The sequence below is a fragment of the Anopheles ziemanni genome, chromosome 3, assembly GCF_943734765.1.
Source record: "Anopheles ziemanni chromosome 3, idAnoZiCoDA_A2_x.2, whole genome shotgun sequence".
Taxonomy (NCBI): domain Eukaryota; kingdom Metazoa; phylum Arthropoda; class Insecta; order Diptera; family Culicidae; genus Anopheles; species Anopheles ziemanni.
The window spans coordinates 31755221-31827309 of NC_080706.1; the positions used below are offsets into that span (position 1 = coordinate 31755221).

The window sequence follows — 72089 nt, forward strand, 5'->3', positions numbered from 1 at the left end:
TACTACCCTTTTTTTTTCTACACCTTTTCTCAATTTTATAAGCTTGTTAAATATATTCATAGTAAAAAGGGCGGGCAGCAAGTTTGCCACTATTCGCGCAAAGAAGCCGATCTCTTCGCCTCTAGAAGAGGGGGAGCAGGCCAAACGTGGGGTATCGTAGGTTCGTGCGATTTGTAGGGCGCGAAAATAACATACGGAGGCGAGATCAAAGCCTCAAAAACCAACAAACACATCCTATACTAGAAAGAATGGGTGCCCGGAGTGATCGGAAAACGATCAAAGCAGTCAAACCTGTGTGCTCTATTCGAAGCTAAGCATAATAATACTTTTATGGCAATAAATAAATAAATTGTGAACTATCAGTTTGTTCTTGTATCACCACATGTTCCTCGGTAAACAGGTAGCGCTCCAGTATCCAGAATGGTGCAAAGAAACCAGAACAAAAACACAGATGTTTGCCTCGGAGCGGAACAACGAGCAGTAGGCAGTGAGAGTTTCTTTGCTTTCTTGCTGAATTTGCTTCCGGATGCGCTCCGGGCTTGGTGCGAGAAATGGAGCAGATTGCATGCTACCTATTTTATTTGCATAGTGCCCTGTTACCTTCTTCTTTGCTGACGCAACCCTATTTTACACGTGTTCGGCAGCATTTTTGAATAATCGACAGTAATTAAAGTTAGCTATTTACGATGTGCGGGTATTACGTAACAAATTATTAACTTTAATTTTCTTCGGTAGTTTTTTTTTTTGCTCGGTAAGGGGTTGGATGAACAAAATTTGCATTGCACCGTTTTTACTTGATGCATGAACGATTATACGAAATACGAGAAAAACGGGTTTTAGTGCTTAATTTCATATAAAATATATGAAATATCGTGTTTTCCCGCATTGCACCAGCGATGATACTGAAACTAATCTTTCAATAACATGGAAGGAGGGAAAATAAAAATCAAAAAAGGCATTTTTTCGGTATTAACTACCGTTACGTTAATACCGAAAAAATGCTTAATTACAAAGCCATCGGATAAAACTTAAAACACCCAACACAAGGCGCGATTGTAGGACATTAGCATTTGTTTTATTTGTTACTTATACGTAAATCGCTTATCTCTCCTAAAGTATGGTTAGGTAAATGTCTAGAAATAAATCCCCACCCCGCGGCATCGGCGAAGGTGCGGTCCCATCCTATGCCACCGTTTGCGCTACGATGGCGGGTTTTGCTTGAAAATGAGTTTTTCTCTGCTCAATCGTCACGTGGAAAAAAGGGGTCCGCGGCTTGCCAGGTGCCAACACCCAGATTAGCAGCAGCATTGTACTCAGGGGGAGGTGAGCGAATGCCAAAACGGTGGCCATAAAAGAAATGGAAAAATGCTAGGCATAAGACAATGGGGGACAAGAAGGCAAACAGTAATGAATTTGACGTTAAGAGTAGCGCCATTGCGATTACAGTACATAAACAGATAGAGACATATCAGTGGTGGGGCGGGGGAATTACAATTAGAAGATTCTGTAAGGTGCATAAGCACACGATTGTATGTAGTTTAGAAAAAAAAGAAGATATTTCCTTTCCCGTTCCCTATGTTGTGCGCCATTTGCCATCGGACACGATACACGATTACGGTTAGACTACAGATTAAAACGTACGGCGGTTCCGTATTTGTTCCTCATGGTGAGCGATTTGATGTCGTTGCGATCCATCGGGTATGACATACTTCTAATACAATATTAACCGGCGGCTCCCTCCCAAACGGCGGCCTTTAAGGAGTAGTTGCTATCGACCATCGCCTCTCCATTGACCCATCCGCCAGGGTCGCAACCGATTCGGTTTGCTTCTAGCCTTCCTCACCAGTACCACCATCGCACCCGGTGTCCCGGGGACGTCGGTGAAAGCGGGCGAAGGAGCCACGCCCCCGTCCCCGGCCGCGTACGACGACGTTGCTGCTTCGGTTGAGCTTCAACGGTGGCTGCTGCTTCCGGTGGAGGCTTTTCTGGCGGAGTTATGACGGTGGAGGTCCGGCGGGGCCTGCCTGTGGAGCGGTCGCCGGCGGCTCACTGGGTGTGTGATGGTCCGAACCTTCGGAGGCTGCGCCCGGAGGAACCACCCCGGTTGCTCCTTCCGCGGTGGGAAGGGCCACCGCCGCCTCGGGGGACCCGGAAGGGGAAGGGTTGCCCGACGTTGACCGGCTGTCCGTTGCTGTGGGAGGAGGGGCGGTGGTCGCGGTGGCGGCTGCCGCTGGGGAAGAAGCCTGCGGCGCTTCCGTCGCGTCCTGCTGTGACGAGGCTTGCGGTGAAACCTGCTGCGACGAGCCGGAACCAGTCGCCATCGCCGCCGAAGGTGGCGGTGGTGGGTGGGAGGGATCGGTCGGGAGTGGCGGCACGCTGCCGGTCGCCGACGGAGGAACCGCCGGCATAATATTATTTGGCCCCATAGTGCCTTCGGAAGGATTCGTAGAAACTGTTGGGGGCATGCTGCTGGAGGAAGGGGTAGAAGGAGGGATACCGTTGGGCGTCGGCGCTGGCGGGTTGACCGATGGTGAGGAACCGGCTACCGTGGCCTGAGGGGCCACTGCTGGTGCTGCTGCTGCTGCTGCCGCCGCCGGAACTCCAGGAACTCCCGGGCCACCAGCGGTAGACGGCGTCGGTGGCTGCTTGTGAATATCTGCAAAGGGGGAGCCAAAGAGGGCGGGGAAGAAAGAGTTTTCCACACGTTAGTCAATGGTACGCCTTCGGGCGGGTGCATTTCTCATTTGGGTCTGAATATCGGACTCACTAGTTCCGCCCGGGTTGTTGCTAGGGTTTCCTCCCGCCGGGGCTAATGCTGCTGCTACCGCTGGCACACCCGGTCCGGCCTGTTGGTGCTGGTGGATGTTCGAAGGGGGACCCGCCGGTGTGGGAACTCCGGCGGTTGCCCCGGCTGCCATGGGACCGCCGGTATGCTGTTGCTGCTGTTGCTGTTGCTGTTGTTGCTGCTGCTGCTGTTGTTGTTGCTGAGCTTGCGCTTGAGCTTGGGCTTGCTGTTGCTGCCACTGACCCTGCTCCAGCTGGAAGCGCTGGTGCGCCTGCTGGCGAGCCCGGAACTCGGCCGCCTTCAGCTGCTCAAGGTGGAACTGCTGGCGCTCCTGGATGAGCTGCTGGCGCTGGTACTCCAGTCCCTCGCGCTCGCGCTCCATCGTCGTCTCGAGCTCCTCGAAGTGGCGCAGCTTTATCTCGAGCTTCTTCATCTGCGTCTCCACCAGCAGCGCCACCAGGCTCTTGATCTTGCGCTCCTCGACCGCGGCCAGATGCTTCGCCTTCACGGCGGCGGCGGCCAACGCGGCAGCAGCAGCCGCCTGCAGGTTGCCCTCGTTGAACAGCTTCGGATCGGTCCCGCCGTTTGCGGACTCCTTGCCGGTGGCCACCGTCGCGACCGTTCCCTCCGGTTGCGTCGTGCTGGCCGCAGTTGCACCACCGGCAGCAGCCGAGCTTGTGGTCCCATCCTTGCCATCCTTGCCACCGTCCTTTTCCTTCGGCGCTTCCGACGAGCCGCCTGGAGTGCCCGGAGTGGCAGGGGCCGACGCCTCGGTCGATGGTGCTGCCTTGTCTGGAGCGGCTGTTGCATCAGAATCAGTTGCCTTAGTGCTGTCTTCGGAAGCTTTTTCTTTTTCTTATCACACGAACAAACCAAAACGAAACGAGAAACAAAAATAACTAAATTACCAAATGAATGCAGACGTGTAAACGGGCGGTGGTATGAAAAAGGGCACATGAGAAAGTAATGTTATTTAAACAAACCGCTACTAAACTACTTCATCATGCTCAACTTGTGCTACTGGTTTAACTTTCAAGTTAACCTTAAGATATCTGTGTACGCTTAAGTACGCTGTGTGGAAATTCAACACTAAACAATCATAGTAAGCTTTGCGTAAGAATAATCAATTTTTGTGAATTGAAAATCGCTTGGCTAAGAAAAATTGCGCCTGCTGAGAGTGATGCCGAAATGCAGCCAAATCTCAGTGCAATTATTGCATTGCACTTGAACAACGAACTCACCACCATCCTCTTTCTTCGACACATCCTTCATCTCGACATCGGTGCTGGCTGTGGTGCTGGCCGCCGCCGGAGTAGCTGGCGTTGTTCCACCACTGGCCGGTGCTGATGCGTTCCCGACGGCGGGTGTGGTAGATTTGTCCGTCTCTTCCGTCTCCTTATCTTTGTCAGGGCCGGTACCGGCAATACCGCTCGTGGCTAATCCGGCGTATGGATCAAACTTTCCTCCGAAGCTGGACTTTTCCACATTTTTCAGGTGTGCGTCCATCATCGTCGCTGGAACTTCATCCTACAGCGGAAGGAAGTAATGTTGCATTGCTGTTTTTTAGACTTTTCATAGTCGTTACACTTACCTTAATTGCAGCAAACTCTTCCATGGCGGCTTTCGCGGCGCTGGCCGCAATACGGGGATCGACTACCGAGGCCAAGAATGCGACCGTCGACATGATCGGGTTGCCGGCCTTGCTGAACGGAATCGGCTGGTAGGACAGTGGGCCCAGGAAGGTGTTGTCGTCCTCCAGGTACGGATCCTCGATGGGTAGTCGGAGGAAGTGCAGAATGCATTCGTCCTGCGTGCGCGATCCGACGTGCTCGCACACCTTGTTCCAGTCGTCCTTGTACATCTCGAGGCCCTCGAGCAGCAGTAGGGTTTCCTGCTCCGTCCACTCTCGTGTCATGCTGGCCGCGGTCTTGTTGCGCATGGCGGCTGGCTTCCTCGTGTACTGATCGAGACGCAGGCCAAACTGTCCGTTCGGGTCGGCCGTCGGCGCCAGGGAGAGACTGCCCGGCTCGACCTTTATGCCATCCGGTCCGACGGTGGCCGCAGTTACTCCCGGAGCTCCGTTGGCACCCACCGCACCCGGTCCCGCCGTCAGCCCATCGTCCTTCTTGTCACCGAGCAGCGCACCCTTGCCCTTGTCAAGATCGAGCAGGTTCTTGGCCGCTGATGGTTGAGCCGTCTTGGGAGGGTTGATCGGCTGCAGTCCGGACGGTGTGTCGCTGAGCACGTGGAAGTGAGAAGTTGGAGGCGGTCCCATCGGTGTGGGACGCGAATCGGCATCGATCTGGTAGTTGATCAGACCCCACTGCTCGAGGAACGCGTGGACGCGCATGATGGCGCACACGTCACCGGCCAAATTGCGGCGGCAGGCCGTGCTGGTAAGATACTCGGTCGGATTGAGCCGGTACGTGTCGATCATGAAGTTCCGATAGGCCATGAAGATTTCCGGCGTTTTCGATTTGTTCTTGCCGTTGAAGAACTCGGGCAGAGCGCGCTTCTCCACCACGTGTATCGAGTTGTAGTCGAACCAGGCCGAATACGACGGTACGATGATGTGGTGCGTCTGCTCCGTCACGTTGTCCTCCAGGTCGTCCCCTTTGCCATCGCGTGAGGGGAAATCTTGCGTGTTACTATTGTCGCTCGTTTTTCCCGCCTGACTGTCGTCACCCCCGGCACCGGAACCACCGCCCGGGCCACCGCCGCCACCCGTACCCGATGCATTCACCCCACGCTCGAACTCGTCATCCAAGTCGGTAACGCTGGCGTACTTCATCGGCATCATGTCCGGATCGGGACGTTTCGGTTGCGGTGTCGCTGGTCCGGAAGTGCCCGAGTTGGTCGAGCTCGGCTTGACCTCGGTGATATTCGTTTCCGGTGTCGGATCATCCATGTCCTTCGTGAGGTCCTCCGATTCTTCGTCATCGGCACGGGGCTTCTTCTGGAAGGCGGAAGTCGACGCAGCCGAGGCGGCCGGCGACCGATAACTCTTCCGCTTGCCACCCTTACCGGCGGCGGGCGAAGGCGACCGTTTGCGCTTCGAGTTGACCACTTTGGGTGTCTTCTTCACCTTATCCTCCACACTGCCGGCCGTTCCACTAGCGGGGCCCGACGACATCAGATCCTCCACACCGAGCCGATGCGGGTGCACTTTCTTTCGACCACTCTCGTCCACCTCGTAGTCTTCCTCCGACATCCACTCGTTGTATTCGTCGAGATCGATCACCCACGAGGCCGACACACGCCAGCGTTCGGCCGGTGACGGCGGATTATCCGGAATGTTGTCGGGCAGATCGAACGTGTTCGGTACCCAGGTGTCGTACGACTCCGGGAAGTAGTACCAGTGGATCATGACATGCTTCTCGCGGCGGAACGTGGGTCGCGCGTAATCCTCCGGCAGCGGATCAATGACGGGGTAGATGACGTGTGTCGCTTCCTCCTCGTCGACCGTTATCTCACCCTGATGGTTGGTAACGATGTCGGTGATTTTATTCGCCGTCGCGCGGTCCACCTCCGGGCGAATGTAAACGATCGGTAGGCGCATACATTCCGCCTCGATCAGCGCCGTTTCGATGTCGAGCACCATTTGTCCGATCGGGTCCTTGCGCATCGGATTTTTGTTGACGGTAAAGTCGAACTTTCGCCAGCGCTGTTCCGCCTTGTACCGGTACATCGTCGAGAGGATATGGCACAGGGCACCGCCCGGCTTGAAATCCATGAAGCATCGTATCTGCAAGCGAATCAAGGATCAATGAAGGCTACAATGTGGATGCTTGCCGGAGGCTTGGTGAATATTTACCGGTAATCGCGTCGTCGGCGGATCCTGAGAATTTTTGCCCAGTTTTGCCTCCTGGTATTGGATGAATTGAATGATCAGATGTGCTAAAGATTCCTTGGTCGGTGGATCTTGTGCAAGGAACTAAAAGGGAAAGGAATTCAAAACATTATGAACACGAAATCAAGGCACAAAATTCACTTTGAAAAAAAAAACAACAATTCACAATCAACCCACTTTGGGGAAGCTTGGTGAGGCATCCCGGTGTTCGTTTCCCTTTCTCTTTCACTCTTTCGCTTTGCAACCAAGTGTTGCTGGGATGATAAAATTATTTCAGAAAAGCAAAACATTCACAATTGTGCTTCGGCGATGAAACTGAGGAAAGTGTAGTCATATTGGCACTTTTGCATTACGGGAAAAGCACGAAAAGCCCAACAAAATGCAGCACTTGTTTGCCGCCTGTCGATGGGACAAAATGGCTCGCCATTTGCCTGTAAGCATCACCGCATCAACACCACCGTACCTTCTTGAAGTTTTTCTGCAGCCAGAGGCGCACCGTCTCGAAGCCCTGCAGTGTTTCCGGCGCGGTGAAGAACTCGGCATTAGGATTTCCATCCTTTTTGGGCCCCAAAGAAACCATTTCCATGGGAAATCACTTGCACACACCGTTTACTTTCTGCTGGTTTCTACTTTTCACTGCGACGCTTGTGATTAGAGTTCCACCGAACGTTTGAGAGTTCCGACCTGTTTTAGGTCCGTTCCTTCCATTGGAACTGTGCACCTAGTTCCGTGAAGTGACGTACGGAGTTTCGTCATCAATAAAATATCGCAAAAAAGTGCCATACTTTGAGAGTTTGCTTTTAGAAAATAAGTTTAAACTTTTTTTACTTAACTATTGAACTCTCGGCTGTTGCAAAATTCAAAATTAATTCGCTTCTTTTTGTTTAGACCTATTACTCCGTTCCATGCAATGTACATTACTCCCGTTCGGAGTTGTAGTTCCATGAACTAAATCAAGCTACACTAGCGCGCGTTGCGCCAAAGTATGGTACTAATGCCATGAATCATCGTCATTAGATTTGAAAACACAAAACGTGATTAAAAAATTGAAGTTAATTAAACTATCACGTATTTTCTGTGTGGTAATTGAAATTAAATCAATGTCATCATGATGATAGTAATTATTGCACATGCACTTTTTTCAACATTTGTGTATTTGGGAGTTTTTTTTTGTTTTTACTCCTGTTCTTATCATTTCAACTAACACAAACCTTTTTTTTTGGGTAAAAATATGTGTTTTTCATTCAATTTTATTTTCTACCACCCACAAGTGACGTCGGGCGGTGGAATTGCATGTTTCCGTTATTGTTAAATTTTTTTACTGATCTCGTGCGTTGTATATCAAATTTCATTTCAGATTAGCCCTAGAGGCATTTTAACACTTGCATCTACGTTTGTATGATCATTTTGTTATTCTGCATATATTCGCCCGTCTTTTCCTTTTTCGTTTCTGTATACATGAATTGTATGTGACTTGAGAGAGGAAAACTTTGGAAATTCGTTCGTTATTTTGCAATTGCACCCACGCGTGCACGCTCGCTTTTTGCTGTTTTGTTGCTTCTGCTTCCGTTGTTTCAACTACGTGATGAAAAGGAGGGGGGAAATGGGGATTTAATGTGATTCTACTAGTTTGTGAGTGTAACATATTTCTCTGAGCTAATTGCGATGATGCGTATGCGTTGAGTTATGTTTTGGCTAAATTGAAGGGTGTGCTCTGTGTGATTGTATCTTGCGCAATCAACCCGCGCCACACGCCAATACCTTTCTGCTTCGCTCGTCCGCCCGCTTTGCAATCATATAGAACATGATATTTCACTACAGTGTTGTGTGTGGCCACTTAACAACGTACAGCGACGGAAAGATGCACAGCTCACTCTTTGTGGGATGCGGCTTGTGTTTAAGGACCTTCTCTCCTTCGTTTTCCCCTGAGTGTACCTAGGGTACACGAGCTCTTTTGTCTACCTATATTTGAGTTTTCGTGGATTTAGTTTGTTAATCTCTGCCTACGAATTTGATTTCCAACACATGAACAATTTTTTATTAATGATGCTGTTTTTTATACACTACAAATCGTGTGCAACGCATATTTTTTACGTGACGTATGTGTACCACATACACTGAATCTCTTTACTTCACATATCTATCGCTTTGCTTTTGCCCATTTGTAGTAGCGCGTGTGAGAAATACAGAATTTCTTATGCCTCTTACTCAACTATCAACTGGAGGGGTTTTTATTTCTTTTTATGTTTCTACTGCTCTCCAACACGCATCGTGGGCATAACTGAATCATGTTTGAAACATGACAAGATTTAATCTGTTGCGTTTCCCTATGTTTTCCTTTGTTTTTTGTTTATCAGTTGGAAAATATGGCCGTAGGTGTGTATTAGGGATGAACTTCCTTGGGCTATTGGTTTCCTTTTTATTTTTTCCCGCAGCAAAAAGGGGTCGCCGAGAAAATCTCTGATCGATTGTGTTCGTTCGTTTTCACCCTGTAACACTATCGCTTAAGGTCGGTTATTTCGCTATTTTTAATTAGTCTACCTCCTAGTATTTCTTTTCCATTTCTCGCTTGCGTATTATATATCTTTTGTTTTTTTTTTTTTTTACTTTGTTGGAAAACAAATGGGAATGACTCGGCATCGTTTGGCCCTAAGGATTGTGAGAGCGTTTTTTCTTTTAATGTGCATGTATGTCGTGTGATTGTTGAATCCTTTTGTCGGAGTGAAAACGTAAAATCTACTGAGGTGTGTGCACACTACATTTTACTGCGATAGCTTCGTAACACGCTATCGATGGCCTCGCTTTTCGTGACACGGCATGATGCGTAAAGGTACCAATATGGTAGGGATAATCATGCAAAATGGCTTCTAAAGTCGGGAGCGATGGATCCGTCGGCACAACAATGGCCTTCCCCACCCAGAAACAGGTGTCGTAAGGGTTCCTCTCGTACGTACGGCGTATATTTGTTTCTAAACCTTTTTAATTTTAATTTTAAAGTTCTAACTTTTAATGTCTCTAAGTGGTTGCTTTTCCACAGTCGTATTAAAAAGGCTTGCATAGGTGTCCACAGGCGGACAACAAGGGATGGATGCTAGTGGAACATACACATACACACACACACACATACTAACACAAAAGCATCTACATTTGTGAACACTTATGCAGAGAGATGTGTTGTGAAAGAAAAAAGTTCGAAACCGGGGCGTAATATCCTTTCGCCTTAACATTGATGAATTTTACCGTCTCCAGACCAACTTGTTTAGCTGTGGGGAATAGCAGCTTTGACCACACTATGTTATCACACCAAATATATGCTAGAGAGGGCCGGCTACACTCATCTCCATCGATCGCTTCTACGTACTACTCACAGTAAAATTGCTGGCATTGTTAAATCGGTTGTACTTTGTTACTACGCTTCGATTATTCTTTACAACATAAAGTTACTTCTTCTCTTTTTTGTTTATTTGTTTGTTTGTTAGTTTGTTTAAAGATAGCCATCCCCTGCCCCCCCGTAGTGCGGCCGAGTGGTTTGGCGATGGTTGTGTTTGTTCTATCACTCTATGTACATGATGCGGAAGAGTTTGTGTCTGCCGTGAGTGTGTCATGCCAGCTGCGTCACTTCTTCCAATTTGCTCTTAACACTCTCATCAAACATTTACCCTCGACCTGCTTAATTCTCTTTTTTGTAGCTTACAATCTAAAATCACCAGTTGATCCCCATACGATCCAGAAGATATGGTTCCACAAGTTCCCGAACTTTGTTTCCGTTACATGTGTGTGTGTCTCGCATCCTCTTGCCTTCCCTGGTCGGCTTGTTCTGCACAATTGGGCCCGGCCATTGCACGTTTCCTTGCTTTTGCTGTAGCTCTTCCACTCCACCTTTCCCGCTTTCCACAATCCTTGCTTGTTTGTTGGCATTGATTTATGGGGGTTTGAGAATTCGCAGAATGCTATCCTCCGCCGATAGCGGATGGAGTTCGTGCAAGGTACTACAACTCCCTAACGAGGTTAGCGAAACAAACGGATAGTATCGTTTTTCCTACAAGCTAAAAAAAACTTATTCTGCATACGAGCATTAAGGTTTGTGTTACCATCGGCTTTGCACGTTTCTATTTCCAGACTCATGTGTTGAATGTTCTTACGTTTATCTGAAGCTCGATTAACTGACACATTTGGAAATGGCAGCGCGTTCCAAACGAATTCTCGCTCAGCGCCAGCGAAAAAACCGGTAGCAGAGTAGATGGGAAGATGGTGTATGTGTGTTCCTGTGTTGCTGTAGCGTATGTGGGGCCATTTGGGGGAAGGTGCCCCGTTTCGCTAATATACTTAAATAGGTGACTATTGCATACTTGATACGAGATACGAGTATATCCGTGCTATTGTAACTATTGTATAGCGTGAGTGTGGGTGTATATTGTAGTTTGTGAAATATTCTTTATTCAAACGGCATGAAGTTTAACTTCTACACCCGATGAAATCAACGGAAGTTCGTAACGACCATCAATCTCGCCGGTAGGTGTATTGAAAAAGACCGCACCGTAAACGTGCCAAGGAGAGATTGTTCTAAAGCTGAAAGAAACGGATTACAAAAAAGAAAGAAGCATATTAGGTTTAGGCTCACTCACAGAGATTAAAACGTTTTTTTTTAGTTTTTTTCGTTTTTTTTTGTTTTAACAAAATGACTAACAAAAGGTTGTTGTCAGGTTGTGTCAATGCTTTACGTACCCTTCAAGTTTGCCACCGTTGCCGTCCTTCGTTGTTCAACTAATTTGGTTGCTGCTGTTCCTGCTGTTGATGCATTTGCAGTTGCTGCTGCTGGTGATGATGGTGTGTTTGTTGGGAATGCTGCTGCTGTTGCTGCTGCTGCTGCTGTTGGTGCTGAAGTTGATGTTGCTGATGTTGCTGAAGCAGCGATTGTTGTTGCTGCTGGTGACTATCCGATTGTCCTGTGGGTTCAAGAGAAAACTTTACTAACGATCTCTGCGACCAAACTGGGTAGCGGCGACGACGATTGGAGGCCATTGGTTTTACGCACCACTGTTGATATCGGTCGGTGTAATCGGGCCAGCTGATTGGGGCGTAAATCCGGGCTGCTGGGCCATAGACTTTTGGCGCACCTCCCGTATCTTCAGCTGTAGACTTTGTTTGTTCGGAAATATGTCACTGTGCGCCAGCTGCAGGAAAGGCATGAGAAAATTATTTCAATGAATTTTATCACAAGGAAGGAAATCGTGCACCAACCTGAAAGCTGTTAGTGGCATGGGTCGACGGGAACATCCCGTGCTCGTTGAACAGCTGCACCACCAGGTTGCGCCGCTGCTCGAGTATTTTCCGGTGGCCCTTCTCTTCGGCCGAGTTCACCGATCGCTGCGACGGCGTCTTGGGCGTCCTGGGGGACCGTTCGTCTCCTCCTCCGCCACCACCTCCTCCAGTGGTTCCTCCCCCTACAGCGCCACCTCCAGACCGTCCCAACTCAGCCGTCATTTCTACGAAAAGCGAAAAGTGACCTTTACATTCATATTGTTTGCCGAACGAAGATCTGCGACCCTTCTTGTGGCCACGCTCCTTGCTTACCTTTGTACTGTTCCATGTTGAAATCGGGTCCGAAGAACCGGTTTCCGATCACGTACGAACTGGACGGTGTGGCCGTGCTGGAAAGCGGAGCCGCGCTGCCGTCCGAGTGTAGATTGTTGTGCTGGTCATCCTCCGTAACTGTGCCAACATAAAAAAAAACCGTGGGTGGTCAAAACATATTCCATCGACGATGGAATCTGAACACGGTCGTCGTGTTTTGTGAGTCTTACGTGTTTTGTGAGTCGTGGTTTGCTTCTTGCGATAGTTTTGCGTGAACACTCGTGGCGACGACGCCGTGATGGCACTGGGCGAGTGGCAATCCTCCGGCTTGAACTGGGGCAATGTCTTAAACTTTTTCTCAAAGTCCACTTGTCGAAGTACACTGTAAAAGGAAAGATAAACAGGAAGAGTTACCATATAGAATGACCGTGCGTTTCTATTTACTTCAGGTTAGAAACAATGAGTTTAATTGTCAGAAAAACTAAAGAACGACAAAAAAAAATGGTCAATTTAACTTAAATGTTTCAGTAAGTTTTTCAGTTTTCAAACGTCAACTTAAACTGCCCTAAAATCATCATCATCATCAAACACTTACTTATCCATATCGTCGGGTTTGGCCTTCCGGAAGAAAGCTTTTTTCGCGGCGGACGGTGAGATCTGGCTGTGGTAGTCCTCCATCGACGCGGATGTGGGCGTTGGCAGTGCGGATGGCATCGCGGTGTGGTTGTGGTTCGTTTCCATCGGATGGTGCGTTTCCTCGTCCTCGGTCATCATCGGCTGCTGCTGCAATGTGCCATTGTTTTGTGGCTGCTGCTGCTGCTGCTGCTGCACCGGTTCGGGCAGCGTGCCACTGTTGCTGCTGTTGCTACTGTTGCTGCCACCGCTCATCTGGCGTCGCTGGAGCGGTGCTCGGCCCAGCTGGGCTGGGGTCGGTGCCAGGATGAACTTTTTGCTCTCGGGCGGTACCCCAAAGTCCTCGTCCGTTTCCTCCTCGTGCGAGGGATCGGGTTCCGTACCGGCCGCTGAGACCGTACTGCCCGTCCCGCCATCGCCCGACACGACCGACGACGTGGAGGAGGAAGAAGACGACGAGTTGTTGCCGCCACTGCCACCGGACGTGCTGGTGGAGTTGGGTGTGATGGGCAGGTGCCGCGCTGCACCGGGCGATTCCGGGGGTTCCTGTTTGACCGTCGAGTACTGCTGGATCTGCGCCGGGTAGCCCTGTGTTGTGGAGATGAGAAGATTCGATATTCGATTGCCTTGGATCAAATATTGTACGGGAATAGTGGTGGCGGCGGTGGCGGCGGCGGAAGCGGCAGTGATGGTCGTGGTGGACTTGCCGCTAACGTTAACCACAGAATCCGACGACGATGCCGACGATGATGACGACGACGACGACGACGACGACGACGAAGATGATGAGATGGTGGTAGAAGTAGTAGTGGTTGATGAAGGGATGGTGAATGATGAAGATACTGTTGTCGGTAGGATGGTGGTTAGTTTCACGCTGCCATTGCTGGCGAGCCGGGTTGTGGGACCGATCACAGGAAGGGATGACGAGGAAGGCGATGTTAGTGCGTAGGCAATGGTGGAAGTGGAGGAGGAGGATGAGGCACCGGATGACGAGGGACAGACGGCAGACGTGGTAAAGAAGGTGGTGGCGGCATGGGGCTGCGCAGGCTTGATGGCGTACGCGGGCGAACCGGTCGCCGTGGACAGACTGGCGAACGAAATCTTGGACCGATCACTTAACGTGAACTGTTGGTTATCGGGAAGGACTAGGGCAAACTGCAATCGAGACAAGTGTAAGTAAGTGGGAAGAACCGTTAGTATGCGCGCTACCCGAAACCTTGCTAGGGGTAAACTACACAAACGGAAAGCAAAAGCGAGAGCGCGTGCGTGAGTCAAAATTTAGTAAACAGACCCCTCGCACCAAGAGCAAACGCTCACTCAGAAGCAGCAGCTATATACTAACTCCTCTGGCGATACTTGTGGTGGTGCGTGACCGTAAGAGAAAAGTGGTGCGAGCGTGCATAAAAGTCTACTGAATACTATAAAACCTATGCTATCTTGCAATGGAACATCACACGTTTACGGAACCGGAAAAATCGATTGCAACTACCGGAGGGGCTCCCATTCTTCTACAGGAAACCAAGAAACCAGGAACCAAGAAACTACAATACTGTATTAAAAACGCTAACTCTAATCATTCTAAACTCATTGAAGAAAATAAATGCTACAGCATTCCAATAAATAAAGGTGGCGGAATAAAACTCGAGAAACGAAGGAAAACCTCAATGCACAATTGCAACTATGAAGCCACTAGAAAGCATATTAACATTACCATATTTTCGCGTATATAAAATTACAATTGTACTTTAACAAAATTCTTTGAACAAAATTAAACCAATAAATTTTTGTATCCCTTTAGTTCTCTTCTATCGACCTTAAAGTTTCCATTATTTATTTTTTTTAACAATTCTTTGAAAGTGGTTGTAAATCTGTAGTTTTATTTGTGCTGAACAAAAGTGATTTTATTGCTCCAATTACATTGCCATAAAAGTCTAATTCGCAAAGACCAATTTCAAGTAATTAGAATACAAAAATATGTTAACAAATAGCAGTAAATTGTGTATTGAAAAGCTCGTATAATATACGCAAAAAGACGATAATAACATGATTTTTCATTTGCTTTTCAAATACCAGCGCGGATATGAAAAGCAATTCAAGCATGGATTTCAATACTATTTTAACGACCTTAAAATGTTTTAGGCCTGATTGTTACATAGCGATTAAACTGAGCTAAGCAATATAATTTTGCCAGAAAACCAATCAAATTTGTGGCTTTATAATTGTGTGTATAATTTTCCCATTCCCGACTACAAATTATAGCGGTTAGCGAAGAGGAAGACCAAGACTATTTGACTATCAGCTAATATCTACATTAATTTCGTTTCCAATTTCACAAAGCAGGTGTAAGTACTCAACCAAGAGCACGTGGCCAGATTTGGAGGGAGATCGAATTCATACCGGGCGAACCATACGGGGAGTTTGTCAGGGGGAGCGGGAGAATGGTTTTGGGTTTCGTTTGGGGAAAATAAAATGCAACTGATTGATGTTGGTAATGGATGAAAAGTGCAAGAAAATGAAATTGCAAAATGACATACAGGCGAGAGATGTGTGTAAAATGGGTAAACTATATTGATTGAAAAATCTACCAATAGCAGCTAGAGCTCTAAGGTAATCGAACCGGAATGAAAGAAAAATTCGAAACGTTTGAAGCAAAACCAACCCGACGAATTTTCGCGGGTCATATTTCACTCCAGCCGTTACTCACCTGCGGGCAAAGCATAAGTTTCTGGCGCCCCGGAAGCCGCTGGGTGGACGTAAGGACAGCCGTGGCCGTCGCCGTCCCTGGATGATGACTGGAGGGCGTTGTCATGGCAGCGGCGGCAGCCCCACTCAAATCGGTGGCCATTGTGGCGACGACGTTGCTATTGTTCAGCAGCGAGTAGCCGATGGATGTCACCGTGGCAGCGGGAGACTGCGTTTGGCCTGCGTGGTGTTGATGCAGTAACGAACCGGTAACAGCGGACGACAGCGAGAGAGTCGAAGGCAATGTGGAGGAGATGGAGGAAGCGGCCGTGATCGTGGCCGACGAGGACGATGATGACGAAGACGAGGGCGTCACGGGTAGAACTGTTAAATTTGTTGGATTAATCATTATAATCGATTGTTTCGTGTAACTGCTGGAGGGAGTAGTAGTAGTGGAGGTGGTGGTGGTGGTGGTGGTGTTGATGGCTGTTGGAGGAATGTTGTTAGAATGATTCGATTCAGTCGAATGCGATGTGGTAGTACGGATGCACTTTCTATCGTTAGTATTGGTCAGTGTAGTCGAACTGGTAGTGGGAGTAGTAGTACTAGTGGAGAAAGTGGCGGAAGTGGTGTGATCGGCGGGTGACCCAACGGTACAATTGTTAGTAACACTAGAGGAAGCACTGAGAAGGATATTATTAGCACACTGGCTCGAGCCGACTACACTAGCGTTGGAGGACGATGTGGCAATCGCGACGGTTTGGCTTCCAGCCGACAAAGACGCGGAGGCATTTCCACCGCCGGTCAGAATAATCTTCTTATTCCCATCTCTGAGGATCGCCGAAAGAATCTCTCCTCCAGTGTTGGTTCCACCATTAACGATTGTCCCGAGCGTTGGACAGGGTTGCTGTTGTTGCTGTGTTGCCGTTGTGCTTCCGTGTAGCAACAATTCGTTCAGTGACGCCTGTGTGAGCACAATAATACTCCCGGTAGGAAGCGATGATGCTCCAGTTCCGCTCGTACCGGATGACGGTGTTCCAATGATCAAGCCATTTGTTCCTGCTGCCGATACCATTTGCTGCTGCTGCTGCTGCTGCTTCACTACCGGTTGCTGTGGGCGTTCGATCAAGATGGTTTCATATACGAGCGAAGGTGGACCACCAGATGACGCCGAGGTTGTTGCAGCTGTTTCATCCGATAGTCGCACAGAAAACTGCCTCTGCACTTGTTGTTCTAGCTTTATGGTCCCCAGTACTCCCGCTGTCCCAGCACCAGCAGCACCGGGCGTTGTTCTGGCAAACATTGGTTGCGAACGAACGAGGGAAGAACTACCACCATTGGAAGGGTTTATAATGTACGTGGTGGGTCCGCCACTGTTTGGGGTTGCTAGTACCGTTGCCGTCTGAACAGTGACCACCGGCGGGTTGCTGGACGATGAGCCGCTGCTGCTGGTTGTGGCGACAACATTTACAACATCCATGCATGATTCGTGCTCCAGAACATTGTTAGTAGCACAACTGTCGACCGTGTCGCTAGTACTATGTGAAACACTAACAACCGGACTGGATGGCTTGGTAATGGTAGTGGTGGTGGTGGTGGCAGTAGAACAAATAGTACTAGCAATAGTGGTAACAACACCGGTGTTGGTAGTGGTATTCGAATTGATGCAATGTGTTTTGGATGATGAAAGCTGATGATTGGAATGATGGGCAACATCTAGATGAGAAGTTGGTGAATGATTGCTTTCGATAGAAGTTTCTGTACGACTAGTTCTGTGGTGGTGATGATCGAGTTCGTTAGCACTAGTGTTAGTAGTGGTAGTAGTAGAGGAAGTAGTAGTAGTAGAAGAATCAGTAGAAGTAGAGGAACTAGTATTGTTGACAACATCCATTAGTAGTTTACCTTGTTTCATGCTCATCACTATTGCGTTAGTACTAGACTTAAGGTTTGCATTGCTACTAGTGGCCACCACCTGGTGATTGTTGTGGTTGTTGTTACCATTAACACTTGCGATCGTGTAACAGATGGTGGGATTGAGGCTTAAAATCGATTTACATTTGTCCGTCGAGGTGGAGCCGCCGCTGCCCGGTGGGGTCACGGTGGTGGTGCTGGTGTTGCCTGCGCTCGATGTGATCGACGACGTTGTCAAGTGTCCATCACCGTTGCTGCTCACGGCCACCAGAAGCTGCTGCTTCGGCTGCTGCTGCTGCTGCTGTTCGGTTCTATGGTGATAGCTGTTTCCACCAGCTGGCTGCAGCTGCTCCTTTATGGCCGCAGTGGAAAAGTTGAAAATGGTATCACCCTGCGAACGACTGCCGCTGCTGGTGGTGATGGTGGAAAGATTTTCTGCCGGTTCCAACTTTATCGAAGCCGTCGGTGTTGACGGGGCGGGCGAGAGTAGATACGACGATGGGTGATCCTGCTTGCCCAACGTTTTGGGGCTCTGGGGCATCGTCTTGAAGGCTCCTCCTAGAAAAAAATATTTCAATGCGTTTGTTAACATCCAAACACAAAAGCACTCCCGCGTTTTTTCCCGCCGAGTATACCTGTTGGCTGGAATGGTGATACCCCGACCGGATTCTTCGGGCTGCTGTACGCGTAACCGATCGGATGGTGATGATGCTGTTGATGTTGCTGATACCCGCCGATCGGCCCTGATCGGGACGTACCGGTGCCGGATACATTGTTACCGTCACCATTACCAACACCACCACTGTTGCCGCCACTGCCACCACTACCGTTGGTGTTGGCAACCGTCGATGTGCCATCGATCGACTGCTGTCGGATTGCGGCCGCTTTGATCGGTTTCGGTTTGCATGTCGTCAAGCCCGCCGGAGCTTCTCCCGAGCTAGACGACGCCGAGTTGGCTCCGCCAGGGGTTGTCGGGACACTTGCGGTCAGTGCCTTAATCGAATAATCCGTTGCAACGTCGCCGTTGCTAGCATGGTGGTAGTGCAGGCCACCGGCGCTGCTTGGTCCATTGTCATCAGAAACCTGCAATGGAGTAGAAAACGATTAATATGAATATCCATAAAGAGCAAGATGAGATAATTGAACGGTTTCTAAAATACAGATTTAAGTAACTAACCAAGCACTGGAATCGTGTTCTATAACTGAGCTAGTATGCAAAACGTTTCGAACTATTTTTCAACAATGTTTCATATCTACAGTATCTTCAGGAAAAAGTGTTAAATCGCGAATCGTGGGAAAGTTTTTCTTTCTCCTTTTTGCTTTGTAATCTTAACATGGATTCCAATCTTCAAAGAGTGAATCCTTGAGTAAAAGAGTTCCTAGTCCACAGCGTTTCCATTCCATGTTTGGGATTCGATTCTTTGTTACGGATTAAAATCTCTGTGGCGACTAATAATTCTACCGGGGATTTAAATCCCTACATGATATTCGAATCTCTCCTTCCCCGCGGTGAAGACTAGCAATTCTTTTACACACTTATTCACTCTTTTTTGATTTGAATCAGTAATATTTTTCACGTTTTAAATCACAAAAGTGTAACTAAAAGATTCGAATCATCGTGGTGGTTATTTACTCAGATTCAAATCTCTACAAACTCTCTCTTATTATTCACGCTCATCACCGGATCAACCCTTCCTGATCGTACCTTCGTCGTAGTGGTGGCCGTAGAAGAAGCCGTTGCAGAAGCTTTACGATGTTTGCCCTTCTCCTGGTCGTACTTGTTCCCCTTGGCACTAGCAGCACCGTTGTTATCATCCACATCGGAATCGCTTACCTTTTCAGCACACTTGAGATCGATTTCATGCTTTCGCTCTCGGGCCGTCGGTTCCTCGACAGCAATGACCATCTGGTGGTCGTCATCGGAGATGCTACCGCGGCCTGCACCGCCACCATCAACACCACCCTCATCCATTTGCTCGTCTCCGACGGAGATATCCATCCGCTCGTCGTCCTTGTCCTGGTCACCGTCACCATCCGGACCATCATCGACAGCCATCGCTTCGGGTTTGTTGCTGCTGCTGCTGCTGCTGTTGTGTTTGCCTCCCGCAATGGAGAACGTCGACGCATGGTGCTGCTGATGGTGCTGTTGCTGGCTGCTGTACGAGGTAGTAGAGGTCGGTGGCATCATCATACCCGCCGTTTCCGATGCATCGTCGACCGTGTTGTACGGGGCGACGGTCAGTGGAATGATATCGTTCGACGATCCACCACCTCCTCCCATCGCGCCCGGCGTCATAAGCTCCGACGGTGTCTTCGGACTCTTCTCGTCGAACGAATCGTTGCCTTCGAACGAATCGATACGGCCCCGGCTGTTGCTGTTGTTGCTAGCAGCGGTAAGTCCGCTACCTGCTGCCCCACCCCCGGCACCTTCCTTCGCCGACGAGGACGACTTGCGGCGATCTTTCGAGCACCACTTCCACTCGGGGTGCGCCTTAAAGTGGGCTTCCTTCACTTCGCTCGCCAGCTCGTGGTACTTGGTTTTCTCTTCCGGCTTCAGTGCGTACCACCATTCGCCCAGAATTTTGCTCACCGTCCGGTTGTCCTGGTTCGGGTGTTTTTGGTGCACAAGCGCCCGGTGGCGCTTGGAGAAGATCATAAACGCATTCATCGGCCGCCGTATCTTGGCGTCCTTCTTGTTGAGCGGGCTCTGCGGTTCCTTCGGAGTGCTGCTGCCTCCTCCGCCGCCACTACCTTGGCCCCCAGCGCCACCGTTCGCTACTGCGGCCGCCTGCAATGCGGCACTGCACGATTGTGTGCGCCGTTTCGCGATCGATTCGGCACTCTCCGTCGCACCCGTGGTGGCAAGCTTTGCCGGCGCTTCAATGTCCAGACCGCGTACCAGCATGTGACCGCCGGATGAACCACCCCCGGTGCTTCCCAAAAGATAACTATGGGAGGAATTCCCTCCCCCTGTCGCCGCCGCCTTGCTGCTCGGTCCCATCGTGGACGATGGGTTACTATTGTTCTGGTTCGTAGTGGTAGTGCTTTTCACGGGCTCTGCTTCAAAGACATCATCGTCTCCCTGGTCGTCATCATCGATCGAGATATCCTCCGGTGGCGGTGGCGGCGGAGTGTACAGCTTCTTCGCCGGGGCGACAGCAGCGACCGCTGCCGACGAGCACGACGACGCCGACGACGATGACAGCCGGGTAGTGCTGGAGGTGGTGGTGGTGCCGCTGGTAGTTGTCGCGGCGTTGACGGAATGGGAGGCGGATGCGCTTCCAATCGATGACGACGACGGTGGCGAAACGGCCAACGCCGACGGGGCTGCTCCCGGGTGGGAAGCTGATAGCGGCGCTCCCTGCGTTGATATCGGTGGCGGTGGGAGTGGCAGCCCGTAGCTCTGCGGGGCCACGATGAGCGGATGGTGTAGGTGGCTATTGTTTGCCGATGCTGCCGCCTTCGCCAGAGCCGACGGACCGTGTATGATCGGAAGCAGTGCATGCCATTGATAGGTGGAACCCGTGCTAATGCCGTTTTTTGGCATGGTAAGGGCTTGATGGTGGTGGTGTTGGCTGGTCAATACCACTGTATGCTGCTGTTGTTGTTGTTGTTGTGGGGGCAGTTGTTGCAGTTGGATGTGCTGCTGCAGCACCGCCTGCTGCTGGTGGTGATGCGCTTGGGGAGGCTGACCGAGGTGGGAAGATGTAGGCGACTGTTGCGTCTGCTGTTGTACGAGATGCACCTGACCCGGATTCGCCTGTTGTAAGCGTCCACCAGGCGTGGTGACCAACGCGTGCGGTTGTTGCTGCAAGGACAGTGGGTGATGCTGTGTCTGTTGCTGTTGCTGCTGACCTCCGGAAGTACTACCGGAAGTCGACGCATCCACTATCACTTGCTGCGAAGAGGCGGATGATACCGATGACGCACTTGCCGATCCACTTCCACCTCCCGCTCCTTGCTGTTGCGAATACGCCGAGTACAGGGACGACTGGTGCGCACTGTTATGCTGCGTGTAGAGCGGCGACATCCGGATGACACTTGTCGCGTGGCCGGTCGGTGGTGGGGCGGTCGCAACCGTGACCGCGTGAGGTGGTGGTTGTTGTGCAGGCCGAAGCGATTCCGGACGAATTAACTGATGGTGATGGCTACTGCTACCAATTCCGATACTCCCGCCTCCACCTCCACCTCCTCCTACTCCTCCTCCGCTTCCACTAATGCCAGCACCACCACCACCAACACCACCTCCACCAATCCCGCCGCCGGCGATTGCGTGCGGGTTTGGGCTCGGTGTGTTCGTTTTGTACTTGCTGCCGCCACTACCGGTGCTACCGCTGCCGTGCGGGTCACTCAACGGGGCCGGACTGCCAATGGGCAGGAACAGATTCTGCCGGTTGCCAATCATAACCGGCGACTGTGTGGCCAGCGGCGACGATCCGTGCCCCGTCGGCGACGAGAAAGAGTTGCTCGGGGTCGCCGAACGGGAACTGCTGAGGGACACTGTGTTTCGTGCAAGCGAGAAATAAATAAAAGACGAAAAGCGATTAGCGGGAAGTAGTAAGAAAGTAAAACTGTTAACGATATTTTCTCTTCGATCGGTTTTCTTGCACCCATTGTCATTCATTAGTGTATAGCGTTGTTCAACTCTTTATGGAAAATAATCTTTTTCTCAGCAATCCATTGATTCATGTCGACCGAATTTGCCGGTCCCACGAAATTTCCAACGGGTATTTTTCGAGTCCAAATCACATTTTGCACGTGGTTCCCGCATTAGTTCTGAAAAAAAACACGGTCCACAGGGGTATTCATGAATTGAAAAAATGGGCTCCAATTTGATAACTTTTTTTTCTGTCGCAGAAACACGCACACGATAACACGGTGTATTAGAATCGAAATAGCTGGACTGGAGAAAGATTAGCAAAGATGGCGCCATTTCACTTTTTATCACTCAAAAAGATCACTGACCACCACTGTGCTACTGTTTGTTCGGTACGCTGCTCCCCGTCTGGTGAGAACAATTATTTCACAAATAATCGTTTGGAAGCAAGGGAAACAAAACTACAGCACCAATTTGATGAATAATTGTGACCGGCAACTTACGAAGGCATTTGATGTAGAGCTCGGCTCCACTCTGCAAATCGTACATGTTCATGTTCACAAAGTTCATATTTGACACTTGTTTCGTTGGAAAAATGCGTTGCAAGTAAATGCATGTAGGCTTATAACTATACACTTCAAATAAACTGGGAAAAACTGCCTCTTTCGAGGTAGAATTTATGCGAAAGGGAAAAAAAACTTTTGCACTGAACTGCTCGGCGTCACCGAACTGTTTGACTGTCACTTCGATACTACTTCTCCATACACTGTGGTTGATTAATTCGCGCCTATGAACGTCCGCAAAGCAAAGAAATCAAAGGTCCTTCCGCGGAATGGGCTTTAATAGCTATGGCTTATTATGCGTACGAAGCCTGACCGGACACCACCACAAATCCTACACACGAACACCCACAAACAAAAGTCAAAAAGTTCAGTCAAAAAAAAAATAACAGGGCCAATACCTGTTATTTGTCAAGCACGATTAATTGACTAATGTGTCGATAAATATTCCCGGTCTTATAATACAGCCTAATTATCCCGGTTGGGAGACCATTCTCTCAATAGGAAGGTTTGTTCCATGGCTAATGGCATTAGGAGCTTGGTTTAAGGAATGCGTTGTAAAACGGCTAAAACTCTACAACTGCCACCAAGCCATACCTAACAGTCCAATGTAACCCATTTTAATGAAGAATGAGACCTTCTTCTTTTAATGAACGATATGTTTTCGATTCCTACTGATTTCGCCCATGTTCTAAATGCCGTATGAGTAAGATACATCTGTAGGCCATTGCATATTAAAAGTACCGTGCCTTGTTTTGTTTGAAAAAATGTATATACAGCCATATCAAGGAAAAATGTTGTCAACTTTAAAATCACGCGAGAAATATGATGTTCTCCAGTGATTTTCTAAATCACGTTGTTAATAAAATGGTACTAATTAAGCCATAGGGACTGAATGGTTGTCCCACTGTCCCATAACAAACCAACCTAATTAAAAAAATTATCTTTGATTCAAAGTGCCTATCTTCCTAATACCTTCTTTCTTTCGTTGGTTCGAGTGAAGGTCTAGGCCTGTTCAATTGAACGCGATTTAAAATTCCCGTGACTGGAGCTGGGCAATTGTGCTCTTTTCACCATTTCAATTTCCGTCAAATTTCAAAATACAATGCAATAGGGGTAGTGTTCAGTGAGTTTCCATACAAAGTTGAGGTTTTGCATCATTTTAAGTGCATCACTTTGTTCAAGTGAGGACATCGCCCTGAAAATATCATACTTATCAATCGTTTCATACACTACTTTTACGAGTGCTCGTTTTATGAATTTTGCTATCCAAGTAGGACAGGCTCTGTAGGCAGACAGACGTAAATTCTTGAAGTTGACGCTTCAGGTTCCGCAAAATTTCCTATGGATTGTTTAGGAAATCTTACAATTGTGTTTCTTAAATTTAAAAATTGTGGCGCATGTGTTTGGTTTTTGTGTGTGAGCCGAGAGTTTTTGTAAGAGGTTTTTGTGATTGTTTCGGTGATGGTGGTTTGTGTCGAAAACTGTGTCACATGTGCTTGTTTTAAAGTGGTTTTTACTTTTTTGTATTGAAACCCTTTCGTGCATTTCCGGTATTTTTATTTTTCCGGTGAACATTTTTTGGAACCATGTTGAACTACACATTATCTATCTGGTGTTTCCTTGACATGGCTGCACGCATAGTGCCCGGGATCGACATCTTACTTTGTATTCCTTTGCATTTCCCAAAATTTAAAACCGTTTCATAAAACCGATTTTCCTTTTCTCCAATCGAGCAGGTTTCTCCAGGATAACTGTGGTTGCTATAGCGATCCTTCCAATTTTCCCCTAGGAAGACGATTGCTATGGCGATCAATGCAATGCAATAGGATGAGCGTTTCGCGGATGTCCATACAAAAATGAGGTTCAGCATCGATTTTAGTGCATCAGATTATCCAAGTAGTAACATCATCATTGGAACATCAGCATTGGAGCGTTACGTTAAGGATTTTTTATAATAAGACTAGGTAAAACGGCCCGGTTACACGGCCCACTTGCAGAACCCGTTTACAGGGCCCGGTACCAGGGCTCGTTTACAGGGCCCGTTTACATGGCCCGGTTACATGGCCCGGTAACACGGCCCGTTTGCAGGGCCCGGTAACACGGCCCGTTTGCAGGGCCCGGTAAACGGCGGTAACACGGCCCGTTTACAGGGCCCGGTAACACAGCCCGTTTACAGGGCCCGGTAACACGTCCCGTTTACATGGCCCGGTTACAGGGCCCGGTAACACGGCCCGTTTGCAGGGCCCGGTAACACAGCCCGTTTACAGGGCCCGGTAACACGTCCCGTTTACATGGCCCGTTTGCAGGGCCCGGTAACACGGCCCGTTTACATGGCCCGGTTAAAGTCCCGTTTACTGGGCGTAACCTTATGGAAGTAGTTTTATTATTAATTTTATTCTGCGTTGGTTATTTTCATCTCGTTGCCACCTTTCCCAAGAGTAAAAGCAATGTTCGATTCGAAATTATCCCCAAAATCACGAAAACGTTTCATTTCCTTTTGTATGCCCAGAGAAAACGGAAACTATTTCAGTACGATGGTGCAAACAGTATTACGCATACGGTACATGGGGTACACGGTGGTGCAAACATTTTTACGCATACGGTATTTGGTTTCCCTTAGCAACAGCATAGCGGTTAAGGGGAAATTTCTACGCTGTAAAGGGGAACCTGACGCGTCAGCACAGTGCATCTCATTTTCGCCCTCCCATCGCTCGCTCACTTCTCGCTATTGCTATCTAATGCCATCGTTACGGCTAACTGTAATTTTAGAGTGGATTATACAATTTGTTTTTGTTTGAAGTTCTTTTTAATGATATTGGGATGTATTTCATGATATTTGCTAGCGACCGTTTTGCATAAATCCACGGGCATAAATGCCGTATTGTTAGAGCCAACATGCTCAAACTGAGTTTTTTGATCTTAGAGCAGAGTTTTTCTTTTTCGGTTCATTGTTCAGATTTTGTTAGTTCGACTTAAGGTTGTGGATTTTTAAATAAAATTAAATAAAAACTTACCCAACATATTGGCTGCGTCCGTCTCGTCCTGATCGAATTGTCTTGCGACGCGGTAGTGTGGCGATGTTTCGGAATCTCTCGATGTTTCCTCATCCAGTTGCGTTTTGCTGCTAGATCGGCTATAGATATGCGGATCCGGATAGGAACGGAAACGAAAACAGATACATGATTTTGATAATCTTACGAGTAACACCACTGTTGGCCGTAACGTGTTGGCCACTGTGCATACGCACCTGTTGAAGTGGTTCGTCACCGAGCTGGTGGACGATCGGAGCGCGTTGCCCTTCTGACTGAGGTGCCGCGAGCAGTAGCCGCGTCGTTGAGATTCCTTCGAACAGGTTTCGTTCGAGCACAGCCTGCGCCACTGCTTGCCGTTGAACTTCTTCCGGATGCCGGTCGGCGTCGAGACGACGTCACCCTTCTTGAATCGGTGCGGTGTGGCCGCTTGAGATCTGGCCACGGCAAGAGTTAATTAAAAGAGGAAGAGGTTGGTTAACCTTTTAGGCCAGGCGGAAGGGAGTCAAGGATGATAGCGTACCTTGGAGTTGCTGGTTGAGATCGAGGTGTACTTCGTTGGTCCAGTAAGCTTGAGGTACTTCCACGGCTTTGCATACTGCTGCGCTTGCTACTGCCTGAGTATTTTTCAGTTTCTAAAGGACGGGCATGAATGAAAAGAAAAAAACTCCATAAACATCTTTCTCACTGTTTCACAATACTGTGCTGCGTAAGTCAATTCTTTACGTCAAATAATAGTTATTAAAAAGCGTCCCTGCGTACCTCCATCCATGGGGAAACTGCTTCGCACTTCGTCGTCGCTCTCGTAGTCGTAGCTACGGTTCGTGGTGCGCAGGTCGTCCGGACTGACGGTCCGTAATACTGAACTACTGCTATTGCCAGCAACGGCACTGCCGCTACCGCCACTCGAGCTGGAAGCTACTACAAGTGGCCCGACCGTATTACCACTGTGAGCCGGTGCCGGTGTGCCTCCCATTTGTGTCTGCTGATGGTGCGAATGATGGGCGTGCGACCGGGCTCCATAATGTCCACCATTTCCTGCCCCGCCCTGTGGGATGTCGCGATCGCGATGGTGTTCACCAATCGTCGACAGTTGCGTCGACTGAAAGGGAGACGTTGCGGCACTGCGGTAGTGATGCTGTTGTGGCGTTTCTTCCCCCGAAGCTGAGCTCGCCGCTAGCACGTGGTGCAGCTGCAATGGCACATGGACCGACGCCAGTTGTTGCTGCGGATCTTGCGACGAGCCGGTCGCGACGGACGCAACTCCACGTCCCTGCGTGATGCTGATGCTTCCCTTGTACGGAGCACCACCGGTGTAGATGATCGTCGGTGGTGGTGCGCCACTCTCCGCGGAACTGCCACTACCGCCACTTCCATTGCCGTGCGGATGGTGGTGGTGATGCAGTGGGTCACCGCTGATGATGTAGCTTACCATGGCGGGTGCCTGGTGCTGTGATTTACTCGATCCACCGGCTTCCGCATGGAGTTGCTGCGATGACGATCGGTGATCGTTCGGGATGGCATTGGATCGGCTAGGTCCTGCTTCAACAACACTCCCACCGTCCAGGGCATCTTCCAGCTCGTCCCACCAGGGTGGTTTCAGCAGACGCATGTCGACCCGTTTCACGATCCGAAGCTGTGGAAACAGTTTCAAAACATATATCAATTCTCCAGTGACATTGCCATGAAGTTTTCATTGGTACGTACCTCCTGCTTGTCGCTCACGTCGCCTCCACCGCCAGTGATCTGCACCGAGAACTGCTTGTTGGCGTGCACCTCCTTCACGATGCCCTCGACGAACACATCGCCCCCACCGGTAGTGCCGGGATGCGGATGGACGCAGGTGGCACGCACGCAAACCCGCACGCCCGGCTGCAGATCGGTCAATGCTGGTCGCACATCGTCGATGATTTCTTGCCGATGGTGTGGACTGAACACGTCCAGCACATTGTCATACGCTTGCTGACTACCCTCCGGGTGATCAAACCCAATCACCACCGTGCTCGGTGCGGCCGTGGTCCGAATTCGCCCGGAGTCGTATACATCTTTCCGCCTCGCCAGAACTCGATGGTTAATCCATTCGCTCAGATCGATCACGGTGGTAGTGGCGTTGCTGGTGGTGGTGCTACGGCCACCCGCAGACGTACTTCCCGTTTCCGCTGCAACGGACGAGCTGGATGAGGCATGCGATCGGTGCTGCGGTTGAGGTGAGTAAAGCTCCTCGGACACCATTAGCGAACCGGATGCTGACGACGACGATGGCGGTGGTACCGGGGGAGACTGCTGGCGGACATGCTGGTAGTGATGCTGTGGCACGGAGAATGTTGCTACTGCCGGTAGTTGATGTACGGGCGAGGAGGTCGACGTAGTAGACAACGATGTCGGTGGCGTGGCGGAAGGTTTGTAACCTCCTGGAGAGCTGTAGGGATGAAACCACAAAACAATACATGAACATTAGAGCAATATGTTTACCGTACTCGGCTCAACCGATCGAATGCGGCTGTTCGTAGTCAAACGGTACTGCTTATGGATGAGCAACGAGGTTTTTGGAAAACGACCGATTGAATGCATTTTAAACACACGCGCAAACATAGTATTCAAATCACCTCCTAATCGACATCCTCTCGTTCATCCATCACTCCGCAAGCCAAACGTTTAAACATTAAAACGTTAACGAGTGGGGAACCCGGAACGTGACACTGACAAACAAAAAAAATATGTAGAACAACTGGTGTTATTCACATGATCATCATTGCAAAAATGGTATCGCCAACCTTGGAAGAACGAGTTCCGCGAGGTCTGTCTACCCCGTAAAGTGTAACCAGCATCATGCCGACAACACCGAGCAGTATTTGAATGTCCGATAAAACGCATAAGCATGTGTCAACTAATACAACCGAGCCGTGACAAACATCCCCGTTACTTCGTAAGTTCTAGTAAGTTGATTTTTTTTTTCGTTACGGAAATTCACGACAATTCATTCTCTCTCCCTACATTGTACGTGTTGTGAGCAATTTTGAATTTCAAATCATTGCTCGCAGACGAACCCCCGAAGATGGAAGATGTACCGAAGCTACATTGTAGCCCGGCACCAATTGGTGCAAATCAATCGGGACTACGTTCGTGCTTGCGCCCGTAAACGAGCTTTAAAGAATTATTTCGCGTTGCTCGTTTCGAGCTTAACTCGTTAACCACCGAGGTTACCATGATGATGGGAAGTGATCGAGAACTATCGGACAAATTAGATGCCCGTCGAATTACCGATGCCTTGCAAAGACAAAAAACAAGGACATGGTTGATTAGCATAATCGAAGGCCCATCCAGGGACAATTTAAATTTAGACAACAGTTACTGGGTGGTGGGTGAGCCCAACCGAATCCGTATAACACCTACCCGTACGATGGCGTAGTGTACAGCTTCTTGCTCACGTAGAACGTCTCCGGCGGCGAAGACGTATGATGCAACCGCAAGACCGGTTGCTGTTGCTGCTGCTGCTGTGGTTGTTGCTGCCGAATTGTGGCCTGATCGACTGTCAGCAGTATCTGCCGGTTGTGCCCGATCGCCTGCGAGTGCGAATGATGCAGGGGATGTTGTAGGACATGCTGTTGCTGCTGCGACACTTGTTGCCGCTGCTGTGGATGGAGTGAGCTCGAGAGAACTGAGTGCATGGCTACGGGTGGGGACGCCGTGGGCTGTACGGCGATCGTGGAAATGGTGTAGTTCTGAGATCGGTTCACCGTGGCGCCGGTTGCAGCCGACGATACCGATGATGAGGACGGTGCGCCATTGCTGCTACCAACCATCACCATTCCCGGGCTGCTGCTTGGTGGATTATACTGCTGGTGGTGGAGGTGATGGTGGTTCTGATGCTGTACCGGATGATACTGCATCGCGGGTCGGTGCTGTAAATGCTGCACCGGGATACTGCCATGGTTGGCCGCTATCGTCAGCTGCGTTGCTGCACCGTGTGCAGAGGTCGAGGTCGATAGGTTCATCGTCGTGGACGCCGACGCCGACGATGACTGGCTTAGCCCTGGACTGTCCCGGTGTTGTACACTCGATAGCGTCCCGTTGGAAGCCGGCGATGGTGCCCCGGGACTCTCTGCCGGGTGGCGATCGTTGCAGTTTAGCGTCCGTTCGCGGTACACACTGGTGGACGACCCGGTTCCAGGGCGTTCGTGCTCCACGAGGGCCACAGACTCGCCCGGTCTGACGTTGTGATTACTACTACTAATATTACTTCTGGCATTGCCGTTGCTGGCACCGCCAGTGCTACTATATACATCGAAATTGCCGGAACCGTGGCCAATGCCGTTCTGCGCGCCAGTACCACTCCCACCGCCCGTGTCCATCGGTTGCGGTGCCGACGGTTTCCCCTCGGCTGCGCTCGAATGGACTGTCGCTGGTGGTGGCTGCGGCAGGGCCGGCCGATGCGATGACATCTCCTCGAGCTCGGCTAGATCGAACTTGCGCTTCTTCGGATGCTGGCGCGGTATTGCACTCTGCTGGCTGACGGCTGCCTTCTCCGTCACCATCGTCGTCGTCGTCGTGGTAGTGGTGGCCGTGGCACCACCCGGCCCTGCCGGTGTTCCTGAGCCGACGCTCGTTGTCATGATGCTGCTGCTGCTGCTGCTAGTGGCATTGAAAGAGGACGACGGTGACGACGACGACGTGGATGACGACGGTGGCGACTGGGCTGGCGGTTGCTTTTGGGGGATCATGCTTTTCTGCTTCGCCGGAAGCTGGCATGGGGCCGCATCAAGACCTGGCACTTTCTTCTCCTCTATGGCCACGTTACTAGATATATTTTGCGTCCTGTAGTGACACTTTCTGATCTTCCTTCCTGTTTCTGCCTCGCTGCTTCTGCTCTGCAGACCTTTCCGGTGGTGCCTGCTTGCGCCTTTCGCGTCCGTCGTTCTGTCGCTTGCTCTTTGTCTCTGCACCGCTACTGCTGGTTTCCATTAATCGGCTATTAACGTACGGTTGTTTTTATTCTAACGTTTCGATCGGATATTGGATAACGGATATCCTGCATCCGCTTCTTTCTTGTGCGCCTTTTTTTTATTCGGAGTATTTTAAAGTAGGATGCTACTCTTACATCATGTTTGCCAACTGAGGAATCCTAAAACGAAAAAAAAGATAAAAACAATTAGAATAACGTTAGAAATATTTGTCAAAAATCAGTCAAAATTTGTCAAAAAGGCATCAACAACTTTTTTCAAGCCGATGGACTGAAACGCGACCAGTACCGGTAAGTTTATTAATGAAAAGTCACACAAGAAGATAAACTAATATAGGTTTTCGATCAATATAGGTTACAATGGCATGGGAATCTTTTTCAGTCACTTAGAATATGTTTGCAATCGTGTAAGGGAAAATATGTCAAGGAGGTTGGAGAAACGTGGAGCGACATGTTGAGTTAAAAAAAACGAATACCTCATCGTTGAAAAATTGTTGCATGTTAGTTAAAACAATTTCCATAATTTCCACAATTTCCAACCTTCCAAATGTCTCCTAATCAATAAAAAACTATGCAGTTGAACTTTTCCCTCACCGTTTGAAAATGGATCAAAACGCTAGTAGTTTTAATCAATTCTATGTCGAGTCTAAGAATGTCATTCTTTGCGGAATAAAATTGCAAGACCGTTAATGATGAGGGCAAAGAAAACCCCATCCCTTAAGGTATATTGCCAGGCGACATAAAGGCGGACAGAGTTAACTGTTCCACGAACCGACGGATTCATTCCGACCGAACGGGGATATGGTAGCATATCGGTCAGATCCGTACGGACGGCCAAAACCGGACACCCCGGACGATGCGCGCATTATGATTCGCTAATCAACGCTGCTGCAACAAACGCGCCGGAATGCAGTACTGCTTCCCCCCGCTTCGCCTTTCCGTGGGAGGCAATTAGGGCGATCCATTGCCTGTTGGCCGGCTGTTGTGCGGTACACAAGTGCTGTTCATCTTGATCGAGTGTTTCTGTTGTTTTTTTTTCATTTCAACCTCTTTGATTTCCCACGATAGGAATTGCAACGGTAGGTGGAAAGGGGAAAACAACCACGGGCCATCCAAGAAACGCTCTACTCACCGAGGCGAGTCGCGGACACCATCCGGGCTATCGATAATCTCCCCGGAATAAGCGTTGGGGATTGGGAGGGGGGATGATAAGAAAACTCTATCCGGAAAGCGCAGTGTGCACTTTTGAACGCTCATCAGCTCCGTACCGAATGGACAAATGGTAATTGGCAACTGCTTGATATTCCTCACTCCCGATCGGTTCGGGAAAAGCGATGCGCGCCCTTTTACTTTTGCGCAAAACATTGCACGCAGCCAGGGTTTTACGGTACGTCGGCATTGGACGTATGTTTTTCCAGACCCAACCTGATGATTTGGTATTCCGCGAACAAACGGAACGAATCAATTGTCGGCATTTTTGAAGCAGGCGAGGGAGTAAATCGAAAGCGGTTTGACTAAACCACACAGCGATGGATAAGATGTAAAGCAAGTCGGGAAGTTTAATTGCGGATTAAAATCGGAAGTAAATAGCATAAAAATGAGCGACCACCCAACTCTTGGCATGATTTAAAAAATACCACGGAGGCCGAGGAAAGCCATCGCTGTAATTACTCTATCATTTGCTAAGATCTTTACCAATTAGTTGAAGCATCTTTAATTTGAAATACCTCTGTAATATTTTTTTTTTGATTGCAAAGGAGGCTATTAACTACAATTATTTCGATTGTTATTTTTAACCAATAATTGACTAATAATTTAGTCCGTTTGACGTACAAGAGAAATTAAAAACAGTTTTTGTCTCAAGAGACTCAATTTGTCGTCCAGTTTCCATACCGTGTTCATTTCACCGTGGACCAATTTGACGCAATAACGGTCGCAATAACTTTTTACCATATGTATATTTTACAATAGTTTAAAATATTTGGTAAATACTTTAGCTAGGTAAGTTGAGTTTAATATTCCTCTCCGTTTGGCGTCTGCGTGTATGCGATGGGAAAATCGTTTTCTACACATTGCGATATTTCTCTCAAAATTATTTTATATTACATAATATTTCTAATCTATTTACTTCGTGAAGTTATTTTATTTGAGTTAAAATATTAACCCCGGATGATTTTTCTCCCTCGTCAATATAGTTTCGATCGTGACAAGCGTATCGACTTTCCCAACGACGAGTGTGCCCTTTGAAGCTTAAACCTCTTCACCAGCAGTATTATATCGGGGAGCAAATGTGTACTTGGATTGAATTGACCCTCCCCAACAGTTTTCATCAGCTGGGCAACCACTACCACCCCAGAAAGCGAACGCTTCTGAAGAACACAAAAAAAACGCATGTTTTCTGATGCACTTTGGGGTCTCGTGCATATTATAATGTGACTCCGTGGGCGTCACTGCGGGACCGGCGTATGTGCCTGTGTATTTGCGTGTTCGTGTGGGCGGTAAATTTACCGTTTCACCATCACCGTGTGTTTCTCAGCGTGGTTGAAACACTCGGGGAAACAAGTTACACTTGGGAGGAACCCGGCATCCCACGCATTAGGCGAGGGCAGCAATCGGAAAAAGAAAAAAAAAAAGAATCTCTATTCAAGACGAGAGTCGAGTATCCAAAACGCGCCCATAAGGTGGTCGCACGGAGGTGGTATTGTCCGCAGGATGAAAGGACAACCCTCCTTGGGGGGTGGAAACTTTTTACGAAGCTTTTCCTGTGCGTAGGGAATGTGGTGTTAGTTGCCATTAGGTTGTTGCCAGTGGTGAGCATGTGGGTGGGTGGGCAAGATGTTGGCAAACTGTGGGTAGAGACTGCAAAGTGGAAAAGATTTCAACCCCTTTTTTTCTTACAACCCATGGCAAACGGGGAGCTTACTTTATTCTTTCACCACTAAAGGGGGGAGCCGAGGACTACACACTACTGCGTGAGTGGTTCTATTTATGCCACGAGCGTTTTGCGCTGAAGCATCCTTTGTGCGTGCCTTCCCCTATCGAAAGGCGTACATCCTGCAGGACTTTTCCCTCCCTTACCTTCTCTCTTTTACCACCTGGGTTGTTGCGCAGGAAGTATAATGTAGGGGACGAAGTTTTATGTTGTATAAAGTGCCCTCACAGAGCCGAAGGTATGAGGCGCTCGGCAGTGAGGTAGCCAATTAAACTTTACCACATAATGTCACAAATCCGTGCACAAAAGATGGAGGCGGAAAATTCCAGCAACGAAGCAGTAGTTTGAGAAAATAATTTCTTCTCTAGGGCGAGGAGTATATTATGACATAGGATTCTGGTTTATTCCTAGCTGTACCATTCTAATATATTTTTTTTATCATTAGATACAACTGAAATGCAGCTTTACATCAATGATGGTGAGGTACATAAATTGAACAAATATTTGTTTGAAAATGTAACCTGAATTGTGATCTCATTATGCCGGGAAGGCTCCAATCGATCATTCCCTGGTAAAAAAAGACGTTTTCATTACCATTTCCAAGTAAAGGTTTCTGTAGCACAAAAAAGCTCCCTCTGCGAGCAGATCGCAATTTATGTAAGCGATCCGGTCACATAACCGTTCTTTCTTCCCGATATGGGAGAGCCCCAGTTCCAGTGCACCTCACCGGGTGAGAAAGAAAGTAGGGCTCCCTTTGGCCGAGCAAAGATGATGAACGCGAAACAAGAACTCGTCACTGTAAAATAAAGGAGCGAAAAAATGGCGACACAGACGACGTGATGGCATCTGACGGACCAAATCGGACCAGACTCCCCTCCCCCTGGGAGGTGGCTGCCCCAAAGTGCGTCCGGTACGGGGAACCTAGCGTGCATCTTTGTCCGCGTTTGGTTCTAAGCACACTTTGAAGATGGAGCATTAGTGTCGTCGTCGTCGTCGGCATTGCCCGCCGGTCTTGCTTCCCCCGCTGCCTCGCTTTCATCCTAACGCGGTCCACTTTGTGTACCCCGTATCTTGCGTAGGGCCTGGCGTGTAGCTTCACCTGCACCTCCGTGGCGGACCGTAAATGTTGCGGACGGCAGGGAAACACTCCAAACGGGATCAACATCCAAGCAACACACACACACACACACACACGCACACACACATCCTAACACACTCGGACACGTAGTAGGATTTTATAAATATAAATTTAAAGTAAATATAGCCAACGAGATGTTTACACGGGGCGGCACTGCACCCACCCAACTTCCCACACGCCACCTATCTCTTCAACCCATTTCCACTGCCGTTTTGTTTTTCTCTCTCAGCCGTTTTTCCGGTTTCCTTTCCCTCCCCTAAGGGTCGCGCCCCCTCCCCCTTCGCCGGGCAAATCTCCGTCAATCTTGACGGCTTGGCAACAATCTTGAAACCGACGGCGCAGTGTCGGTGACGCCGTTTGGCAGAGAACAACCGGGTGTGCCGGTCTGTGGGTATATGTAGGGTTCGTGGAAGGAAACGGAAGGCAAATGGCATGGCATTAAACAAAACTGTGAACCCTTGCGTACACTACCAACCGTAATGTGTTAGTAAATGAAATCCGCAGCCGTTTGAAAAAGCAATGCAGTAAGTATGACCCCGGAGTGCCGATTTACTTAGGGGGTTACTTAGAAGTCAAATTTGGCGCGTTCCCTGATTGGATTTAATGTTTCTTTTTTTATCGACACAAGGAGATTCGGTCAGAACTACACACAGTTTACAGATTAAATGTGTACGGTAGAACTTTAGCAAATAACGCTTCGAGTCAATTGAGCTCTCAACCCAACGGACACCACAAGTTTGTGTGGTTCTAATTAAAAAAAGTGGTTATGCGAAAAGCAGTTAATTTTAATCTCGTCGCAGGTCACTGCCAATTTTGTTTTTCGACTAGAAAACCTTCCGGCCCAAACGTGGCACGATTCCAAAACAAATGGTTTATCAATCTTGTTAGAAACTTTCGTCTATTTAACAGCGGTAATAAAATGGAATCCGTACGAAAATTACTTTCCCTCACCGCTCGCTCCTGTTTGAACTATTGAACCTTCCTGCCGGTTGGGGGGGAGAGATAAGAACGAGTTCAAATCATGTACAAATATGATGCCTTACCCGTTGCGTCTGCTGTTACGTGTACCGGACCTAGAGCGAAGGTATTATCCAGGAAACCCACCCTGGATCTCCAACTGCTTCACGATACACGGCTTATCGGGTCGCCGACGAATGTGGTACACAAATGGTTCGCAAACGCAGCCACTTTTTCCCTTTTGCTCGATAGTAAATGGGAGCACGCAGCCCCGCCGTAGTGTGTTTGTATTTTTGTTGTTGACCGACCGACCGGCCACACTCTATTGACCGTTGGGGCCGTTTAATTTTGTTTGTTTGTTGTCAAGCCGCCACCGGGACGGACAGAGAAACAGATTGAGAGAGAAACAGAGGGGAGGGAGGTGGAATGATCAGACGAACGGCCAGCGATTGTGGCGGATCATGCACCGTGGACGTTCACTAAACACACACGCACACACACGCAAATACAGGGCCCCCAGGAGGGGAGGGTTGGTCAAGTCGTTGAATGATGTTTGCTGATGTTTTTCTTCTTTCGGTAAATTTGGTGGTATTTTTGTGTGTTATTTTATATGCTTGCGGATTGATGATTTTTCTTTCTTCACTTTGCTTGGGAACACGATGTTAAGACAAGCGAATGCCGGTCGCTGCCGTTTGTCTAATGCTTTGGCAATAGACGATCGCTGAACACTCACGCACACACGTTACTATCAACCCACACAGCACTTTTTTCTCCTTCTCCCCAACCTCTTTTGCTACGGAACAACCCCCGGAATGGTCTCGCCCGGGCGGATCCGCGGACGCCTACACGGCGGATGACGGGGCGGCTCGCGCCTTTTAGTGGAGGTTAATCGTGTGGGTCATCGCCATATTGATCATCATCATCGTTATCGCTATACTCTCATCGTCTCTCCGTTCTCCATAGCAATCCCCCCCCCCGTGGATCCGGTCCGGATGATGGGGTGGATGCGGGTTTCCGCTGCTGCAGTTCACCACCACTACCACCGCAGGAGCAGCAGAAGTAGCAGCATGCACCTTCGCCGTCCCCGCGGGACGGCCATCGTGTAGTGGTGTGCAGCCGTTACAGCGGTGTCCACGGTGCGCGGATCGAAACGGCGGTGGCCATTGACGGAGTATTTACAAACCAAAACGGAGAACAATGAATACACGAACTGCACACACCACACACAACAGTACAACACTCGCTCGCACGTGTAACGGATGTAACAGCTGCTCGTCGGCTAAGTGGTCACCTTCTTAACGTGTCTCTCTCCCTGTCTTAGCGCTGGTGGCTGTTACCGCCCATTTCCGCCCCCTGTCGAACACTGCTAATTATGCATTGTTTGCGCGTACAGTCGCACACACGAACACCACGGGAGTGACGCGTGACGGCACATGGCGTAGAAACAAAGGATCGTAGCACGCGGGATCGCGCACGATCCCGTTTGACAGTTTGCACCTTGGACGCGCTCCAACACTCAGCTGTTTTTTTGTTGCCGCTCCCTTGTACGCAATTCAATGAATCCTTGCCGTGCCGATGATCCAATGGCTCGACGTGGTCGCTTCGGCGGACTGACGGCGGATGCTGCCGGTCGGTTCCCACTCTTCCACACAATTCTGATCGCAGTACCACGCGGCGGTGGTATCACGGTTCTGAGTAATACTTCTCGGTACAAACACAACAACGTACCACTATATCCACACGCACACAAACGATCGCTCCGTTCCTTCTATCGCAACAATGCTCGTCGGTTTTATTTTACAACCGTAACCGAACTATCTTACAAAACGTCACGGGAGGTACTAATTCACTATTTACACTCGCACACATCTACAATTGCCTAGGAATGGATAGAACAAAAACGAAAAGTTTAGATAAAATGCCTTCTTCATTACTATTTTTAGTCCGTTTGACGTATTCGCTGTGGGTTTGTCGCACGAATATTTGGGGTGTTTTTTGGCCAATGCAGCAGAGTCGCTTCAACGTTGATCACCGCGACGACGAATGTGGAATGCGAATTAATGATGAAATTAAATAAAACGTGCACATTGCGCCAGGATTTGCGCGTGTGGCGGACAAAAATAACGAGCCTGAACAAAGGCGCCAGGAGGAAGAATCGAAAAATCCCAACAAAGCATCTATAATTATTATTATATACTACACGACGGTAGAACTGAACACGGGCGTGCGCGGGCTACAACACGACGAGTCAAAAGGTTGACCGTAAAAAGCCGAAACAGAAAGCTAAGTGTACCGGCCGAATAGAACCGGTTGTACAATGTTCACAATGCACTAAAGCACGCACACACGTATACGAACACCCTGTTGGTTGATGCGTGTTCCTGCGCCCGACAGTTTCCGACGTGCACCTCTTCCTCTTCATCATGATCTCCCAAGCGTTACGCATCGCTGGAGAGGCAGTTCTTCATTTTGTGTGCGGAATTGTTGGTGCGCCTCGCGACGGAACGGCAAAGGGAACGGTGATCAAATGGCGGGGGGAAATGGGAGGGGCACCAGCTCGATGACATCGACTATGTGCAGCGAAGTCCCCCCGTCCCAAACAATCCCAATCTTCCCATTTGTCGTTCTGCCCGACGATCACTAAACGCGGTGCGCTGCTTCACCACAGTTGAACTACGAACGTGAACGAAGAACACGCGCATTGAAAGTAAAACAAAGGCTCCCGGATAGTACATGGGAGGTAGGAGAAGGAACCTGGGTTTTACTAACCACCCCGTACGGCAATTGAACGCACGGTGAGATGACGCATGCAGCGCACCCGGGGCAAGAGTGAAATGGTGGAAAAACAGATCATTAACGCCATGGGAGCTGAGGAACGGGAAATCCTTGGTCCGATGACTAATCTACCATTTATCGCCTTTTTGAACAAAGAACGTTTTATCTCGTTGAAAAAAAAACCAACAAGCGTTGTGCACTACACATTACGCTTGAGGTATTTGACAATTTGCACTCTAAAATATGACCATCGTTGGTACATCGACCCCGCCCACTGTGCGAGTGGATCGCGATCGAGATGGATATGATCCAGGACGGACAAAGCGGAATTGCTGCACGCGAAGATCGACACAGCCGGGCGGGACGTCAATCGGGTGAAGTTGTGATCAATGCTAGTGGGTTGGAAAAGGGGTGGACACGAGCAATAAAATAAAATAAAAATAAAGTCCCGTCGTCCCTGCCACCAGTCATTAAACCGTCTACGTTTCGGCGTATTTTCGATGGGACACTAATTAATCAACGGAACTGTTCCTCTCCGGCGCAAAACCCTTGTGTTTGCCCCTCACATACACAAACATTCACGTGGTTCTTCCCAGTTAAGTCGCGAGTGTCACACGTAAGTCGCGAACGTCGTCTTCACCAAGCTGACGGAAAGCATGCCAGCAGGGAGTCTACACAAAAAAAAAAAAATCAAAAGCAAAACTACAACACTTGACGGGTTTGGATTCTAACTGGATGAAATCATCCACGATCTGGCGCGTCGTACGATCGTGTCCCCACTACGGGGCGGCGCACCGGGAACTATAGCCGCCTTTCTCGCCTCTTCGTCCACGGTCGCACACACGAATGTTTCGCCAAATTGCCAACGCCCGGCCCGGGGAGACGTGGTGAAGGTAGAAAAAGGTCCTCCAACTGGCGGACCCAATCTCAACCGCCAGTCGCTGGCTCGTACCGCACATGATGAGGATGATGTCTGGAAGGAAAAGAAAACAAGGAAAGCGATAAATAAGCGTATTTTTTTACACTTTATCGTTTCGAGATAGGTAAGGTTGTAAGGTACTGCCGGTTGGTTTTGGTGGAAGTGATTCACAACATAAATATAAAATTAATACCAAAAACCCAAAACCAAATCACCTCCGTTGACGTAAGTTTTTTTTTTCATACAGAACTTGTGCTTACATGAGGGTAAGAATGTATTTTATCGATACAGCAATGGAAAGCCTCGTACAAAACTAAACGATATAATTGAAGTCCGACAAGAAGCTTGACTTTCTCTTGAACTTATTGCAACAATTTTGGTGTAGTGGTTTTCCAGGTGTCAATAATTTATGTGACTTTGTTGGCCAATCTAAAAAGACGACCTCCATGAAGACAGAACACAAAGTTCTATAAATAACTAAAAGATGGGTCTTAGAAGTATTTTTGACAGAAGCATTAGTCGACATCAGTGAATAGTTTCAATTGCCTCACTTGCACAGTAGCGTCACTTGCACCCCCCCAACTTATGACTGAATTATCCTTCATTCACTGGTGGTAGCTACCGAATAGTATTTGTCAATTTCACTACCGCCGACCGGGAGAGAACGAAATTACTTTTGCGGTCGAGGTACTAATTTATGCTGTTCGTTCTCCGTTGAAACAACAAACGGGCATCAAGGAGAAAGCAACAACACACTGCACAAACCCCCGTGGAGAAGAGGTGGTTAGTCGTGTTGGACGAGGGTGGATGGGCAATTACCTAACAGTATTACGCAAATTGCTGCCAGTCTGTAGGCGCAAAAAGGCGCACGGCAGTAACGTTCGGCCCCGGAACGAAGAGTACACGGGGTATCGCACGCACGACGGAAAGACGGCCGGTGTACGGTGAACAAGGTTGGATGTTGGGTTTGGGCGGGGAAGCGCTGGTCGGTAGGTCAGCCCAGGCAAGGGTACTGTCGCGGGAGAGTTAATGGCTTTAAAGTACAATTTGTAAACAGTTCACGCGAGGTACCTGCCGGCCACAGCACATTTTTGGGGCGGAGGTCCTAAGGCCGAACGGTGCCGAATGCAGGTTGTAGGTTGTTTGGTGTGCTACGCTGTGTGTCCCCGTTTCTTTCCCCCCTTACACACGCCCCGTCGTACTCTGGGAGTTCCATCAATGGTAGAGCATATACATATACCTCCCTGTCAATGTCAAACTGCCAATGTCATTTGGAGAAGGGATACCGTACGATGGCATATCACCCCGCGCACCAGGCAGCTGGATGGAGCAGCAAGGGTAAACGGTTTGTGTTTGTTTGGCTTGTGACTGTGCACTTTCTACGAGGGAAGCACTTTTACGGGTTACATTTTTGGCATAATAGTAGTATAACTCCTATCCCGTGAAGTCATGCATTCGTAGGCTGGTTTGTAGTCACTACATCACGGATGAGTGTGCTACCGAGTTACCTTTTACAATCGTTATAAAATACCTTTAATCCCTTTCTCCCTGGCCATTCAAAACGACGTACTTTATCTTTTTTTACCCTTTCAGTTAATTATGCATTTGAGTCATTGGAAATTACATTCAAAAAAATCATTCAAATTTTTTTTGAGGAAATCTTTAAGCTAATGTGGATGTTCTTCGTTTGCTACGTAAGATAATAACAGTGAAGAAGGAAATATTATGTACTTAAGACTTGTCAAATAAACTTGTTATGACAATGGTAATGTCATAGTTGGTGTAAAGGCAAACATCATAAAGGTTAAATGCATTGGTTTGAAGGCAAAAACATTTCACGAACTGCAAAATGGTTTAAAGGATCCCATCACTGTGCATCAAGCATACACGGGATACAATTGACCATCTCGCTTTAGAATGGCAACGGTTAAATCTGCGTTTCCCCATTTCATTCACCTCCAACTACGATGTGGTGGCCATTGAGTGGCGGCGAATGAAACACATGAATCGATTCAAGTGTCCACACAGTGCTGCGTTACGCCGCGAGCAGACGTCGGGTATTGCTGGTGGGGGGTTGTGCGAGTAGTACACAAACATACTAAAATACGAATACGAGAATCCAATCGAGCAGAACACGGTACACGAAAGGACGGTCGGAAACCAGTGACCAGGGTGGTTACCGCCGTTGGCTTCAATCGGACACATTTGTGACGGTAACGGAACCGTGTACGCGTTCGTTGTTGCACCCTCTTCTTTTCAGGGTATTACATACTCCCCCAACCATGTTGATGTTTCACCCACTATCTCGGACGCGTCTCGGGCCATACACTACTGGCGGCGTAACAAACTTAGCACCCCCCCTCCCTCCCTTCCGCTACTTGGCTGCGTGACAGAGAGCGTTACGGTCATGGCGCGTTATCATCGCGACTGGTGACAGCTGTGTTTACTTAGAAGCTCAACATCGTGGTACATCGGCCTGGGCCTGGGAGAAACGGAGCGAACAGCGTGAACAACGCGACCAGAACGCGACACAGTGACGTAAAACTCCCGGTGGAGCCAGTGGCAGCGTGAAGATGCGATATTTTTATTTTGGTTTTAGTTTTTTGGTTTTCCTCAACCACAGTTATATGTTGGACGGGCGAGACTGATGTGGACGGTGTAATATGCTAAGGTTCATTTGTTTTTGACAGGGGCGTTAATCAACGAAACAACATCCAGTTTGTAAGTATACCTAGAGCATCTGAAAACTGACTAGGTCTTTGACACAATCCTACACAAGAATCGGGATTTACGACTAACGTTTGCATTGAAAAAATAGACAAATTTTATCGATTATTCATGCAGAAACGGGAAACGCTAACAACTTTCCGTTGAAAGCAAAATAAAGAATAGGATTTCTTTTAAATTCATAACAAGTATGACAACTGCATCATTTAAATTGAATCCACCGTGGCCATAACATTAAACCAACTACATTTGGTTATATGTTGAAACATCCAGCTTTATCGCGGACCACGTGACCATCATGGATGTTGTAGTTTATTTACAGCCCGACAGTGGCAAGTGGTAAAAAACCCCTGGTACTTTATGTTGCTTTTGAAGCTTGTTATAGTATATTTAAAGCGTTTTGCGGTCCCTTAACTGCCATAGCACGCCTGGCTGAAAACCAGTAAGAAGGATTTGCACAAAGGCGCTGTTATTTCTGTCAAGACTTCCGGCGTATGGAGAAGTGTATAGTGTGCAACGGAATTAAGCCACTTTATTAGAAAACATCATAAAGACTACGATCCAGTGGTTTGGACATACCTGGCCACAGTAGATCATGCCCAAAGAGCATCGGAGGAGTTGAAGGGTCAAAGTAAAGTTTCGGCCAAGGCTCCCGACTGTCTGTCGAAATATTTTTTGAAAGTACTAAAAAGATGTAACTTAACAATAAAATTTACTTCATTCAATTAGCTTGGTTAACTTTTTTTCTTATCACCGATGAAAATTTGTCCACTTTTTTTAACGCAAACCACCGTAACACTTGTTTTTCGAATCATACCGAAACAAACTCCAAGAACATAGATATTACCTAGTGTTTAACTGAGTTGGACCTATCTCTGTGGTGTAAAATCCCATCATTTGCCAATTTAAAAAAAAAAATTGTCGTACCCGTCCTCACGCTGGCTGCTGGTTGCCACTTCAACACTTTTTATCTCCACTATCTTCCCCATGTCATCACGGGGCTTTTGGACGCCTAGCCGTCAAAGCCGTTCCACAACATCGGCTGATTGTGGGTCACTGCTGTGTGTCGGGTAGGGGGAGAAGAGAACGAAGAGACACAACAAAGCTTCAATGGCACGATATGCTGTGCCAGGCGAGCTGCCGTCTGTCGCTTTCGGAACATGCTATCTCGGGCTACGACTCTCGGTCGAACGACGTTTCGTTTGTCGCTGTGGGTCGTGTATTGATTATCAGCTGCAGCCCCGTGGTCACCGGATACAACCGGTTATGGTGCCGCCATGACGTAGACACACACACACACACACCCACACTCAAGAGCGACTGTTTCCCGTGTGTCGGTAAATTTTGGCAATGGCACATAAATCAACAACGGTACGATGTTTCGGGGAGACTAAACATCAAGATTGTCCCGGTTCCTTATATGGAGATTCTACATGAAGTACTTGATGTGCAACTCCTTTTGCAAAGACGAGAGGCTCTAACGTCGCCAAGGGCATTGACCGGCTAGTTTTATGGTCCGTCGTTTTGTGTCCCACTGGAAACATCCCCCCCGTGTTTTCGAGGGGAATGTAAAACATAGCATTTGTAGCTGGTGTCCCTCACTTCACGGTGGATCTTGTCCACACAAACACGCATTAGAGGTCGCCGGAACACAGATAACGCAGCACGATAAGGGCGCGTCCCACTTGAATGGAACAATGCTCCATAACCACCCGTCACCCCAAGGGGGTGTACACATTGAAACGGTGAATGGAACTTTTAAAACAATATTTACAACCCATTTTGCCATCCGTTTGTTTGCTGTTTGCTATTCTGGCTTTATAAACAGCTTTAGTTCACTTATCAATCAATAATATTTAGAACAATCATTCCGGATTGGCGAACCGAACCGACGAACCGGATGCAGTTTTCTCGGTTCGTTCACGTTTCGGCTCTTGGGATCGAGGTTGAAGAAGCAGTGCCTCGGAAACGATCTGTCGAAATTAGCATAACCTCTGTGCGTGGAACCGGTTTCGTGGTTTCTTATAGCTCACATTTCTTCCTTCTCGTACATATTTCAAGCAAAATTGGTTGGCAAAAAAAATTCTTTCTGTCCAAGTGCTTTGGGTGGGGTTTGGAAATTATGACCAATGTTATTTTATTTCGTATTTTCTATATTACTGGTACTTGAAGTTTATAAAAGAATAAATTTTCTTAGTATACCCCTACACTGTGGAGGAAGCTTTCGTTGAACACTGCACGTTTCTACTTGTCAATTTAACTGTCTTAAGTACAAAGTAGATATTTTTTTTCACACTGGATTCGATTGGGGTTTGAATTAACTCATAAATATAAATTGTCACATGAACTCTCGAGTTTGGCTCGCATTCAGTTGCCATCAGCGGTGAATCCTGTCACAACTGCTCGCTGCAATTCACGTCATCTTCTCGCTGCTTCCCAACCAACCAACCAGTACCACTACACTAGCACTACTACTACTATTATCACTACTACTACCGCCAGCGCCCACGGGAGGGAGGAAAGAAGATCGCGTGAGTTCGCGCGCGTAAGGTAGTCGTGAGCTGCACACAGTTGACCGCGTCCTTGCCATTGACACACCGAAAAACGTGCCCGTCAACAGCAACAGCACCGCGATACGGACACACGCGAGGGAACGGAATGCGGCCGAGTTGGGGGGAGAGAAAAAAAACGCCACACAGTCAAACAACCCCGCGGTTTTATGCTGGTGTGGGCAACTAAAGTAAAGAAAACACGCACAGCGCAGAGACAACTCGCCAAGGAAAGATTCCGCGGTAATGGGATCAAATGTTGGCAGGGCGTTGGAGGTTGAAGCAACAAGATAAAGAGTCGGTGGATCGTCGCGGATTGGTGGTTATCAGAGGGTCGCGGTTTTGCCAGCAGAAGGTAGCAGTGTTTGTAATATTATTAGTAGTAGCAGTAGTAGTAGTTGTTGTCGTCGAACAAGGAACTTAGTATGGGTGTTGCAGTGAAAGTGCCGTGGAAAAAAGGCGCTGCACTTTAGTGAAGGCTCGCGGGAAGACGATGTCGACGATGCCTTTCGAACTATTTCACAAACAAACGACCCTATCCCTACCAACGGTTGCACGTTTGGTGTTTAATGGTGTTGTTAGTTCGAACGTTATTTGCCTCGAAACACTGGCATCCATTCATATATTTTTTACGACTTTACCCTCCTTAGCCCTGCCTTCACGCTGCTATGAGCACCGGGATTGGGTTTGTTTGAACATCCCTCCCGACATCGACGACGATTCGTCTTCCCGGGTTGGCCCTTGGGTGTCTTTGCCCAGGTCTCTTTCTGGTGCATACCTTCCCCAATGTAGCAAACGTTGTACGGCTCGCGGGAGTTTTTCTTATCGTCGTTCACTCGGCTACACCCCGGTCGCCCCGTCCGATTTTGTTGTCTTTCGGTGCCTTTGGAGCGAGTAAACAACGCACACCAGCGTACACCGGTGCGCGCGGTTCACGCTGTGTATGAAGGTTGCTTTATCTAACCGTTCTCGGAATACACGGACAGCTTTTTTATGTCTTTTGCCTTTCTTCCACCATTCCCGTCCATTGACATCGGCGTGACCGCGAACACCGGAGCGGCCATGATGGGATGGTAACGTCAATCGATACCGGGAATCCACAACGGTACCCCAACGGAGCTGGGGAGCATCAAGAAGATGGACGACGCACTGTGCGGGCGCCATTTGTTTTTCGTTTCAGTTCGTCCTTTTTTCCCCTCCCCCTACCGAAAGCCGGAATGAGAAAAATGCCATCGAGTGAGCCGCCGGCCGGAAAGGAATGATGTTTCGTTCCTTGTTGTTGTTTAATCATCCCCGAAGTCCCATTAGAGTAACTTTGTTTCTATGCGTGTGTATATAACCGTCAGTAGTAATTTTAAACTCTTAACAAACGTTCGTCAAGGTCCTCTTTTCTATCCTCGCTATCTCTCGCTAGGTTTCATAAATGTTTAAGGAACTTTTTAATCGTAGTGATTTGATAGAAAAAAGTAAAAAACGTTTCTACTAGTTGTTTATCTCTGTAGTTTTCGCATAAAAATGTGTGGTTTATTTTCTAACTTCATCATGTTCCATCTCGCATCCCCAAATCTCTCTTTTCCTTCAAGAACAACGCGATGGCCTTCAAACGTGGGGTGCGAAATTTCGAGCATCTTCCTCCATCTTCATTGACCGGTATGTATGCCGATGCCGTGGGACGTTTTCTTCTGCTGGGTTTTTCTTTCAATCACCTCTCTACTCTATTGCCAATAATCGCAAGAGGATCGGATGATGTGCGTGTTTGTTCAAATGTGATCGTAGGTTTTCAAAACAGCACATGCATACTCGAAGGAGTGGATGGAACATCACGTGTTTGGGAATTCCAATCTTTTTACAAAACGAACACGCAACGTTTATTTTACAAACGTGTGTATAACTACATTCCAGTTCTTAATTGAAAAATGTGTTTTTCTTTTGCTAGGAATAATTTATCTTATTGTTACGAATTCGAGTATTATGGAAAGCGTATAAAGAAATGACATACCAAAGGCCTACAATTTTAATGCTTAATTGTAACACATTGTGTTTTACAATCAGTGTATATTTATCTAATTGAAGTTTATTATTTTTAACAAACTTTCTACCGGCTGAAGAAAACTTCGATTGTCCCTCCCCTTTCCGTCCACCATTCCCGTAAAATCACCTTATTGGCGATAGAGGAACCTTCTCGATCGAGTGTAAACAAACGCAAACGAAATCTGGTTAATATGGATGTTTTTCTCTCTCTCTCTCCAAACCCAATTCAACTCCACGTTGGAAACATACGTCTTTCGACGTACGATAATTCTGACCATTTTTTTGTCTATCGCTAAAACAGATAAAATAAACACCAATGCCGCGCACCGGTTTCCATGCCAGTATCTTACAATCGAAACACATTGGTACTATTCTACGGCGATTGAACCAAGCAAATGGTACGTGAGATCGTACTCGATCGAAATATCGGCAACATCGCTAACGAGCTGCTGCTGCTTCATTCACATGTTCGTAAATTAATTTCATAGCAATTTACTTTGGAAGTAAAATTTCAATTTCTTTTTACTTATATCTCTATTAAAAACTTACAATTCTCACGCTTATCTCTTTTTTGTCCCCAAATGGGGGGCTTGGAAACATTTCCTGCAGGTTTCGTCAGCCAGCTGCCACCGATAAGCGATCGGTATCTTTCACATGTGGACCAAATATGATTCCTGTGGTGGTCGATGGACTTTTCGGACGGTAAATACACCGAAAACATAAACAACTCAGCCTGTTGTCAACTGGTATCGTCGTGTCTGCCGTTGTTGTTTGGGCGTGAGATTGATTGGCCACTACACACCCCACTTCAATCCCCCGGTCATGCATTACCCCACTACACTTGAGATTGCAGAAATCCTAAAATCCATGAAAGAAAACTCAGTTGCTCAGGGTAATGAATGAATCGATATCAGTGCCGGGGCAAAAGGGAGGGCAACATAAAAAAAAATAACTAGCAACAAAGAACACGAAAAGGAGGCACGGGGGCACACAGGAGAATAGAGGGGACAGCTGTTGTGGCCAAGATAAACGGCAATCCGCCTGTGTGCCTCCTTCGACCGGCCAGGCAGCAGACGGTAGGTGGTTTTTGCGTGATAGAAACCACATGGCTTCGTGTTACAAAGTTTTGAAGCTCCATTGATGGTTTCACATGTACACGCACACAAACACACATACATGTTTTTATGTACTAACTAACTCCAATGGTACCAGCGCGGACAAGCGCCCATGTGGGTTGTTGATGATAGGTTTACTTGGAAACCTTTCGTCCGGTTAGACTACGAAGAGCATGTGCTTCTTGGCCTATTGGACCGAACGTTTATAAGCAGCTATATAAACGACTGTGCTATTCGATATTAAATTTTTTTTTGACTTACATTTAATGTATTTGCATGTTTTCGAAAACATACGTTCAGTGAATGTGCATAAATGAAATGAAACAGTTCTATTGCGAGCAACAACAAGCAGGAGAAAATGGGTTTAGATGATCTAGCATTTTGTCGAAGATGTAATAAAGGTTTGAGGTCGATTGATTATATAATTAAAAACTGTCGATGAGAAAAAAAATGAACGTTAGAATGGAAAAAGAAAGAACCACTCTTTAACAAATTTCTCCAATGAAGCTTTGTTACGTTTTGCAACGCACAGAGTATTCATTGCATACAACCCTTTGACACTCAGTCTAACCAACAAAGCGTGATAGGCAGTGCACAATTAGTTGTAATTAAAATTGGAAAATAAGTGGAAACCTACGGACACAACCATCGCAAAACCGTGACTCATATAAGCGGCGCTAATGAGAGGAATTGAAACCAATCCAAAAGAGATCAGTGGTTAACTAAACCAAAAAAAAGGGCAATAAATCGAGCGCCAAATAAATACGCCTTTGTCCGGGAGGAACTGGTGAAAAACTAAAATTAGTTCATCAACATAAACAGACGGAGGAAAAGAGGGAGAAAGAAAGAAAACCCCATACTGAGCGCAATATCCGGCTGCGTATTCCGATGAGTCGCTGTTGCCGGATTGATAAGTTGATTAATTCAAACTGCTAATGTGACATCACCCCAAGTTGGCAGTTGGTGGTCCAGAGTTCATGCACCGCCAGGCAAGTACCAGCCCGGGAATGCCAGGTAAGAAACAGTAAACCCAAATGCTCGTCGTCGTCGTCAGGAGCACACGCGATTCTATTGACACCGGCGCTCCAACCTGGTCATAATAACTGGAGGCATAGACATGTTCAAAATGCTCACGTAGACATTGGATTGGAAAGTGTATAGGATTGTGGGTGACTTGGTCTACAGAATAATGATTTAACTTAAATTAACAACACATTACAGAAAGAATATAAATACATGCGAAATTGTCTACTTTCGAGTATATTTTGCAAAATCACCAGCACAAAAATGGTCGAACAATCGACAATCGAAATTAGTGACATTTCATTTTCCATATTTTAAATTAATGAAACTATTAACGAATTTTGCACTAACGATAATGTTGGTACGGTAGCAATCCTGAAGAAGTAAAGTAAATGAAATAAACTACACAAAGTTGGAGTAAATTTATGGGTTAGTCACTAGAGCTTGTAATGTGTAAACATCACCCAAAAAAAAAAAGAAACTTAAATTACCGAATGTGCTTCCAACCTGGTTGGTTTGAATGGACATTCCAAACATTCACTAAATTCGATTGGTGCTGGTTTAGAAACTTATCAATCCTCGACAGGCAAAACACGCTGGCAACAGCAACCGATAGCTGCTGCGTACCCTTTTGTGATTCACCGGCGCTGAATTAGCATTTATTGCCCCAATGGTGGAGAGCATTCGTCGATTAAGTAGCGCTTTGTCATACGATCTAACCTTGCACTCCCGGCGAGTGTCTGTTATTAAAAAGCTTGATTCTAAAAAAGAAACAAACGGGAAAAAGAACATCGTTTGAGTCTCACACTAGGTTGGCGTAAGTGGGAAAGATGATGTAACGTAACGAGCCTTGCACCGTACGTTTTCATGCTCTGCTAGGACACAAGAAGGCATCGGAAAATGGTGTGCAGGATCGTCGAGGACTTTCGAGGAGATGAGAATCATTTAAGTTGCTAACTGCTGCTGACGTTGAAAGCTAGGTCGTTGTTAGGTCCAATCACCTCAAAGACTAATCGACCCGATTTTTAATTCTGAAACTGCTGGCAGGCGGACCGAGCATTCCGATAAACTAGTCAATTTTGGTTTAATAGTTCATCTTTCATTATAAAAATGTTTGAAGTTTTTGGGGGAAAGCCATTTTCTTATCGCTTCTTGATAATTTACTGGCAGAAAAGGTTAGTTCAAACTGATTGCCAACACGAGACTCAAACTGATTGCCAACTGTTGTACACGAGAAACAGTTAAAAATAAAATAAAACTATGCCTTTAGCAATCGGGAGCAATATGCTGTATCTGAATGTGATGTATTTTATAGCAAAAGAAAAACAAAAGGAGGAAAACAACCTAGCAAATGTTATCGAAAACCTTGGCAGCTAACAAGTTTTTTTTGAAAAACAGTTACAATAGTGGAAGCAAATTTCCTTAAAGAGAAATTTTATTTAAAAAAATATACAATAGAAAAACTGAACTTGAATGAGGTTTTTGGAAAATACAAAAAGCATGTAGTTTGGTTTCGATATTCGGTCATTTCAATTTCGGATAAGAACAACTTATTCACAACGGAATCGATGAAACAACCTGTTCACGGCGCACGAAGCGTCATTGAGTCAGTAGACAGGATGTCGTCTAGCGTGGAAACACCGCGTCTCAGTGGTGGTATAAGTAGATGCGCTCGATAAACTCATTCAAGTGTTTTTTAAATGTTGTTTTTGGTCACCTTGAACCCACCTTCTTGTCTTTGTATATAAAGAGAGAGAGAAACAGGGACAGAGATAGAGAAAAAGAGAATGAGACAGACAAAGAGCAGAATGTGCAGTCAAGGAGACATTTTATTTTTAACAATCTAACGAAAAGGAAGTCCCTTCATTCATCATTCACCAATCAGCCACCGGTTTTGGGCCTACGCCCCAGGAAGAGGTATTTTGTCATTTGTTCTCAGCGGTACAAATCATTAACATTGATTCTACCAATCTTGCCCTCTTCTTTCAAGCTTGTAGACAGCATGATTTCGATAAAAACGGACATGGCTTCTTTCTCGAGCCGATGAGTCGAGTCGAATTGCCACGTTTGTACGAGGGTTCTCGGGTTTTCGATCACCTATTTTTGGATCAAAATGATTCTGAAAGTGCAAACGGTAGACGCGATTTTTCACAGCCGAGGCGTCGCTTCTAATTTGAACGATAAACATTGTGGTTCCGCCCAAACCGGCCGGCACCGATTGGAGCAAAGGATTTCTGATAATTCGTACAATAACACGAGTTCAGCAAAAACTTCGGTTTGAATTTACTACGCTTTAACTAATGTTATAATTAGCCCAATTGGCACTTTGGTAGTTTGGGGCGGGGGCTCAGATAAACGTGACGAGTTGTTCCGAAACCATTGAACCGCTGCTGGATAGATTGATAAATTCTGGAACATTTCCATTGGCTCTACCGAACCATTTAGCGACCATTAGAGTGTGGACTGTGAGTAATTGATTTGCTCGCGATGAACACGCACTGAAAATAGCTTTGCCCGTAACACGTGTGCCTAACGCAGTTCGATTAGGAGTCACCGCTTATAGTGTTTCCCACGCTGAAGTTACACCAGTCGAAAGAAGTGTGTTTTTATCGACTGGCTCATTCGATTATCAGGCCCTCAATGGTTCAACTGGCAAACCTCTGCTCCCTAGTTGACTGTCTAATTGGGGTCCACTCATTCTCGATAAGATGGTAATGTTTGCCGCGGCGGGAACCTTCAGAAAATCTGTGAGATATCTCCGATATGAGCTTGCATTAGTCCGTTCGAATCGAGTGGTCAACGGGCGAACGTCAGAAAGCATTTGGAAACCACAGTGTTTATCGATTGAACAAATACGCTATCGACTTAATTTTTTCATTAAAATTTTTAATCAAAGTTTTTTGCTAGGTTTTAAACAAACGTTCATACTACCTGTGTAACAACTTTTCCTTACAGCATGCCCGCTTCAAACGTGGGGATGTTCAGCTGAATCACTCCAACCATCTCGACAACACAAAGAATGGGAGAATTTCAATGGAAAAGGGAGCTGCTTGATGGTGCTGCTGCTGCACACAAAGGGTTGCAGCCATTTTGGTGTTGCGTACAAAGGCACTGGCCACTAACATTGGGTTAGATCATGAATATGTAAATTATTTGGAACAAAATTGTTGCCCAGTTAGTTAGTAGTGTTCGATCTACCGTAGATCGCTTCTGGTTACGTTATGTACCATAAGTCTGATATGCAAAATGAAAAACAAAGTTCAAGTGTGGGGTTGTTTAGGTAGAGGCACTTCCACTACGTGAAAAAAATGTATAATGTATTTGAGATTGGCCATTAGTAAATCGAACGATAAAGCAATTTCTAAAAACAAAGTTAAAAAAAAAACAGGGGACAAACCTACCCAACTACTCGATGGAAGGCACATTGGAACTGTAAAACCGAGCACCATAAACAATACTTTGTTTCAAGGCAATTCCGTTGTGCGTTGGTGGAGCATAAATTGAAAACGTGCGTGCGTGCAACGTCGCGGTGACGTTCGTACAGCTTTTCGAATGCCAAATCTGTATATAGCCCGTCACCAGAACCCACATACGCATACCATGCTTCAAAGCAAACAAAGAAATTGTCACGCATCAGACGTTACATGCGAGATGATGGAGGACACGTTAATGAAAAACGCGGGCCAGCCGGAGCGATGGTTGAAGGAAAGAATGGTGGCATGTACAGAAAAGGGGCCAGCTTTAGAGCGAACATAAAGACGACAATGAAAGGAATCGATGTAGAATGGACCCTTTTAGCTGGACTATCATTACGGAAACTGATATCATCTGAAGACGGATCGATTTAGACACAAATCGAATTACGGGCTGTCTTTGAAACCATTTTGAATGAGTGTCTGTTAAATAATAAAAACTTTTTAGAGTTAATGCATCAGTCGCCAGGAAAACTGAATTGCAACAAAAAGTTCGGTTCCACGTGGGAAGGGGAAAAAATCAACAGTTCCCAGGAACTGCCATTTTTGTCGATTTGTAACAACAACAATTTGCCAAATGTTGTTCCCAGCCAGTCTACAGTAGAAAAGAGGTTTAAAGAAGGTTATTGAACGCAACCAAGCGGCTGCAAATCGACGGAATGTGCATTATGGCAATATTGATGAATCGATCATCGGTAAACAAGTCAAAAACATTTGCGCACACGCACCATGTGCGGTGTGTGTGTTTGTAAAAAGTGAGCAGATTTTGGCGTGTTGTTTGACAAATGTCGTACAACGGGTGAGCCTAGCAATTTTCTGTCGATAAAGCAAGCACCCCACCGGCAACATGCGCTGACACGCGAGAAACAAGCAAAAACAACGCTAGAGTAAAAGCAATCATTGAAAAATAAACCGCTATACGGGGCGAGATTGTAAAACTGCTGAAGGAGGTTGCTGCTGACCAGGTTTACGCTTGCGAAACGAACGGCCCCCGGCAAGCATAGGTGAACCTACTGTGGCCCGTGGTGTTGGGGAAAAAAAAACTGCAAACTCGATGCAAATGGGAGTCGGTGGGTCGCTTGGGTCCGGTGTCGAGGTAGAAGTTATGTGGCGGTTGCAGAAAACGTCTGCACTTTGTTACCTCAACATAACTGAGTGGTTTGATAAAAAGCGCAAAGTTGGTTTCATGATTTAATTGATTTTAATTTGTTGCTTAATTGTTGGTATCGGAAGCATTCGGACACAACATTGTTATAGACGCACATAGCGTGGGAGCATAACTAATTCGATTCATTTCTGGATCATCACAAAATCATTTGGTAAAGAATAATTACACAGCGGGCCGAGTGCAAGTGGTTTTAGTACACAGTATTTCTCCGAAGGTTTCTATCCTACACCAGAATAACAAGGATCCATCCAAGTATCCATCGGTTAACTTGGTCAAACCGAACATCAACGCGTCGGATGTTTTGTTCCGTGAGCCAAGGATATGGAAAATTTTCGCACCTGTGCGCGACGACGTGTAAAATGCTATACGACGTAGAAATGGTAAGAGGGAGAACGAGCGAAAATAAGAAAATGAAAAAAATTGCAGCGCGTGCGCTCGGCTGAGTAGAGTCGGCGACCAAAGGTGCATCTTTAGAGCCAGGCACAAATGTGGATGATGTTGGAAACCCTGAGCCCAGCCATACTCAGCAACGATTATGCATCGAATGCAATAATAATGCCAAACCAAGTAGTATCGTGCAACGATTGCACCGGTTTAACGTTTCTACGACATCCCCACAGCTTTTCACACCGAGCCGAAGCCAACCTGTCAAACGGAACTGTCAGAGAGCAAACAGGATCATTTGTTGCTGTTGCTAATCAAAGTGTGCATCGTCAAAGATGGCTTCCAGCAGCAGTCCATCCTTGTCGGCTCGTTTCAGCAACCCAGAACCACACGGAAGCACATGAGAACGCGGAGAAAAACAAAACAAACAACACGCTGCCAAAGGCACCCGTTTACACAGGCGCAGTCGAACGGGTTCTGGTGTGCATTATGCGCCCCACGTCCCTCTGCCATCGGCGGGAAAGGATACGCATACGCGCGAGAAGACGGCACATAACTGTGCGTGTATTGGGAAAGGACATGACGTATCAGGTACCGAAGCTTTTTCGTCCTCGTGGTGTCTTTGCTTCTTGCTGATTGAGTCATCACTATCAGGTGGGGAAGTTTCCATGGAATTTAGTAGTTATTAATTGCCCCGTTTTAGTTTCACTTTAGAGGTAATTTGCTCAATTTCAATGTTTGTAAATAGGTTGATATATGCTGAAGAACGGTGACATATTTTATTCCTATTATTATTCCCAAAATACCACGTCGTAAAAGAACATCGAGTTCGTTAGCATGTGCCTTCAGTAGCAGAACGTCACTTTGCGTCATGTTTGCAACTGTTGGTGGAGTGTGAAGCGGGGGGTTTGCGTGATGCTTGATCTCCATCCCTTCGGCGTGCACCATGTGCGTTGCGCTTTTCTTTTGCATCCCCATTCGTGTCAGATTTATGTATGTTGTTCTGTTTCATTTTTTTTTTTGTGTTTCATTACTCCATTCCTCGTCCGCCGCTTTCTCATCAGCAGAGCAACAGTAGCAGCAGCAGCAGCAGCATCGTCATCACTAGCATTTGCATTACTACATACCGTCTTTCTGTTTGCCGGAGCAGGCAAGTCAGTGCCCACCGAGCTAATCATGGGAAAATTCCAACAGATGCTCCAGTGCGTGACCGACACCGTGGAAGCGTACCGTTTTTCTATCAGGCAAAGAATTGTTGGCCTGTGTTGCCGATGATAAGTTTGTTGAAAATTGTTTCGTTTGTTTTGTCTCACTTCACACTCGTGCTGCTGCGGTTCTTACTTTGCTTTACGTTGTGCTCCTTTTATTTTCCGTTTGGCACTTGGTAGAGCGGCATAATGTCTTGTGTTAAACAAGCACCATGCTGGAAGATGTCTTTTTTTATAGTCGGGAAATGTAAGATTATGTTTTGGAATAATTATTTTGAACTGTAGTAGATTACTGCTTACCTTTAATGTTTTCTTGATGATGACGCTTTTTTGTTGTTAGATCACATGTGACAGGTAACGAACGTATCCTTTGCTATTGTTGGTTTTTTTTTGCGTGAGCAATATATTTGCACACAACTCCCACGAGGACGTGCAGGATCCCCGGGAAGATGGTGCATGCGTGTGTGTGTGTGTGTGTGTGTATTTGTATTAACGTTAGCAAGAACAAGACGGTTGTTTATCCTGGCCGGAAATTCGTTCCTTGTTCCTCGCACTCGGCCCACGCTAAAAGGTTTCCATCACATCAATCGTTTTCCCTCACTCGTAGTGTCCATCGCGCCCCGCCAATGGACTTGCATGTTGTTTTTCCTTATGCTTATGTTTCCTCCACTGCCAAACGCGACGACTTTCTCACGCGCCAGTGTATTATTAATGAAAGCACACAGGAATGTTGCCAGGCACACCGTATACACACACAAACACATACATGCGCGCGCGCGCACGCGATTCGAACGGGTGATGATGGAAAGAAAAAACTACACACTGTACCAGAACGCACAAACAACTCGATCCAAGCACCCGAGTTCAAACATACACACACAGTCACTCAGTCTTCTTCACAGTCCACTTTGCGATACTGGTTGCTAGCGGTCCGCCGACAACCTTTCGGACTACTCCTTCGAAGGCGCCTTCTTGTTCTTCGGTAGGAAAAAAACCAGTTCCCGTTTCAAGAAGCGGGAAGGAGGTGAAGCCAGGAGATGCTCTGGGGACGGGCACAACCGAAAGGAGGGGGCATTCCATCGGCAGGTTGTGGGTGTATGTGTGTGTTGGTGTGTGCAGAAAGGATTCTGGGCAGACTTTTATCCTCACTCGTCCTACGAAGCACACAGCTCACTTTATGCAATACATTGTGCTCACCGGGTGCGGGGATTTTAATTAACGCGACGAGCGAAAAACGTACAGAACAGCATGCGCCGTCGATAAGAGCAACATTCATCACTAAACGGACTGACAACGTCTCATCAACGCGGAAGGTGATGTCGACTGGCAGAACTCAAACCAGCGTACGGTAATCACTGCACCGGAGCACTGTACGTACACACGGGCGTTTGTATGTGCTTCGTCTTCGGATGGCTGTTGTTGTTGTTGGCCTCTTCAGATTCTGTCTACCTTCCATCCGCGCCGCGCACGGTACCACTTGTTACTCGCGGCACGCAAAGCCAAGCTAACAACCTACGTTCTCCTACACGGTCGCCGATCGAATGGGATTGACGAGAAAATTCCTATCGAACGGTGTATGTTGACTTGGCTGACAAACTGGTTCTCTCGCAGCTCGAAGGTGCTACAGCAGCACAACTGTCAAACTGAATGTGTCACACAGCTGGTGCGTGTGTGTATAGGTGTGCATATGGCATTGTGGTGGACAAAAATTACAACTTTTCGTTTACAACTGTACACCACGAACCTTTCTCGTACTCTCCACCAAGTTGATCAACAACAAACTGACAAAAGAATTTTTCAGTTGTTTGAGCCAGGCCGAAGAAAAAATGCCTGTGATCGGTATGTACAACTAGCAAAGGTTTTCAGAAATTATTGTTTTATCAAACTATCCCAGACTGGAGAGCATAAAGGTGTTCATCATGTCGTGGAATCTTAACAACTCAAGAACCACCAAGCGAAGAAAAACCCTCCAGATCGACGGGGTGTCCTTTTATGTGCCGTTTCGTCTCACTTGACTTAGCTTTGTTGTTCCTGTTGTTGTTGTTGTTATTGTTCCTTGAGTCTTTTCATTGGAATTTCTTTTTCGGAACGTTCGCAGCAGCAATCACAAAACCCACGGAGACGGGAATCGTATTCTTGCTTTCTTCCTTCCTTTTATGTTGTTGTTGTTGTTGTTGTTGTTAGCTGCTCCGCGTTACCTTTCTGCATCACACGACGAAAAACATCAGGAACGTAAGCAATCAAGTGTATTCGTCAGTTGATGCTGACCGATCCACGGGAACCGCGAGTTCACACACACCTGCGTACAATCCGCGAGAAAAAATCCGCGTACCGACAATTGGGGCGCTAGCGGGGCGAGCCAGTTTTCGACATAGCCGAAAATGAAAGCAGCAGTAGCTTAAGATTTGGAAAATTATGGAAGTTTTTAAAGAGCGATGACTAACAAAACTGACACTTTTCAATATGTTCAGAATCAAATGACAGCAGAGTTCTAGACTACTGCAGCACATAAAAGTCTCAGGTAAAAAGAAGTATGTTTACTAATATTTCAGCATTTGCCGATTGGAATTGAATGATATACCCCAATATGATTCCTCAAAACATATGTTTTGGATTTCTCTACTCCTTATACACTGCACCTACAGCTATTCGCTTGTGATAACAAGTTAAGTCAAGAATTGCAGTGTTTTAAAATCCATAATTCCCCAGCACACCCTACGCCGAAACCTGCTCTGATGCTCGTACTGGTTTTGACATCATGTTCTCTTTCTCAACCACGTTCTCTCTCTGTTTCTCTGAGCATTATTAAAAGAGCTAGCATACTTCGCTCTTCTGGTGATTTTCCTTCGTGTTTGGCTACTTTATGCTTCAGGCACGGTCGAGTGGGTTTTGCCTTTTGCTTCTTCATTCATGGTAGCATTATTATGCTTTGCTTTCCACTGGCCCGACGGATGGCAGGGCCGAAGGAAGAAGAAAAACAAATCCAGTCGAGATGATCGAAATCGAACGACAGAATGTGATCGGAGTGACTGGAGTGAAGGAGGCACGTGGGATGGAGTGGTGGTGCGAAGATCGTAAAGATTTTTTTTCTTTTTCCCAACCAGTTCAAGATGATGACCCCGGGTGGATGAAGAACGAACGGCGAAGGAGGTAAACGATGGAAATGGTAAAGTTATCGTTGAAAGTCGCCGTTGAATCCGTTCTCGCATTGCGTGAAGATTCTTTTCTGCTGCTCCTCCTCTTGGCATGGTGATGCTATCGGTTTCGGTATTCGAACAATGAACAACTGAATGGAGCGAAGCAGCGTAGGCGACGGATAGAGAGAGGCAGAATCTGCCGTCGAGAGAGCAAGAGAGAAGCAGCACAAGAACGAGAATAAAATTAGGAAGAGCTTCGAAGAAAAAATGTGAATGGGTCGTGGAGGACTTCTGGTTCGTTCCTCCGGAATATGTATTCTTGCACAGTACGGCGTTTCGATTTGCTTTTACTACCACGTCCCTTGCGCAGTACATTTTTTCACAGCACATTTCACCCGAGCAGTAGCACTGATTAGAAAATCGCGGGGCGTCCCGTGAGTATTTAAAGAAACGGTCCACGAAATATTGACACGAAAAATGACGTCAAGTGCCGTTGTTGCAAGCAACAGCGACAATTGGGCTACGCAAAGGGGAAAGAACTGCCTTTTAAAACACACACACACACACACACACAAACTGTGCCAGCAGAGCTGCTGGGATAAACAACCTTTTTCGTTCACCGTTTTTCACGCAATCGATGCAATAATCCGTGTGCGAAATGTGACTACATTGATTGATTTTTCATCTTCACAACTGCGACGACCACGACACCACTACCACTATGGGCTTCAGTCACCGTTGTTTCGGTATGTACGAAGAGCCCTTCGAAGACATCGTCCCACGCAAAATACCGTCGACCAAGTAATGATACTCCACGGAAATATGGAAAGTGCAACTGAGGAGCACACACAAACCTCATCGATTGAGCGAACAATGCGCCATTCAATAATTTCTCTTGTTTTTTTCGTAGTCAGCTGCAGAAAGAAGCAACGCCGAAGCAATTCACGACCGAACGAGAAACACGACACAACGGGTTGAAAGAAGCGACTCGACTGACGAACGTGTGAATCCTACGCACATCAGAAAGGAGAGGCAATAACAACATCGGAAAAGTGAGAAGAAATTGACAGTGCGAGAAAGAGACAGGAAAACCTTTGACTGCAATGGTCAATTTGCATGTAGCTTTGTCCGATTTACGCAAATTGAGGAGTTTGGGTTTTCAGACAATTTTGTGGAAGGTAAGATTTTTATTATTCTTAAACTTTTTAAGAAAATCTATTGTTTCAGGACTACGCAAGTCGTCAAACCATTGACGGAATCCAGCGGATTGGATCACATTTGACAGATTGAGATCGTGTGAGTCGGTTTAGACTCAATGTGAGTCAATTTAGATTCAGTTAACTCGATTCCAGCCCTGCTTGATTGGAAATGTAGGGTTAGTGCGAGAGTTTTGGCCTATGCATGTAATTTTGGCCCACCGAAAAGGAGATAAATTATTATACTAATCTCCAATAAAAATGTACCTTTAGCTTTTTAATAGTGTTAGTATCGCTTTATTCTAGCAAAATATCAAATTTAAAAGCTACGAATCTGTCACTGTATCCACAAGGAGAACCTTGCTGCACTTTCCTACCAAAGGTATACATGCCTACCAAAAAGAACCTTGCTAAGTGTATTTTTGGTAGGCTTTTTTTACATTTACACCTCATAACCTACCAAAGCGTATTCGGCACAATCGCCGAACGAAACGTCATGTGGCTTCGATTGCCAAAATTTGTTTTCTTCCCGCTAGGCGATTTCGAGCAATCATCCTAAAAACGTTCTAAAATGAAACAAACATCGAGTAGTTTTGTATGGGAAGAAGGACAAAGAAGAACGACTGCTCGAAAACGTATTGCATTTGTTTCACCCCCATACAATAAAGTAGGACGTTTGTTCCGCGCGTAGGACGTTTTTAGGACGATATTTCGAGCTGCCTAGCGGGTTTTTAATGAAATCAAAGCAACTTGCTCGGAAGCGCGAGTTAATAATAACGCTTTCGCGGGTTTGGGTGTCTGAATCGGAGTGAAGTTTATAGACAAGTTTTTAAACAACATCATGGAACATGATAGGAAAAGGGCAAGAAAGGTAACAGGAAGAGAAGATGACCCTTAGCGACAGGCGCCGAAACTGCAACACAGCGTTAATAGTTGGTCGGTGGCGGTTGGACATCGTGGCGATCATCGGTTGTTACCGGGTGTAACATAGCATCGGTGGCCAGTGTTCGATAGCAGGGCTTGGATCGACCCCACAGCAGAAAGTTCTTACTGATGATGATTTGTCCGTGCTTTTCACACATTTTAGGGTCTCGACAAGGAGGAAGAAGCGGGTTGAAATAAACATCAACGCGTTCTACGTGTTTTCACTGGCCATGACGGAGTGGTGCTGCACATCGTACATCGAAGGAGCCTGCTACGATCCGTAGTCGCTGTTTGCCAGCACGAACCAAAGGAGGGGTCTGACGATTTCTGAACATTTCCCCTGATTGCCTTCCGAACCAAACGATATGTATATAATATTATCGATGTATCAAAATACAGGCTGGCCCCGGTTTTCGTCACCAAACGGGACTTTGACAGCGACGAAAACCGAGGCTAGCGGACTACAGTTCTTACGTTTATAATACCTACTCAAGACTTGACTGACACAAAACAAACGTTGGATGTGATCATTATTCTCGTTTGAATTTTTAGTGGTTGATATGAAGGTGTTTTTGAAACTATAACAAAGTTTGTGTATTTAATCATCAAATCAATGGCCATCAACCGTTTTATATTCCGTTTAACTTCTTTGGTTTCCATGCCGTGTAGGTTTACAATAATACATTCAGTGCTTCAATTGGAAGATATTTTTGATTGAGCAAAGTAGTCTGAAGCAGAAAACCTGTACCACTTGTTTATGAGTCCATGTTCGGATCTTATGTCATACAAAATGCATTCATCCATATGAGTAAAGAACAAAGCACGCTACTATAAACCAGCTTCGAACGATTTGTCAAAAGACGAAAACCGAGGCTGATGAAACCCGGGGCCAGCCTGTAATAAAACAATCAAAAATATTTTCCTGCATGAAAATATTTATTTTGGGAAAGAAAAGATATCCTGAACCCTGCTCATATAATCTACTACGAATGGGTATACGTTTTTGCCACGTATAGTTAGAAATAGGTGTTATACACGCACAGTCACGTTGTCAAAACTGTTCTCTTTTGAGGTGTCCCGCAAGTATAAAGAGAACTATTTTACCCTTCTTTTCAGAAGTCGTTTTACGCCTAGATTGCATAGGAAATCTGCTGCAAAAGAAGGGGTAAAAGATTTCTGAAAAGAAGAGCGGGCAGTTCTGAAGAGAATTCTTTTACCCCAAAATAACGCCAAAATTTCTCGTTGGGTTACCCTTATCTTTGTTCGGTTTATATCGGCACCCACAACAGTTAACTCGTTTAAAAAGTTAATAAAAGTAACCTGACCGGTCAAGTGCTGCAATGACCGTGAAATGATGTTCAGCTTAACTTCTTGCAGCTACGAACCTTGTTCAGCTGTGCTTAGCTTGGGTTAATCATCTTGCTTATCCGCGAACAAGACTAGCCGAATTGGAGAATGGGCTACTACGCCGAGAAAGTGGAAGTGAAATTGTTTTGTTAAGTGACAACATTGTATATAAGCGGGTTTATTTTTAACAGCAGACAGGTCATGCACAACTGGCAAAACTGAGCTGACTACATGGTTGTGCAACGGCTTTTCAAACCCTTCGTCAAATCTGATTTGTTCGATTGGTTCATATTTTTCTCCCTAGGTGGCACTGTTTTAAATTTTGAAAGTTTCGTCAAATTTGTCGTTTACTTCTAGCACGTTTCATAAAAACGAGTTCAAACGAGATATCAATGTAATTATTACTTTATAAATTCTAGATAGTTTTCAACAAAATAATTCTTTTTTCATCAATAAGATATATCATTGTCTGAGAAAGAAAAGAAAAGGGTTTGTTTATTAAATACTTCAATGTTATTTTAGATAAACATCTGCATGGATAATTGGGGGAATATTGTACAAACCAATGGAATATAGTTTACGAAAAAAAATGTTTAAAATGCTCTTCAATATTCCTATGGATTCTGGAGTTAGTGATGCACTCAAGAGAAGCACTTTAAATAATTCCGGCCATGAAGAACCTAATCTTAAGCTCCGAACTCCAGACCACCACCGTTGGAAATGCACTGTCTTGTGGCCAAAACCTCGGCACACGACGCTTTCTTGGCACGTACGAGCACTTCAGATACGGTTCGGGCTTGTCGCTCCCACCCCGTGCGCTTGGCCGCCAGCAATGGATGGATCCTGTTTCCAGCTTATCAGTAAAAGACAAAAGCCAACGCGCCAGTGTGCTGGCTTGACTTCCGGCAAACCGGATGCCACGACAATGTTCTGTTTCCACCGGCCGGCGGGAGCGCTTATCTTGCCGCATGCCTTTTCCTCTAGTGCATTTTCGGATTTTCTCAAGTTCGCTTGAAGGGTATTTGCTACCAAAACCTGGTGCAACTGCATGCCCAGACATTGCTAGCCGGCTCGTTGCAGAGCGGAAGGTTTTCGTTGCATTTCAAATGCATTAAATTTGGTGCCAATGCGCTTGGGATACGAATATCACCATATTCGGTGGTGGCTTATTTATTTATTATTTTAACACAATCAACCGTGCACGGTTCGATGATAATGCCGCTTTTAGTAAACCACGAGGAGTGCTCAAGATTATATTTTTCTACTAAACATACTTCAAAATATTTCTAATGTTTATTTCTAAAGCTAAAGCTTACATTACACCTACAAATTTATCGTAAGAATGCGTTATTATTTTTTTTGTCTCACAGTTAGTTTCTCTTTGTTTTTCCAGAAATGGTTTAAAGCAACATTGTATCTAAAACAACTTCATTTATGTACTAAGAGTTTAAAAACACGCTTGGAAATATTACGGATCCAATTTGGATCCAATCCTATCATTCGTGCGACAATTTCGGAAGAGAAATGAATGGTGGCTATTTGAAAAAATAAAACACTCTATATGTTAGTACTACGTTTCAAAATTGCACTTTCGTTTCCCAACCGGTCTCTTCGGTCCATTTGAGACGAAAAGTACGTACGGGACGTATAAAACACAGTCGCAGAAAAACCAACATTATCCGTCGGAAAAATGCACTTCTCGATTTCGGTTAACCAAACCACGGGACTGCGTGATTGTTCTTTTCGGTTTTGTTGTGGCTACATGGAGCAAAAACACAGGAAAAAAGAAAATAAATGATGGAACTGGTGATGCGGTAGGACAATATTGCTGCAGTTTACCGTGCGGCGACCGTTGCATTGGGCCATGAAACCGAAACGGTGAATTTTCCTGCGACGGTACGGATCAAAATGAAATCGGAAACTGCACTTTGTTGTTGATTTGTCTTTGGTACGGTAGGAGGGGTAGAGGAGAGTATTATGTTGGCTTTTGGAAACAAACCTGAATTTGATGAGCTATTCTTTCGTTCGCACATAGTATCTCCTTTGGAAAAGTTTATTTAACGCGTAGATGGATATTATTGTTCTAATATATTTTAGCACGACTTTCTATAAATGTGTTTCCTAACATGTGCATCAATTCGATATCGTTACTGATTTTAAATTACCTTTTGATTTTGCAAATCGAACCCTTTCTGTAAAAGTAAAGCTATGTCATATAAAATAAACTATAGATGCTTGACTTAAGACACTTACCACGGTTTTACCGCCTCTAACTACTGACGTTTAATATTCCGTGACTTCTGAACGTAATTTTCTGTGCATTAAAAAAACTTCTTCTCCAAAACATTACGTTCTTGTTGAGCTTACTGGGAATGGCATTTTCGTTTGTCTTAATTCTCATTTCGATCCCCCCACCCGATCAGCCATTTTTCATCTCGAAAAACAATGAAGCACAATTAGAAAACTCCGGCGTGAGTCCACCCTCTTCTCGTTCCTTCCACGCGCCTGACGACTTGACAAGCGGTACCCGGGGAGTAGAAACATTCGTGCGAAGTTCCGTTTCGAATAACTTTTGCCCGGAGCCGTCAAACTTTGCCACCACGTGGAGCCAGGTTTTCGCGGCTCATTGGCGTTGGGAACGATGGTGGGGTTTGGCGTGTGGTCGATTGGCGGTGGGAGTGAGGGAGTTTGTGAAATCACATGTGTAATTATTCAATTACTCTTCGTCGTCGTTCCAGGTCGGAGGGCTATTTATTTAGCACTCATAAATATTGGCGTAGGCTAAAGCAAAACGACTCCCAAACACACACGATCATGAAATCTTATGATATGATGGGGTTCGACGAGAAATGAGGGGAGGGGTGGAGGAATATATATTTTAATCACAAACAAAAGAGAGAGGTCGATCCCCGCATGTGGGGTTGGTATCGCTTCAAGGGATTGTAATTAAATGGTCTGGGATTGCTCATGTAAGCCAGCGGTGTCAGCATCAGCTTAAACCGCTCGTAATTATTATTGTAAAGTGTCGATAAATTACATTGAAGGGTTCAAGTTTTTGCAAATTAATTATCGAAAAAACAACGCATAAACGGAGTTGAATCGTTCAGAATGAAAAATGAATGTGATGAATTTTCAATCAAGAAAGACTGATTGAAAGCGAAACCATACTAAAGAACTAAGATTTGTGGAATCAAACCTTGTAAACCGAGTTATGCATTTTCTTACCGAAATTCCTGACTTCATTATTCTTGAAAATACGTAAGGAAATTAATGCTTCCCACCACAGAAGGCAAAAGATTTATTAGTCTGTAAATCATAAACTTTTCTAATAGACATTGATTATTGGCATTTAGTTGTCGTGATTCGTTAAAGGCGAATTTTTACATCTCATCACGAACAACGTTTTCTCTCCTACCGCTTTAACGTAATTAGCATACATAATTTGACAATAGGGAATTACAATCACAGACTAGATTGACTGATACTGGTACGAGAAATGGAAGCTATTTCCAGACCACCATGGAATTGAAATGAAACCCCACAGGGTTACTCGTTCTGGTATGATCGGTGGCACTGTCAGTACTTTTATTATGGGAAACCGTACCAGAAATACACTACCAACATTCAAAAGAGGAAAATGTTCACCGATACACATATTTTTGTTAGGCAAAAACATCAACCACTGTGGGAGAAGTACGATTGATAAAAATCCACAGGAGAGTAATGATCGATTTTTTGTTAGTTTTTCCGAGTAAAACACAACACCGCGGAACTGCGCGAAGGGGGTTGTGAACAGGGAAATGGATTAAATTAAAACTTTAACCAAGCGCTCAGCTATTAGGAACTTTCGAGCTAAAGTGAGAGGGGGCAGGTATAGAGTGGATTGATTAAATGTTCTCGCCAAGCTGACGTGACACACAGCGAATGTGCGCACGCTAACGAACGGTGAATTCAACAATCGTCCTTCGGCTGTGGAACCTGTCTGATTTGGGCAGCCGGACAATAAGCAGCCGGACACAAAACAGTCCACCGGGTTGCACAAAGCAGGCCAAATCCGAAAGGTGAAAGGTTTCGGTGCCGGATCGCGCACGGCACACAGGACCTCGGGTCTTGCCCGGAGCCGGGCTGCGGTTGGCCGACCCGGACCCTCGCACGTTCCGGCAACCGCGTGTATTTATGGTTTATTAAATTTTCAAATAAATTATAATTTCCGCGCGTATCCACGATGCGGTGACCTCCCGGGAGGGGTGAATGGTGGCGACGGGAAAAATGGGACGGTTATGCGAAACGGGACAAAACTTTGAGGTTCGGTGAGCCGCGTGTAACGAAATCGGTTGCGTTTGGTTTCGTCCTTTTCGTGCCCGCCATACTGGACGTCGTCGTCCCCGGGAATGGTGGTTTGGCTAAACGGAAACCGGAGCTTTCGTAGGACGCGGCAAATAAAGCAACGAGAGGAAGGGAAAGAGAGGGAGCAAGAGGAAGAAAGAGTACTGCAAGAATGAGCCCGAGAGTATGCGAACCGCGGTGCAAAGTTTGTGAAAACCGCGCTAGGCCCGAGGGAGTTTTGCCACGGTGAACTTTTACCTTTTGCGTTGGCACAAAATTTTCCCAGGTGGTGCACTTTTGTGACGTTTTTCCGGCGGTTTTCCAATTTCCATCCCGCCGCCCGTCACCGATGGTGGTGGTGGACGGCCCACAACGGCCGTTGATCCGATCGATTCTATTTTCCACAAATTTTGCTACCACCCTCACAAGATCACAAAGCACGACGGGACCGAACCGGGGTAAAGAAACTAAATAGAAGAAAAAATAAATACAATTTTCACTCCGTATGGTGGGGCACGGGTGGGACACGAAACCGAAGGTGATTTAATAAATAAATTTGAGGAAATTATTTTATTATAAGCAATATTACCGGTGGTGGAGCGTATTTATTATTCAAATTTGGAACGGGGCAACGTCCGGCCGGGTGGTAGGGAGTGGTGAAGGGATGGCCAATCGAGCCCGCTGGCAGGATTATTTCATGCTGGGCAGCACTGTTGATGGCTACGTGTGGCTGTGCGTCCGCTCGGATTCAGTTTGTCGTAGCTTATCGTTGTTTGGATATGTGTCTGGATATAATCGGTATGTTTTTTCCACTACAGCTCGCAGATCGATAAGAACGGGGTTTTTGTGCTGATGAAAAAAATTGAGAATTATTTTAGCAATAAAGATAAAAAGTGTTAATATAAAAATAAAGAAAGAACTAACGGGCTGCAAAACACAAAATGGACCTCAATCAATCGCTTCAAAGGTTGATAATTTGAAATACTTTTACTTTTTTGCATGTTGTTGAAACTACTTTTCTTCTTTTATGATAAAATTTAATTTGAATACTTCAACATGTCGCATCACCGTTTCTATTTGAACTTTATCTCTCAATCCTTATGATCAATTGGAACGCGACTTGTTTTAAAAACTCGTTTCAATTAAGCTTATTTTAAGAAGAGCCCTTCTGAAACGTATTATTTTGTTATGAACATGTTCGATGAATAGAATTACGTAACTGAATTTTCATAATGGACCTGTCCTTTTCTGTGCAAATACAAACCATAATGGTAGAAACACAATAAGAAAAATTAATCGAATAGATTAAATTTTATTTTCTTTCATTATATTTATTCTCAAAACGTTGTTTCATTTGTGTGTCAACTTTTTGAAGTAAATTTCGACGATAATCAACGAACAGTAACCCCAATTTATTTTGCATCCAACGTTTATCAATGAACCCTCCGTTCGATCGTCTTTGTGGGTCCAGATTAAACCATGTTTGTGGGAAATATTTGTTTTCAAAGTGTACACATTAAATGTACTCAAAGGCTTTCTCCAATTCATATCAGTTCGTGGAATTCACGATAAAACATATCATTTTGGGCGATTTTCCTTCGGCAAAAGAACGGTCCGTACCGGTTGGAGCCGTGTTGTGTTGGTGTTGCCTGCCGGTGTGTTGCTTTCTCCCGAATGCCGGTGGGCGCCCGTGACCCGCGGGGTTCAGTCAAATCAGTGTTTATTGCGTTCACAGCCCGAGAGAACGGACCGAAACCCTTGACGAGGGTAACGACAGGTAGGGTTAAAGTTTTGTTTTCTAAAGCTCCCCCTCCTTTCTGTCTCCTTCCTTCCGTGGTCTAAGGGGCCTTCTGTTTACCTGACCCAGCAAGGGCACGCGACGGGTGGCTGTCGAGAAAACGTTCGGTGAAAAGCCCACCCAGTCCACAGACCATCCGTATTGGTCTGTTTGTTTGTCCTTGCCCTCGGACGGGTTTTCCGATGGACCGACGAATACCGGGGGCGGTAAAAGTTTCTCAGTAAGTGAAGTGAAATTTATATTCATTTTCCTTGCATTATTGTGCCAGTCGTTCAGTGGGCTTGGTGCGTCGAGTTTTCTCGGTTGTTTCAGTGGGTTCTTGCTTCGTTCATTGTAGCTGGCCGCTGGGCGAGAAAAGCTAGAGAAAGGGTCGATGGAGAAATATTTCTTGCAATTCATTTTATTCATTAGAACTGTCGTAAATGTTCGTGAACTCTTTTAAGAAAGGTTTGCGATGGAGGTTTCCACCGATAGCGCTGTCGCCCTTTTTTGGAGCGAATGGTTTTGATGGAGCAAGTTGCAACCATGGGATTTATTGTGCCAACATTTACGCCATTGCTGAGCAACGAATTAAGGGACATGGAAAATTATTTGAAACTGTCTTCAAGCAATAAACGCAATTTTTCAGAAGAACGGATTTGCAGCATTTGAAATATTGAAAGGCTTCTCACAACTTTTCAGGACGTGTAATGTTTTTGTAATTAAACAGGCATTTCCTAGAAGCAGTTGTTTAATGAAAGAAGGAGAAATTTCTAATCTTCCAACCCTCTTTAATCTACTGCGCAGGTACGACAACTAATTTAAGTGACATTAGCCACCCGACAGTAGAAACGAAAACAAATCACAAATTATGATAGCGCATAAAGCATCCTGAAGATGGAATTCGTTTTTCACCACCAATCACACGACCGATAAAACTCAAAGCAGGACAAAAACCACAAATCACTTCATCCATCCATCCGGTGCTGGAATGCGCACCGGGACGTTTCCGGGTCGATGCATTGCTGAAAGTGCCGGAAGTTTGCAGTTGCTCCATGTACCTGAGCCTCGCTTCCCGTCTGCCTTCATCACACTGGCCTTGCCCAGTCGGGCCAATGGAACGGAAATGAAGTCACACAGTGGACGGAATGAATTAGGGTGATTTATGAGAGTGGCGCGCGTTTTAATGAGCGCATGTGTTTAGGCACATAATTCTATTTGCTTGCCTGCCCTAAATTGTTCCCTAATTTTCCCCACAGAGAGGGGTGATACAAGTGTGATTTCCTGACATCGGGGTCGGGACCGTTGCCGTGGCTTTACTGCTGGCATGTGTGGGATGTCCATTGGCGCTATTCTAATATCATAAATCAGACAATCATTATTGGTTAATTGACTATTTGTCATAGAAAAACACAGGCCGCACCGCGTCGCAGCTTCCGGTGCCTCTTTCTCGATTACCCTCCTCTAGCATGTCAAGCGGAAAAATGGCCAAAACATGAACATCCCGTGCGATCGTTCGAGAGGATTATACATCTCTCTCTGTACTAAAACATGTTAAGCATCTCTTGTTCATCTTGATGTATTGGCGTAGGGCAGAGGCTCTCAACCTAATGCACTTCCAAAGTGTAGTTTGATGCAACTTTAATTTTTCTAATTTTATTGATTTAGCTACAAGATAGGTTTAAGTTTTATGTTTTTTTAAAGAATTGACAAAAACTGTTTTTAAGAAAACTTTGCAATGTTAAGTTACATCAAAATATATTATAACAGGAAATTCAATCATTGCAGTAGTTTGTAACCGATGAGCATGGTAGGAGTTGCTATATATGCTCAGTTGATTTGATAAAATTTTGAGCTTGTTTCTCGTACATTACGGCGACGTTGACACTTAATATAAAGCTTGAGTATCACTGGCTAAAACTGTTAAATCAAGCCGAAACAATGCTGGTCGTTAACTCTCCAAACTCCTTCTCATAAAACACAGTAAAGCTTTTTTTTTTTGCAAACTAAAGTCCAGCAGCAGTGATTGGCAGTGACGAGTTTGGAAACTCTACGGTAATGATCGAAATGAATGATGGCAGGAGGTAAATTACGACCGGGCATTTGTTTTAGCACGGAATGCACCGGTGATTGAATAGTTGCGTTTTTGCCTAGAATGTGTTCACCATCAGGGATTAGGAAACATAATTAGTCCAGTGATTCCCACACACATACACGCACACACGTAGTCAATCGAACACTTTACTAACCGCTCAAGCGCACTGGAAATCCCCTATTTTGGCAATGGCTTTACTGGGAGGGTTTGATTTTTCCCATCCTTTTCCGCTGGTGGACTGAGGTGGTCGGTGTGAAAGTAGTAGGCACATATGTTAATGTGGGCGGTGGCATGGAATGGCCGAAATGATTTACTGTCACTTACACCCCCTTTCTCTCCCCTCCACCAAGGGCGTGGTGGTGACTAATGCTAATAACAACACCGCTAATGCAGTTAGTGCTGAACCCGCGCGATGATGGGGTGAAATACCTTAGCAGGTGGCTGAAGGAAATGGCAACCAGGATGGGTGGGGGAGCGATGTAAATGCAACATGAGCGAAGAGTCCATGGCCGAAAAAAAAACGCAACGAAAACACGCACTGACATGGTTTATGCTGCGCAATCAATTGGGTCTAATTTAATTACTTCACCGTTTGCGCGGATGTGCATACTAAGTGCCGCTGATGTTTAATTTGATGAGGGGGGTTAGTTTTTCCACCGTAATTATTTTGCCCTTTCATTAACCCACCCGAGCGTGAGTGAATAAATATTGATTTGTCCATCAATGCAACATTTTTTTTCAAATACCGCCTAAGCATTGAGTTATTCGATTGTGTGGTTGGAAAGAGGTTTTTAGATGGAAGGGAATGTGAAAGAATGGGAGAAGTTACGATAAATATACAGTTAATACATTCGTAAAATTCAATTGAAAGGTCAATTTATCTTTGAAAAAGGGTTTTTTGTAGGGAAGAAATATCACCATGTTGATGCTCTTGTTTAATAACTATCAGCTTTATCAGAAGGTGACTTGCAATTAATTTGTTTTACATATTTCTTTTTAACGTTGGTGAATAGGCAAATAGCCATGACTTGTATCTGATGTTTGCATTTCCTTATTCTTATTATGAAGCGAGTTTCCTTACTCTAATCGTTGATGCAATATATCAACTTAACTATATTGAAGCGATTATAAAATTTGTAGCTAAAACTTACCTATAGCTGACGTTTAGGGCACTTATGTTAATTAAAATTGAGGCGGAAGTTTCGTTAAGATTAACTAAAATAGTTATGAGAAACACACTTTATAAACACCAAACTTAAAATGTAAATTTGTTTTTCAATCCGTTTGCTTATTTTCATAACTTTAAAGTTAGTTAGGTACGGCTTCCCTAGTTATTATACTATAGTACCTAATTTTCAATATGTTGATTACTCAAACTAGAGCGGGTTAGAACGATTGATTAATTGATATTGCACGCCACGTGTTCACCATGGTTATTATTTACTAAGAAGAAGATGATGTTTCTAAATTCATGACGTTGAACAAGCTTCCCTATTAATCGCACAATTTATGAACACCCAACACTAGGATGCACGGTCCCGTCTCACTCTGCACACCACACGAATCGCGTTCGACCCGAGTGTGACACCTTCATTCGGAGCAAACCTCCCGGTACCAGGCAGGATGATGACATGCACATAAATAACGTTTATCGTTACAGATTAGCCTCGAGAATGTTGTACTTCCCGCGGGTCGGATTTTAAGCCAGCTTGCCAAACCCCAATCTTGTTCGGTCTAGCATCCTTTCGGTGGAGAATCTAGCGTTTGCGTTGCGGAAAAGGGCAATATCTGGCACGGGTGAGCTTATTTTTCGCACCCGCCAGGGGAAATATATCAACGCAATAATAAAATATATTGGAAAAAATGAGAAGAGCATCCAGCCACGAGTCGGTCGATTGCCTTCGTTTGCTTCCCGGTTTTGACGAGCTCGGGCACAAATTGTGGGCCGTTTTTCCGGGATTGGATCGAATAAATTTTTCTTTCCCTGCTTCCTGTCGCTTCATTGGCGCGGCCGCTTTTCCTGCACTACCATCACGTTTACCCGTGCTGGGCCGGAAATCGAAACCGAGTGGTAGACGGAAATCACCATCAACCATCCAGCGTCGCCCATAGCTATTGGCAGAATCCATCTTCTCTCACATCTCGTTGGGAGCAGTGGTTTACCAGAAGGAGGTTAACGGCGAGTGTTGCGACATCGAGCATTTTTAAACACCACCCCATTTCCCGTCGTGTTCCGTGGCGCGCGGGGAATTGCATTATTTATGTTCGCCTTCCATATCGTCCTTCGATTGGTGCGCTTGTGGA

The 72089-nt window shown here is 46.3% G+C and overlaps 2 protein-coding genes across 2 annotated transcripts; both read right to left on the reverse strand.

Annotated features, from left to right (window-relative positions):
• Window positions 1-1994: 1994 nt before the first annotated feature.
• LOC131284560 (SWI/SNF complex subunit SMARCC1) lies at window positions 1995-7265 on the reverse strand. The gene is made up of 6 exons (XM_058313423.1): window positions 7099-7265; window positions 6600-6719; window positions 4377-6530; window positions 4027-4312; window positions 2768-3640; window positions 1995-2656 (listed from the first exon to the last, which is right to left on the reverse strand). Exons 1-6 carry the CDS (start codon window positions 7219-7221, stop codon window positions 1995-1997), a joined length of 4218 nt encoding a protein of 1405 aa, XP_058169406.1. The 5' UTR covers window positions 7222-7265.
• A 3611-nt stretch (window positions 7266-10876) lies between these two features.
• Window positions 10877-30345, reverse strand: LOC131284561 (putative transcription factor capicua). The gene is made up of 19 exons (XM_058313424.1): window positions 29018-30345; window positions 27332-28043; window positions 26387-27260; window positions 26148-26259; window positions 25843-26061; window positions 25610-25728; window positions 21687-21935; window positions 20711-21635; window positions 19141-20656; window positions 18071-18518; window positions 17427-17993; window positions 15547-15908; window positions 12805-13997; window positions 12440-12591; window positions 12210-12347; window positions 11877-12121; window positions 11671-11809; window positions 11361-11581; window positions 10877-11204 (listed from the first exon to the last, which is right to left on the reverse strand). Exons 1-18 carry the CDS (start codon window positions 30343-30345, stop codon window positions 11400-11402), a joined length of 9480 nt encoding a protein of 3159 aa, XP_058169407.1. The 3' UTR covers window positions 10877-11204; window positions 11361-11399.
• Between the last annotated feature and the right edge of the window lie 41744 nt (window positions 30346-72089).

What these genes read in the sequence shown, in the direction of transcription:
- LOC131284560 (XM_058313423.1), bottom strand. Translation starts at nt 7,221, where the DNA reads ATGGAAATGGTTTCTTTGGGGCCCAAAAAGGATGGAAATCCTAATGCC. An exon ending in AAGAGTTTGCTGCAATTAAG is followed by an intron (nt 4,313 to 4,376) that starts GTAAGTGTAACG and finishes CTTCCGCTGTAG; the next exon opens with GATGAAGTTCCAGCGACGAT. An exon ending in GTCGAAGAAAGAGGATGGTG is followed by an intron (nt 3,641 to 4,026) that starts GTGAGTTCGTTG and finishes TCGTGTGATAAG; the next exon opens with AAAAAGAAAAAGCTTCCGAA.
- LOC131284561 (XM_058313424.1), bottom strand. Translation starts at nt 30,345, where the DNA reads ATGATCCCCCAAAAGCAACCGCCAGCCCAGTCGCCACCGTCGTCATCC. An exon ending in GTGACGAACCACTTCAACAG is followed by an intron (nt 25,729 to 25,842) that starts GTGCGTATGCAC and finishes GCATATCTATAG; the next exon opens with CCGATCTAGCAGCAAAACGC. An exon ending in AAACCCGACGATATGGATAA is followed by an intron (nt 12,592 to 12,804) that starts GTAAGTGTTTGA and finishes TTCCTTTTACAG; the next exon opens with TGTACTTCGACAAGTGGACT.